Raw genomic sequence first — 72,089 nt, 5'->3', positions numbered from 1 at the left:
ACTTGCAATCACATTATCCTCATGTAGTGCTTTACTTAGAAATGGCTTTCATGCATACTTTTTTTTTTGACAATAGATTTTATTTTTGAGAACAGTGTTAGGTTTATGGAAAATTGAACAGAAAGCACAGTTCCCATGTACCCCTTCATACCCCCCACTCCTACAGTTTTCCCTAGTACAGTATCTTGCAGAGTGTGATATATTTGTTACACATGAACCAATACTGATGCATTATTATTAAATTAAAAGCCAGAATTTACATGAAGTTCAATCTTTGTGTAGTACTTTTGTATTGGAAAAACCCACAGTTCCCTTCCTCCTCCCTTTACTGTCTCCTTTCACACAGGATACTTCACTACTGACACTTCTGGTCACCAAGTGGGTTGGGGTTTCTCCCCACACCAAGCAGTTCTCCATGACACCAGCTGGATATCCTACAATTTCACTCAATTCTGATACTTATTTACCTGGAGACTGCATCAGATCCCCCAGGGCAAGGGCTCAGACCCAAGAGATTGCTCAGATGCCACTGCAACTAGTAGGTCCCCAGGTTATTCACAACTTCTGTCTGGCTTGGCTACAGATTAGTGATTCCCGTAACCCCCTTCTCAGGTGCAATATTTTTGCTAAAATGGCCCACAGAACTCAGGGAAACACTTAAATTTACCAGTTTATGAAAGGATATGATAAAGGAAACAGATGAAGATTCAAATGAAGAGATACATAGGGCAAGGTCTGAGAGGGTCCTGAGCATAGGAGCTTCTGTTTCTGTGGAGTTGGGGTGCCTCACCCTCCTGGGGTATGGATGGATCACTGACCTGGAAGCTTCTCGAACTCTGAATTGGGATTTGTACAGAGGCTTCCTCATATAGTCCAGATCAATTATAACTCCATTTTCAGTTCCTCTCCCCTCTCTAAAGGGTCAGGGTAGAGTTGGTGCTGAAAGTTCCAAGCTTCTAATCATGGCTTAGTCTTTCGGGTGACTAGCCCCCGTCCAGGAGCCCTCCAGCAGCCCACCCAGAGTAGCCTCAAGAGGACAAAAGATGTTCCTAGCGCTCTTACTACTTGGGAAATTACAAAGGTTTTGGAAATACTATGCCAGAAACAGGAGGCAGAAACAAAGGTATATTTTTCTATTATCTTATCTCACACTAGTCTATGGTCTATGGATTTTTGACAAATGTATAATCATATGTATCCACCATTATAGCAACATAATAGTTTCACTGGCCTAAAAGTCCCCTGTGTTCTCTACCTATAAATCTCTCTCCCTCTTAACTACTGGTAACCACTGATCTTTTTACTTTCTCTAATTTTTCCTTTTCCAGAATGTCACATAGTTGGAATTTAAAAGTATGCAGCCTTTTCAGACTGGCTTCTTTCACTTACCAATATGCATTCAAGTTTCTTCATATCACTTCATGGCTTGATAGCTCATTTTTTAAAGCTAATTTCTTTTCATCACTGAATAATATTCCATTTTCTGGAGATAACACAGTTTGCTTGTCCATCTACCTAATTAAAGACCTTTTGGTTGCTTTCAAGTTTTGACAACTATAAATAAAGCTTCTATACACTTATGTGCAAGTTTTTGTGTGGACATATGTTTTCAATGCTTTGGAAGGAGCACGATTGCTGGATTATATGATATTTAATTTTGTAAGAAACTGCCAAAATGTCTTCCAATGTGGCTGTACCATTTTGCATTCCTGCCAGCAATAAATGAGAATTCCTATCACTCCACATCTTCACCAGCATTTGACGTTGTCAGTGTTTTGGATTTCGGCCATTCTAATAAGTGTGTTGCTGTATCTCCTTATTGTTTCAATTTGCAAATTATTACTGAAATATGATGTTGAGCACCTTTTCAGAGGCTTATGGCCATTCTGTGTATCTTCTCTGGTGAGGTGTCTGTTTAGATCTTTTATCCATTTTTAAATTGAGTTGTTTTCTTATTATTGAGTTTTATTTATTTATTTATTTTTTTTTCTTATTATTGAGTTTTAGCAGTTCTTTGTATATTTTAGATTAGGTTATAGTCCTTCATTAGATTTGTGTATTGCAAATATTTTCTCCCAGTCTGAAGCTTGTCTTTTCATTTTCTTAGAAGTGTCTTTCATAGAGCAGAAGTTTTAAATTTTTTAAAGTTTTGTTTATTTGAGAGAGAGAGAGCACAAGCACAGAGGGAGGGGCAGAGGGGCAGGGAGAAGCAGACTCCCCACTGAGCAGGGAGCCCAACTCGGGGCTGGATCCCAGGACCCTGGGATCATGACCTGCACAGAAGGCAGATGCTTAACCAACTGAGCCACCCAGGCACCCCAGAAGTTTTACATTTTAATAAAGTATAACATACCAATTTATTTTCATGCATTATTCTTTTGTTGTTCTATCTAAAAAGTCATTGTCAAACCTAAGGTCATCTGGATTTTATCCTAAGGTATCTTCTAGAAGCTATAATTTATAGTTTTGCATTTTACGTTTACATTACAACTATGATCCATTTTGAATTACGTTTTGTGAAAGGTGTGAGGTCTGTGTTAGAATTCTTTTATTTTTTTTGCATGTGGATGTCCAGTTGTTCCAGCACCATTTGTTGAAAAAACTGTCCTTTCTCCATTTTATTACCTTTGCTCCTTTGTCAAAGAGTAGTTGACTATATTGTATGAGTGTGTTTGTGGGTTCTCTATCCTGTTTCATTGATTCATTTGTCTATTCTTTTGCCAATACTACGCTGTCTTAATGACTTAGTTTTTTTTTTTTTAAGATTTCTATTTATTTGTTCATGAGAGACACACAGAGAGAGGCAAAGACATAGGCAGAGAAAGCGATGAGGGACTTGATCCCCAGACCCTGGGATCACACCCTGAGCAGAAGGCAGACGCTCAACCCTGCTGAGCCACCCAGGCATCCCAATCACTTAGTTTTTTAGGAAGCTTTGAAATCGGGTAGTGTCAGTCTTCTACGTTCTTCTCTTTCAATATTGCATTGGCTATTCTGTTTTGTTTTGTTTTGCCTTTCGTATAAAATTTAGGATCAGTTTGTTGATAACACACAAATGCTTTTTGACATTCACAATAGTTCTGACACACAGGCAGGGAAAATGTCATTTACTCATTCACTGATGAATGAGTGAGTCCTGGGCAGTTAGAGATTTGCCCGGTGTCATGCAAAGACTCAAAACCAGGCTTCTATCGCTAAGCCCTCCTTGTGTTTTTCTCACTACTGTGTGTCTAGATAGCAGGATCAATTATGTATATTTGCTGACTTCAAAATGAATTGATTGTTTAGTGCATACCTGGCCTGTGTGCAAACCAGTACCCAGCATTTATCAGGGACATAGGTCTACTGCACAGCATCCAGCTTACAAAGCTACCAACACGGTGGCACAGCTGGGAAACTTACAGCTCGTGGTGTTCAGAGGACTGGCAGTGAGGAAGCTGGCAGCCTGACGTGCCAGAAATGAGAGTGGTCAACCTGTTAGGATGTGGCTGCCTGAACCTGCCTTTAGACACCCAACTCAGCTCATGGGAACTATCGCCAAAATACTAAGAGGCCATGTAAATTTTCTGTAGTGAGATAGGGCTATCCTTTTATTTTAATCCCTGGCAATTTAGCAAGTACATCTCTAGAGCTGAGCGGAAAATTATTCTCTTATATCCTGTATGACATGTGACACACTTCCCAAAGCAAGTTCTTAAAAAATCTATTTTTCTATATTTGTTCTGCTTAGAAAATAATGTGGGTTTTAAGGAAGAATTCAAAAGCACAGAAAACTAGAAGAAGAGAAACCAAATCGAATATGTTCTTACACAGAGATAATCCCATTGCCAGTTTAAAAACTTTATTCCAGTGTTTGTTCTGTGCATTTCTAGTGTCTGAAGATTGTTCTCTTTCAATACTTTTAATTCATTGTTTTTTCCATGAGCCCACCATAATTGGATGTATGTGTATCTGTGTATTTTAGTTACATCTTACCGTGGGTATTTCCTATGACGGGGCATATCGTATATCTCATGAACAGGACTTCCAGTGGTTGCCTTGTATTCTATTGCATAGCTCTGTACATATACAGTTCTGCTACTGGTAGACAATTTTCCATTATAATAATATTCTCAAACCACAGCCTTGTACGCATGTATTCACCCATAGCTCTGATTTCAAAATTGTCCTTACAAGGATGCTTTTTGTCTTGGAAGGCAATGCCCTCTTCAGAGGTTTTGTGTCGATTTTGTCAAATGTGTGTGTTTTAACACATTAATGCCATATTCTTCCCACTGTGTTCACATCTGAAAATAACATGAGACACTTATCTTGTCTCTTTTTCACCCACTTGTTTGTTCTTATTCTTCTGGTAGTTCTCAGCCAGATATAAGTATTTTTTCCCAGTTAAAATAGTGGTCTGGGATAGTGACCTTTAAAAGAATGTCCTCAAATGAGAGCTAAGCCAAAGAACTGTCAGGAAACAAAACAAAACAAAGCAAAACAAAAACCCAAACCTCATCCAGACTTGTTATTAGTGAGGACCTGCCAGCCAGAATTTGCCAATAGTTTAGGTGCTTCTCTGCATAAAGATTAAATGAGATGACCCCAAAACTTTCTCTTCCAATACCAAGAAATTGGATTTCCTCATCTTGAAATTTATAAATCTAAATGCAAGGAAATGGTAATGAAATGGTAAAAAAAAAACAAAAAACCCAAGCCTCCCCCACCGGTATATATATTTAAAAATGTATGTGGGTGAATCCTTTCTTTTGCCAATTTAGTGACATTTGTATGCCCAGTTTATCAAATCTGTGCACTCAATTGCGCTGAGCCACTGAAATAATCTATACCAACTACATTTTTATGGCAATGTTTAAATAAATCCTATACACGTATATATCATGTCTTAGAATAGAGTAGGCAATTGGTCTACTGGTGTAATGTGAGAATCACCAAAAAGGACACCAATCTCAATATACTTCCCCATAGGCTCAGTCACTCCCATATTACTGATCCATAAAAAACATAGCCCTTATTATAAGAAAACTATAGACTAAAAACTATAGACTAAAACTAAAATTCCTCATGCACAAATGCAAAAATGCTAAAAATGTTAACACATCAAACCCAGCAATATAAAAGATAATATATAATGATAAAGTGGGGTTCATTCTAGGAATACAGCTTAGTTTAACATTTGAAATCATTGTGCTCCATCATGCTAACAGAATAAAAGAGAAACACAAATGATTATCTCAGTAGATGAGGAAAAAGCAGTTAATGCGCAGCCCAGGTGGCTCAGCGGTTTAGTGCCACCTTCAGCCCAGGGCGTGATCCTGGAGACCTGGAATCAAGTCCCATTTCAGGCTCTCTGCATGGAGCCTGCTTCTCCCTCTGCCTGTGTCTCTGCCTCTCTCTCTCTCTCTCTTTCTCTCTGTGTCTTTCATGAATAAATGAATAAAATCTTTAAAAAAAGAAAAGAAAAAGCAGTTAGCAAAATTCAACATCATTTGTGATAAAAAAAAAATTCCCTGAAAACTGGGAATAGAAGGGAATTTCATCAATCTGATGAATGACGTCTCTGAAAAACCTACAGCTAACGTCAAATCAGCTGAACTCTGAACACTTTGTCACTAAGGTGGGAACAAGGCAGAGATATCTGCTCCTACCACTTGTATTGAGCATTGTAGCAGGGCCCTAAACAGTGCAAAAGGACAAGAGGAAGAAAGAAAAAACACAAACACCAGAAAAGGACAAGTAAAGCATCTCTATTTGCAGGCAACATGATTATTCATGTAGAAAGCCCTAAGGAATGGAAACAAACAAAAACTACTACAGTTAAAACATAAGTGTAGCAGTCTCAACATACAAGGTCAACATGGTAAAAAAATCAATTATATTTCTATATGCTAGCAGCAAATAACTGGGAAAATTTTCAATGCATTTACAGTCGTGTTAAAAATAAACAAAATACTCAGGAATAAGTTTAATAAGAGATGCGCAGAATATCCACGTTGAGAGTTATAAAACACGACTTGGAGAAGTTAAAGAAATTCTAAACATTAGAGAGATATATCATGTTCATGGAGCAGAAACTCAATAGCATTAAGATGTCACTTCTTCCCATACTGATTTATAGAGCCAATGCAGACTCAGTGATAATACCAGCAGGCTGTTTTTTAAAAACAGAAAATGACAGGTCCACTCTAAAATTTATATGAAAATGCAAGAGAGCTAGAGTGCCAAAACAATCTTAGAAAAGAAGAACAAATCTAGAAGACTTATACTACCTGACTTCAAGACTCACAAAGCCACACTAATCACACCCAAGCATAGACAAAGAGATCAATGGAACAGAGTCCACAGAGAGATGCATACTTATATAGTCAGCTGATTTTAAACAAAGATGCCAAGTAAATTCAACAGAAAAAGGAAAGTTTGTTCAGCAAATGATGCTGGCACAACTAGATTTCCATATGAAAAAAAAGAGTAACTTTGTTTTTTTAAGATTTTATTTATTTATTTGACAGAGCAAGTGAGCCCAAGCAGGGTGAGCCGCAGGCAGAGGGAGAGGGAGAAACAGGCTCGCCATTGATCAGGGAGCCTGATGTGGGTCTCGATCCTAAGACCCTGGGATCATGGCCTGAGCTGAAGGCAGATGCTTAACCGACTGAGCCAGCCAGGTGCCCAAAAAAGATTAACTTTGAATTATGCTTTTTGCTACACCCAAAAGTTTAATTGAAGTTGATTGTAAACCTAAATATAAGAACTAAAACAATGATATTTTTAGTAGGGAATACAGGATAATATCTTCATGACTGGGAAGTATGTATGTAGACAGGACACAAAAAGCAATAACCATAAAAAAATACTGGTGGTTAAGACTTCATCAGATTGAAACAATTATGGTCATCAAAAGGTTAAGAAAATGAAAAGACAAGCTACGGACTGGGGAATATGTTTTCAAAGGACTTATATCTAGCATACCTATAGTGGAATAAAGTGTCTAACAAGAAAGACAAATACTATGTGATCTCAGTTATATGTGGAATCTAAAAAAACAAAAACAAAAACCAAACCTCAAACTTACAGAAAAAAAAAGATCAGATTTGTGGTTACTGGAGGCAGAGGGTGGAGAGGAAGGAGAATTGGAGCAAGGTGGTCAAAAGGCACAAACTTCCACTTATACAGTTAATATAAGTCCCGGGGATGGAATTATAACATGATTTCTATAGTTCACACTGCTGTTTGGTATATTTGAATTTGCTACGAGAATACATCCTAAGAATTCTTATCATAAGTAAAAAACATTTTTTCTTTTTCCTTTTGTATCTATATGAGATGATGGATGCTAACTAAACTTATTGTGGTTATCACTTCATAGCTATCTAAGTGAAGTCATGATGGTGTATACTTTACATTTACACCATGCCGATCATACCTCATTAAAACGGGGGGGGGGGGGAGCAGCAAATGGCCCAATTTTTTAAATGGACAAAAAACTAAAACAGACACTTTGTTTTTTGTTTTTTTAAAGATTTTATTTATTTATTCATGAGACACACAGAGAGAGAGAGAGGCAGAGACACAGGCAGAGGGAGAAGCAGGCTCCATGCTGGGAGCCTGATGTGGGACTTGATCCCGGGACTCCAGGGTCACGCCCTGGGCTGAAGGCAGGCACTAAACCACTGAGCCACCCAGGGATCCCCCTAAAACAGACACTTTGTAAAGAAAGATATATGGACCAAATACATGAAAATGTGCCTAACATCATTTGTCATTTGGGATTGGCAGATTAAAACCACAATTAGATAAGCCTACATATCTACTGGAAGGCTATGAAAGAGAATGACGATACCAAATGTGGGGAAGAAATGGCACTCTCACACACTGCTAGTGGGGATGGACAATGGTATAACTACTTTGGAAAAGTTTTGATGTATATAAATATATGTAAACATATGTTTATATATGCAAAGCTACATATCTTCACCCAGCACTCCTTCTCCTATTTATTCAAAAGAAATGAAATATGTACGATCAAAATGACTTGGTCATAGCAACCTAGTTTACAATAGTCAGTCAGTGGGGCATCTGGGTGGCTCAGTCAGTGAAGTGTCTGCCTTCAGCTCAGGTCATGATCTCAGGGTCCTGGGATCAAGCCCTACGTCGTGGTTGTGGGGCTCTCTGCTCAGCGGGGAGCCTGCTTCTCCCTCTCCCTCTGCCTCCCCCCCACTCACTTGTGCTCCCTCTATTTCTCTCTCTCTGTCAAATAAACAAAATCTTTTAAAAAAAACAAAAAACAACCCAAAAGTCAGTTAGTGCAAACAACCCAAATGCCCACCAGCAATGAATGGATAAGTAAACTGGGCTATATTCTACAACGGAGTCCCACTTTGCAATAAAACGAGGTGAGCTGATAAGCCCAACAGTGTGAATGAATGTTATGGATATTATTGAGTGAAAGACATCAGTCACAGAAGAGATCATATTGTATGAATCCATTTACATAATACTCTATAACAGGCAAAATATACTGGGCTAGGGGGAAAAAACCATCACAGTGGTTCTCTGATATTAAAAGGTCATTGAGGCACTGAGGAGGGGCATATAGAACTTCTGGAGAGATGGAGATCATGACAGAGATCCTGGGGGATGGTTGAGACCAGCCCCTTTTGATTTGATAAAGGACCTCTGCAAGAAGCTACACAGCTTCACACTGAACAAGCATCTTTCTCCCTGGTCTATTAACCAACCAGGTCCTGGGGCCTTACCTTACCTTAATAAATCCTGACCTGCAGTGTGAGTTTTTGGCTCTCCTGAGTCCTCTTAAGAAGCAGACAGAGATCCCCCTTCAGTTTGGTATCTAATCCAAGTGTCCTAAGACCTAACTATCTGATTCCAGGTCCTCTTGATAATTTCTCCCAGTGTGCAGTGGGTCCTTATCCAAGTAGGCCTCCAAGTGGCCCATCCTGGAATTTCAGCATTTCTTAAGTATGTAGATAAGGCTTCCCCTGATAGAATTACAGATCTGGGGAAAACAGAGTGGACTTCTCCCCAGCCAGCAGACCTTGTCAGACAGGTTGGATGACTTGTAAGGATCTACAAGCAGGAAGGAGCACACCAGAACTAGGATTTCGATGTCGTAACTCCCCGTTCAGAATGAACAGGATTATCTATGAAGACATTTGATTAAAAGGCTTATCTTGAGTATGTGTTTGAAAGACAGGAAAGGAAATCCAATGTAAACTAGTAAAAGCCCCAAATGGCATTTATTGAAAGGCTACTGAGTAGTTCACAGAATCAAGAAAAGATCTCTGGAATCAAGGACATATTGAACACCACAGGGACTGGAGTTCTGGGCTCAAATTCTCCTGACAGGCCGTCTCTTGTCTCATTTCCCCCCTTCTCTTTCAGGGATAGACCCCCAGCTAGTTATAAAGTTCTTGAGGTTGCAGATGTGTTTGAAGACTAGAGAGGTTTTACAATTATTCTTATAAACTCATCAAAATTGCTTATACTTAGTGCATGGATTTTCTTCCTTATGAGTATTATCTTCAGAAAATTGCCTGTTAAAGATCACTATAAAAAAAGGTGACTTCTTAATAATTGTACATCTTTCCCGATAGCAGTGACTGTACTGATCTCAACCTGTCTTACACTGGTTTATTTATTAGATTCTTGCACAAGACAATCTCCCTTCCAGCTTTAAATAGACTGCCACCCTTGAGCACCACTGCATTTGGTTTATGTCCTCACCAGCTAAGAAACTTACAATGAGCTTCATTTTCTGTTGTTCATATTATGAATACAACAGATAGTCTTTCACATATATCCTGCTTCAGCAACTTACCACTCTGGAGTGTGGGGGATGTCAGGAAGGCAATCACACTCAGCTTACTCAACCCTTGCTGGCTGTGTAAGGGTGCTGGGGCCTAGAACATTCCCTAACATGGAAATAAGGAGACTCCATTGCCTCTGCTGAGCTTATTATCTTGTTTGGGAGAATCTTATCCTGTTCCGGGTTTGATGTGTACCCCTCTGTTCTGCTTAAGTGTGTGCATCGTACGGCAATGTGCCAACCCCGCTGCTACATCTGTTCCTGGTGGGAAAAAATGAGGTCCTTTGCCTGCAGCACAAGAAGGGTACATATAGATCATCTGTCTGCCTTGGCTGTAGGGTGAGATTCACGTGGGGGACCAGTACTCATGACTGAACCTGATCTTGGCCTTTCTGTCCTCTGTGTAAAAAAATGCCTGTATGAATCATGTCTCTTTTGGTGACCCCCAAACCTGCAAACCATGCAGTGGGCTGCCACCAGGACTGCTGCTCCTGGTGGCAGGCATATGTTATGTTCTTTGCTATCCTCCGCTCAGTGCAGCACCTACCCTGGCAGTGCTAACAGGTGTTGATTGCTCAGCAAGGTTGCATGTTGAGAGTGTGGGGGATATGCCTTCCTCCCTCATAAGAAGCACTATCTTAAAACATATTTATTGTTATAATCCTTTAGTGGCCCTAGCCTGTAAGAGATGCTTATATATGTTTGTCAAACTGCACTGGCCTGCAATGAACACTACCTCTATGGTCCTGTTGTGCAACTCTGTAGAGGAGCAGCTGCACTCCCAGAGAGGTTTCTATGGCACCTCTCTAGGGACAGAGGAGCTTTTTCTCTCACCACAGCCCTGCATCTCCAGCAACAAGGGTGGCTCACCTAAGGCAGCTAGGGCTAACCTAACCACCACTGATGCTCCTGGAGATGGAGCCACTGACCTACAGAGGACAACAGCTGAGGCTCCCAAGCCCCTCACCTCCACTTGCACAGAGAGAAGGTGCCTGCCTTTCCCTTCTTAACTCCTTGGGTTTGGTTATGAAGACAGCTATGTTTGTGGCCATACATCCTCCATTTCTAGCTCCATGCTGTCTTCCTTCTGCCTAGCACACATGCATGACTTACTCGCTAGGACAAATCACGGAGTCCATACATAAATGCATTGCTAGAGGTTTCCACGGGAAGACCCAAAAAGCTGTTTTCCTTGCTCAGTGCAGATGCCAGTCAGCACCCAAGCATTTGGAGAATGCGATGGGAACTGCATATATGCAAAATTATGCTGTCAGTGTGTTAGCGAGGGTGACCTGTTCTTTTAGGCTGTTCAGAAACATAACTGTCATTTGTGGTGGTTTCAGTCAAAGGCTCTCTCCATCATTTTGTGTGATTAGGGACATTTTCCTGAGGGTGGCAAAATATGCAGACATTCGGGCTGTTCTCTCCCGCCTCCCTATCCCCCCATAGAGCAGCATCATTTCTGTAGCCCTCAGAACGTTAATGGGCTTTGGGCAGAGTCAGGCACTGAAGCAGAAGCGGCAACACGGAATATGAGGGTAACCAAGCAGAGAGACGGGCACAGATGACAAGTGCAATCAGCTCTATGGATGGAGGAAAGATGAGTGACGGAGCTGTTTGCGGAATGTCCTACCTGTCCATCACCTGGTGCCAGATGTCCTCTTGGATATCCGGCCTCTTATTTTTTTTTCACCAAACAGAGGCCCTCACAACACGAAAGCTTATGAATTTTGACATATCAGAAGAGAAAGTGATAAAATAAAAATTTCCTGCCACATGGGGTAAAGGGATTTTTAAATATGTAATTGTTTTCAGCAGTTGCCTTGCTCTAGTGCTACCCTTTTATCTACTGCTCCTGGAAATGACTTCATTTAGCCAACTCTTCCCCTCGCGCCCCGCCACAGGCATTTTCAAAGCATGAGCCACATGGCTTCGCTTCATTAGCGTCTTTGTTTGTGTACCAGCATCATTGATGATATCAGTTATAGCTCTGGGAGTTTGGTTTGTTCATACATTAACCATCATTAGGAACAAACAGCAAACAGCTTTTCTCAGGAGCAAAGCCCATTTCTGCAATGACAGAGCCTAAGAAATGGAGCTCCTTCTATGTACTGCTTATGTCTGATATTTAGGCTTGCTCTTACTCTAGCTCTGGTATATTTTCCAAAGTTGAGACAATGAATCCCTACATCAGTGGACAAAGAGTTGTTTATAAGATTCACAAGCAGTATCCTTCTCACTACTAGGACCTAGGGGGTCTCAGGGTTATCATTTTGTGAATCTTACCTGTATCAGGTTTTGTTATGTCATAGACCATCTAATCTGTGGCATCCTGAGGCTAAGTGAAGTCTTGGTTGCCAACATTTCAATTTATATAGCTAAATTTTTAAGGTATATATATTATAAAAGAGATCTGTAGTAGATCTGCTATCTAATCAATGGTGGATTTTACCAATAAAGATCAAACCAGAGGCACCTGGGTGGCTCAGTTGGCTAAGTATCTGACTTCATTTCGTGATCTCGGGGGCCCTGGAATTGAGCTCTACATTGAGCCCCATGTTGGACTCTGTGCTCATCGGGGCATCTGCTTGTCCATCTCCCTCTGCTCCTCTCCCCACTCATGTGGACTCCTTCTCTCATATACATAAAATCTTTAAAAAAAATTAAACCACTCTATTGCTAATATTTGAGAGACAAAATTAAGAATAGTTCCAAGTAGTGGTTACTTTCTCAAGTGAATTTCCTGTGATTTTGAGTGCTGAGAGAGCAACTTCTGAGGAATTGCAGACTGTGGATTCGACATCACCGAGTGGAGTCCTGCAGCTCATTCATTTTCCCAGTTGCCTAAAGGTCACATTGCCAAGCAACCCATCGATTACTGAACTGTCAATCCATTTTACCAACCAACTCACATTTGCTTTGTGTTTGATTGGTTTCTTAGGTCAAGATCATTGATAAACCAAAAATGTCTCCAAAACAGTGGATTCCATAAAACACACAGAGACATGGCCAAACATCTTATTTCCTATCTTTCCAGTTTATCTTTGATCATCTGTAAGTGGTGGTGGAACACTTTATCTGTGATCTGAACTGTCCTATTAATAAGTGACCCAAAAGGGAGGGATCCCTGGGTGGCGCAGCGGTTTGGCGCCTGCCTTTGGCCCAGGGCGCGATCCTGGAGACCCGGGATCGAATCCCACATCAGGCTCCCGGTGCATGGAGCCTGCTTCTCCCTCTGCCTATGTCTCTGCCTCTCTCTCTCTCTCTGTAACTATCATAAATAAATAAAAATTAAAAAAAAAAAAGTGACCCAAAGGATCAGCCATGCTTTCCCAGTCTGATTTCTTCTATACCATAATAATGACAGGTACAAGTCTTCCTTCTACCAAAAGACCAGATCTGTTTGAATTCTTCCGTTATGTGGCCCAGCAGATCACTGTACTGTGGCTGAAAGCCTGCGGGCCATATGTAAAAGTGCTCCTTAAGGAAGGAGCACATTCCCAGCACCAGGGGAAAGCCCGGTGTGGTGCAGAACTCTCTTTGCGATTTACCAGTTGCTGGGGTAGCTCTCCTCCCCACAGAGAAGCTGGTGCTTGGGGACAAGCAATAATTGTGTTCTCTGCCACAATATCACAGCTTAACCTCTGGAGGGTGTGATGTCTGCCACAAATTTTTAGATTTGTTCTTGCAAGTCTTGACTTTCTGAGGTTATCTGATGTATCCTAGATTTGATGTCTATAATTCAGCTAAGCCACCATCAGGCAAAAGGGGTTCAGACCAAGACTTAGCTAACTTTGTTTGCAAAGGGGGATAGTAAATATTTTCAGCTTTGTGGCATAGATGGTTTCTGTTGCTACTGAGTTCTGCTATTGTAAAGCAAAAGTGTCTATAGACAGTGAACGTGGCTGTGTTGCACTTTTGTTTATTACAAAATAAAATTTTGTAATTTTATTTACAAAAATTGGGAGTGGGCTGAATTTGGCCTGTGGAATATAGTGTGTCAACCCTTCCCTGCTCTACAGGAGTTGTCTCTAATTTTGATTGTGTATACTATCAGTTAAAACAAAACACTTTTAAATGTATATCCCCAACAGCATACATATGAATAGAACTTTTTAAAAAATGAGATATGGGGGCAACTGGGTGGCTCCATTGTTAAGATTCTTGATCTCAGCTCAGGTCTTGATCTCAGGGTTGTGAATCCAAGCCCTGCATTGGGCTCCATGCTGGGTGTGGAACCTACTTTAAAAAAAAAAAAAAGAGAGAGAGAGACAGAGAGAGATGTAATAATGCTTTCAAGTGTAATTTTAATTGAAATAACTTCTTACTGTCACTACCTCAGATTTCAGAAATAAAAGATTTAAGATTTAAAAATGCGAAGTATACTGAGGTCTAGATTTACAGTTAATTACAATGGAATTAAATCCATAATTCAATAGTCTTCTTGATAATTTCAAAACTTTTTGGCTAGCTTACTAAACTCAAATGCATCTTAGTTTTATTTTGTAATATTGCTGGCAAATAATCCAAACTGTTTTTTACTTTAACAAACTCATATTGTTTGCTCCGTGCTAGGCACTATCCTAAGTGTTTAAAAAATATTAACATGTAATTTTCATAAAATCCCTGTGGGGTGGGTACTGTTGTTATCTCCTTTTTACACGTTTAAAAACTATAGCATAGAGAGGTTAGGTAGCTTGCTCAAAGTGACACAGTTGCTAGGTGGATGGTTCCAGAATCTTTCTTCCTATCTACTGGACTAAGGTTCCTCTCTCACTTTCTGCTCTTCCCTTCTAATTTTACTATTGCAATTAAAGTTCAGTGCACACTTTCTTTTCAGGAAGATTGTAAGTTACTTGTCTATTAGGGTACAGTGACGTTAGGGAAAACTAGGGAGTGTAGTCACTGTTACAGGTTGCACTGAGCTCACCCAAACAATATGTTGAAGTCCTAACCACCAGCATGTGTAAATGTAAACTTCTTCGGAAATAGGGTCATTATGGGACGCCTGGGTGGCTCAGTGGTTGAGCATCTGCCTTTGGCTCAGGTTGTGATCACAAGGTCCTGGGATCAAGTCCTGCATCAGGCTTCCTGGAGGGAGCCTGCTTCTCCCTATGTTTCTGCCTCTCTCTCTGTGTCTTTCATGAATAAATAAATAAAATCTAAAGAAGAAGAAGAAGAAGAAGAAAATAGGGTCATTATAGACATAGTTAGGGTAAGATCATACAGGGATAGGGTAGGTCCCTAATCCAAGAGTCTGATGTCCTTAGAAGAAAAGAGACATGGGTACAGGAGATATGGTAGATGGAAGACAGCCAGTGACAAAGCGGGTGGAGATTGGAGCAGTGAAGCTACCAGCCAAGGTACGGAAGGGTTGCCAACAAAGAAGAGAATCTAGAAGAAGCAAAGAGGAGTTCTCACCAACAGGTGTCAGAGGGAGCATGAGCCTGCTGACATTTTGATTTGGGATTTTAGCCTCCAGAACTATCAGATGATAAATATCTGCTGTGCTAAGCCACCTTGTTTGTGGTACTTTGTTATGGCAGCTCCAGGAAATGAATACTCTCTGTCATCATGTCCAAAACTAACTGAATGTCCCCTTTGTGCACCAGTAACCCTAATGTTCTTCTTCTACTAAGTTCTGTTTTCAAATAATAACATTTTAGTCTATAGTCTTCTCATAGAAGCTAGAAACTTGGATTTATCTTATACTCGCCTTCACCCTTCACACTGTATAAGCCACCAAATTGTGTTAACTCTATCCTCCCTTCAACTTTCCTTTTAACATTTTAGCCATTATGACAACTTCCAAAGCAATTCTTTTTCTTCACCTTTCTTATATTTCCAATGAATTCTTGTATCTGCTATAACAATCTACCTTATTAAAGCACTTCTACCCTTTACTGAAAGATTCCCTTGCAACTGGAAACGTGCTAAGTTCTTTCACATGTATTTGATCTTCACATTAGGTGGTAACTACTATCATGTTCATTTTAGGAATGCAAAAAGTGGCGCCCAAGTTTGCAAAGCTATCAAATATCAGAGTTGGAATTTGAAGTCTTAATCACTCTGCTATACTGCTTGTAGCACACCATGGCACCTCCTTAAAATAGAAAATAGTAGAATGGCACTCAGGCCAACCCTAAGCCTTGTTTCCCTACACATTCCTCTATAACCATCTGCTTCAGGCACACCAGGCTTCTCATCATTCCTGGAACATGTGGATTCACTTTCCACCCTTAAGGCTTTGATTATGCAGTTCCCTCAACTTAAACACCCAGCAATCTTCACTACCCATAACCCTGTGCATACCTCAATGCCAGTCTTACCAATTACTTCTTTCCTCAATATTCCAAGTCAGAATTACCTGCTCCTTCCTCCGGATTGCCTGCTTAGAACAAGCTATTTCACCTTTCTAGCCATTTATATGTGTCTTTCTCCTGTGGTCTGGCCTGCTTCAAATCAAGGATGATGTCATTTAATTGTCATTTTTTTGCTCCCATCTTTATAATAGTGCCTCAGGATCGATTGGTTTATTTTATTTTTAAGATTTCATTTATTTACCCATGAGAGACAGAGAGATAGAGATAGAGAGAGAGAGAGAGAGAGAGGCAGAGACACAGGCAGAGGGAGAAGCAGGCTCCATGCAAGGAGCCCGACGTGGGACTCGATCCCAGGTCCCCAGGATCAGGCCCTGGGCTGAAGGCGGCGCTGAACTGCTGAGCCACCCGGGGTGCCCGGATCTATGGTTTAAATTGCTAGTAACAGCAATAGTAATCATGCCAGCAATGTTGGCAAGGCTTTGCTAGGTATTAATACTCAAGTTTCAATAACAATTGAAAAATAAGGTTTTTAAAATAAAAAATGTTGTAACAGTTTTTCTCTTCATACGACTGAAATGTCTTAATCTGTAATGAGATATGAGAAGCTTCACATGAAATACCTGTCCATTTCTGTTCAGTCTGCTGCTGTGTGTGATAGATAGATGTATTTATTATGTGTTAACATCAAAATCTGTCCAGTATCCTGTAGAAATAAAATGTTCCTGGAGTTTTGGGCGGAGGGAGGATGGACGTCTATTTTGTTGCCTACTCTCCAGGAGATAGTCCCTTTGTTCCTGGATCTTGAGCAGATCTACTCTTTGAGTGATTTTAGGTTATGTCCCAGCTGGTTTGGACCTAACCTAGGACTCAGTTGAAAACATACATGTACTTCACTGCCTTCACCATCCTGCTACTTTAAACACAGCCTTCAATTATTTTGGAGTCTCAGAGAACTGACATAAGATCAGATTCTATGCTTCTGGGCAAGCAGAAGGAACCCAAAGAGAAAAACAGAGAAGAAACTAAATGAGCCCCATAGGAGATCACCCAAGAGTGGACATGCTGGCCAAGTGACAAAATAACTTTCTGCTTAAATAAGAAACTATTTAGAAATCAGTTATGTGTGAATGATTACCCAAAATGGTTGTCAGTGTGGGTGCCTTCATAAAGAACAGACTGAAGAAAATGATTAGGAAGTAATTAAAACAGCATACCACACAGAGAAATGATGCAAAATAAAGTGATCACTCTTCCCTCTTGGGCTTTTTAATTTTTTTCCGAGCTGGAAAAATATCCGCGTTTCTGCCCATAATTTGAAATATGTAGAATGTTGAATTTATTGACAGAGAGTGTACTTACCATCTAATCACAGAAATCTTAAAGGGAAAAGAGCGCTGTACACATCAGAGGTCCCCTAGAGACTCAACTGCTCATAACTCTGCATGAATGGGGAGAAAGTGCCATATTCCCATTAAAGAGCAACACAGTTGGTTAAAGAATGAACAAAAAGCAGCATTTCTTCATTAGTGTCGTTGCAGGAAGCTGATGCTGTGAAAGCTGGAGGCCATCAAATGGGATATTGCAGCAATAAAACAGAATGAAAAAATGAAATGCTCCATTCTCTTGTCAATCTCATATGCTTGTCTCTTTCTTTTTAATATACCAGGCACTACCCTGGTAAGCTAATGCATATTTGCAGTTTCGTTTTGTGCTTGGTAATTGTGCTATGGGCACTTATTCATTTGACAGAATTTGCTTTAAATGAAGGAAACTGGCAGGTTGGAAGAAAAGAACCCAATGTTGCCAAATCACCAATTAAGGAAACTGCCAGAGGGCAAACCGGTCCTGAGACTGGTATCCGTAAAAATGTTATAATGATGCTGCACTTCAAAAGACATTTTGAAGAGACACTTAATGAAGGACAGGAGAGAGGTGGATTATAGGGTGGCTAAGATATATGACTGCCAAATTTAAACCGCAAAGATAGATCCAATGGGGGTACAGTCATTTTTGCAAAATTTTGGACATCTAAACAGCAAATACATCCAATTGTGTTGCAGTTGACAGGAAGCCTGATTGTTCCTCTGTACATGGGGGAAAGTCAGCCTCATAATCAATTCTGTTCAAAACTCCTTATTCTGAAGGCATGTCACCTTGGTAGACAGTAGGGATATGAAAACAAAGAAGCCATAATCCTGGCCCACCCTCTCGGGTCTCAGTATGGGACAAAGGAATAGGCACACAGGCTAACTGAACGAAGCTCCAAAGGATGAAGCAAAATCTTCCTCTAGTTTTCCATCGAGTCACCCGTTGGCCGCCCATCAGTATCAGGGTGATCTTTCTGTCTCTGTCTCCCTCACTCTTCTGTCCTACAGTATCCTTGATTTGGTTCCATTTCTCCAATCCTCCCCTTCTCGCCCCTCTGCCAGACCCGGCATCCATTCAGGAATGTTTGGAATTACTAAGAGACTTTCGTTACTTCACATATATTCAGTTTTTGTTTGGGGATTTTTTTTTTCCTTCTCAAAGATAAACTTCAAAGAATTCTTATATTAGCCATATCCTTGTTTTTTTACTCTGTTTTACTGAAGACCCTGTCCCAAGGAAGTATACAGGAGGAGGGCATCTGGGTGGCTCAGTTGGTTAAGTGTCAGGCTCTTGGTTTTGGCTCATGTCATGATCTCGTGGGTCGTGGGATCAAGCCCTGTGTTGGGCTCCACGGTCGGCAGGGACTCTGCTTGAGATTATCTCCTTCTGCCACCCCCCATGCTTTCTTATGCATCCCCCCCCCCACAAATAAGTAAGTATTTTTTTTAAAAAAAAGTATACAGAAGGAAAGGATGAGGGAAGAAACCCCTGTCTTGCCACAGATGATCTGCATCAAAATAGTGGTGTGGACAAAGTCCTGTGAAATTCCCGAGAACTTGGGGTTGACTTCTGAGGAATCACTAAGAACCCTAGCTTTGTGTGATCGGCAGTCTAAAGCTCTTATGTCATTAACTCTGCACTCTCCTGCTTTGCAAGACCTGCCCCAAATCATCTGGCCCTGGTCCTAAAATACCAAGAGATACTGCTAAGACTATCAAAATGGTACTCTCCTTAATTTCAGTGAGCTTAATAAACTTAGCTTTGTTTGATTAAAAGTGTCTTCTGGTGGTCATTTTGGGGATTGACAGAACAATTCAAAAATTTTCCATAAATACAGATGTCTTGGCTACAGACAGTCAAACAGTCTGTACATAAACACGTTCTTTTTCTCTTAATGTATCTGAGGATAGGGCCCAGAAATACAGCAATAGCCATGATTCAAAAGTCACGCATCTTAACACATTAATAAAGCATTAGATTAAAGGGAGGCAATCATTTGAGTGCCATCTGAGCAGAAGGCATGCCATCTGAGTGGTGCCCAGAGACCCGTGGGGGTGGCACTAATACTGTACAGACTGGAGCAGAGATTTGGATATAGCTTGGAGTAAAGTTTTGTGACCTCACCTTAGTTCCTGGGCTCTATAAGCCAAGGTTTCTCCTAGAAAAAGCTTAAATCATGTTAGTGCCTGGGGATCAGATACTCACTGAATCATCTGGCAAACTGGGAGCAGAAAGACATTCTAAGAGAGCAAAACTACCGAGAAGGGCACAGAAGTTCATTGTGAGGTGAGAGGACATAGTGAATGAGCATCGGTGTCGAGGGTATGCAGGTGTATGCAGCCCTTGGTTCTTGGAATCATCATGCCCACTCATCCTTGGGGCACACCACACTCTGGGAGGTATACATAATTGAAAGAGCCATCTCACTGGATCTTAGCAACACTTGGGGTCCCAAGAAACCCTGCTGTGGTTGCTCTTCCAGTGAGAGAAACACATGGAAAGATGTTTCTCTGGTCCAACTCTTGGCAGATTAGGGGGTTGAGGCACAGAAGACTGGAGCAACAGGGGCCAAGTATCTTAACCCTGCAGAGCAGAGGCCCATGGCAGGGGGTCGGGGCCTGAAACATGAACATATGTAACCCCTTCCCCCATCCCCAGAGACTCCCAGAAGGGCTTTGGAGCTGCACTTTTACAAGGAACCTGAATTACTTTTATGAGTTGTCAAAACCAAGAATTAACTGGAATTTGATATGAATCTTAAGGAACCCCAAGCTTGAGCCCACAGGCTGGTGATGCTTGGAGAGATCTGAATCACATCACACAAACTTACTGACTTCTTGTAGGAGTCTTGGTGGGAGGGAGGTGGCTGGGGTGGTGGCTGTGCATGCCAGTGCTGGAGTGCTTGAACATGATTGTCTCAATCTGGATCTCTTTTGTCCATTGAATTCACTGATAATACTGGGGGGGGGGGGCAAGCAGTCAGAAGCATAAGGAACTCTAGAATAATAGAAGTCAGTGGGAACTGGAATGGGCCCAGAGACACATTTGTGGCAGAGATATGTAACCTGAAAAGGCTAGTTAAAAGAATGTTATCATGGTCTTGGATTCTATATGTCTGCGCACATCCACTCTCCATGGGCTAGGATGGCAGCAGGCAAGGGAGTTGTGACCTCTGTCTTTGTGCCTGAACGTAGGGAAGAGGAGTTGAACATAGTTCTGTCCTATCTAGCACTTACCTCTGTTGGCTTCACATACTGATGTTAATTATACATCCTCACTCTACCAGGGCACTGCTCATTTCAAATGATATGTCCCACTGTCCTGGGAGGATGGTAGGGATAAAGAACTGAGGTGCTATCCCCTAGCCAGCTGTGTGCCTTTGAATGAGTTCATTTATCTGCCTTTTCTTTTTCCTCCTCTGTAGAAAGAGGAGCTAATACTGACACTGTAAGTGGGACACACTGCTGGCTTTCAGTCTGCCCTTCTTCCATAGTAACAGATATGTAGCAAGGCACAGGGCTGACAGGCTGTCCGACCCTTCACCACCTTCTCTGAAGACGTGACAAAGTTCTCTCCACTGAAGCATGAAAGGAGCTATGTGTCCAATTCCCAGCCTGCTGTCTTGAGACCAGACCAGGAGGGGTCATATGCTTTCCCCTTTCCACTTGGTGCAACCTGGATGAGATGCCCTCATCTGGGTTGCAAGGTGGAGGGATGCCTAGCCGGCTCAGTTGGTGGAACATGCACCTCTCGATCTCAGGGTCATGAGTTAAAGCTCCACATTGGGTGTAGAGCTTACTTAAAAAAAAAGAAGAAAGAGAGAAAAGAAAGAAGGAAGGAGAGAAAAAAGGAAGGAAAGTAGGAAGGAAGGAAGGAAGGAAGGAAGGAAGGAAGGAAGGAAAGGAAGGAAGGAGGAAGGAAGGAGAGAAGAAAGAAAAAAGAAAGAAAGAAAGAAAGAAAGGAAGAAAGAAAGAAAGAAAGAAAGAAAGACAGACAGACTGAGAGGACCTAGATCTGTGAATAATTGTGGGGAAACATGCTGAGCCAGTCTGTTTACCTGAGGATAAAATAAAGTATCTTGTGTGAGCTATTGCATTTTACAAGTCCTTAAAGTTTAACCTTATCCAAACTGGGTGTATTTCACTGAACTGTTAGAAACCCAAGAAAATAGAGGAGATGACATCCCCTTATAAACTAAAGTGTTTTACAAATAGATTATGACTGACACATAATTGAATGAGCCATCAGTGGAAGCAACAGCTCTGAGAAACTAAATACTCCCTACTGTCAAGCGGATTACCCAGGCTGATCTCACTGCAGTGAGCAAATCAAGCAAGGGTGACAGACATGCATCGCTCTTTGAGTGTTTTGTCAACCCTCTTCCTGTGAACAGCCCTTCTTCTCTTTGGGGAGTCTTGGGAGGTAGTGGACACAGAGCCTGAGAGGCCTCATCCCTTCTCCCTGCTTCTGCAGGTAACCAGCCTAGCATGAGGATGGCTGGAGGTCATGTCCATCATGCTGCAGAGTGGTGAGGTGGACCCAGCCGTGCCTGGGGCCTACCCTTTGCTGCCAAGAACCTTGGCTGATGCCCCAGGCAGTTGTCAGCTCCCCGCATCTGAGTTTACTCACAGACGCAACTTAAGCAATTAAACAATATCTGTCTCCAGAATCTCCCTGTTCCCTTCATTACAGCGCTTCACGAATCCTCTCAACATCCCTGAGAAAGTGGAAAGCAGGTGCGTCTTTCCTAACTTGACAGCAAGCAGATGTTTGGGGAAGGAATTAGCCAGACCACAGGGGGCTCCGGGAACAGAACAGAACCTGGCACAGCTGCCCTGGGCACCTGTGCCCGCGGCTGCCCTGCCCACCCTCTACCTAAAGTGAGTGTCCCTCCTGCCCCAGCTGGGCCAAGGTCCTTGGCATTCCCACTGTAGGAGATTAGAGACTCATCCCGTTGCATTTCCTAGGAATTCTCTTCCTTCAGGATGGAGCAAGTCCTGGGGGAGAGGCTCACATGTTTATTACTTAAGCCACAGAGTCACAATGCGGGTTCCCAGCCCCTGGGGGAGGTTCGACAAATGACAGAAGCCATTCCGCCCCCCCCCCCCCATCTCCCCTCACCTCCCAGTAAAGCCTGGGGTCGCTCTTTCCATTTGCAACACTTGGTCCCCAGAGCAGAGGAGCACACACATCTAAAATGTTAATTGGGTCCAATTTCTACAATCCCCTCTGTTTACTGCAATGTAACCTCCCCCAGAAACAGATTTTTGCTTCAGGTATTTTACTGCCAGTCTCATCTTCCCCATTTTATTGTGCCCTCACTGGGACGTCCTGTTTGTCACTAAGAGTCTGTGCAAATGACAGAGTCTTTCCCAGTAGCCCCAGAAATGTGAGGTGCAAAAGGGAAGAGTGCACACCCCCCGCGGCAGTAAAAGACAAGCAGGTTTCTGATCTGGGCGCTCTGCTCTTGCTGTTTTCTGCAAAAAGGTTGTACACAAGGTTTACCTTTGATTTGCTCGCAACCCACAAACTTGACAAGCTTATACCCGACAAGGTACCGTCTGAAGGCCTTCGACCGGTTTCGGAAGCAGAGATCTTTTTCTTTCTCCCCATCTTGCTGACACACTTTTGTCACCTTCTGATCTTCCAATTCTCCCCCTGCCTTCAACACTGATCCTCTGGATGATGCTCTCCTCCACGCCCGCCACCACCTGACCTTTCTTTGAGGTGAATGTCACTTACTTCTTTGGATGGGAAAGGAAGATCTAAGTGTTTCTGACTCCTGCTTTCCCTTTATTCTATACCAAGACAGAAAGTGCCTTATCAAAGGACCACACCAAGCAGACACATGTCTGCTGAAGAGGAATTCTGGGAAGGCAGGACCTGAACTGAGCTTTGTGGCGGGGTAGACTTGGGTCCGGGGCTCTAGCTTAGCCACCTGCTGCCTGTGACAGCATGGACTGATGACTTCATGACTCAGTTTCTGGCTCTGTCACATGGAGATCAAAACTCCTTTCTCATGGGCTTCGTAAAGCCACCACCTTGGCCCCTCTGGCCAACTTGGTAGTCTTTAAATTTAAGCAAGCACTGTTAGCCCTCGTGATTGATGGGCTGGACTTTTCTTTGTAGATTTACAGATCAAGCAGTGTTTCCTAGAAAGACACAGAAGCAAACCCTCTGGCACTACCTCCCCCTCCCCACTCACCTGGGCACCAATATGCAACCTCCAAACACTGAGATAAGGTCTCTAGCTGGCACCATTGAGTCTGCATGTGATCAAGAAGTGTTACAGACCACTGTGCTCCCCTTTTACTGATTAACTGCCCTAAAGTTCTTTTAAAAATTCTTTGGGCCACGCAGAAACCTCAGAGTTGGTTTTTGGACAAGAATCTGTCTTCTCTCCAGGTGGCTGGCCTCCTGAATGAAGCTGATATTCCTTTCCAATCAAAGCTCACCTCTTGGGTATTGGCTTTTCAAGCCACGGGCAGCCAAACTTGGGTTTTTTGGTAACATTGAGGTAATAATTAAAAACTATAGTACATATTAAGCATGTGGCATCATACCGATCAGTTCCCTCATTTTTCAAACATTCTACAGATAAAGAATTTTGGAGGGGCTAGTAACATTCTGACAAATAACACGGCAGCTTCTTGAGGGATGGTCCAAGGCTGCTTTCACTGTAAAATATAAAGCAGAGTTACAGAAGGGATCACACACTCGCCCTCAGATCTTGGCCTCCATGCAGTGAGATGCTGTAGTCTTAGTGGGATCTCATCAATGAGAACATCAGAGGGACAGCCTGCTGGTAATCAAGTTACTCCCATACTTACCGAATGGAATGTGATAATTTGTTTATTTAAAAAAATGAAATAAAGAATAAATACATTAAAAAGAACTTCTAAACTTCTAACACTTCTAAAGGACTTCTAAACACTATTGGAACTTTCTTAAATTTGAGTGTACATGAATTTTCATTAGGTCTGGTCTTTAAAATAAACTATGTGATTCCCTACAGGCCAATATTTGGCACTAATTAGGGCCACTTCACTACATTTTTCAATTAAGGAAGATAGCAATATCAAAAGAAGGGACAAAGTATGAGCAGGAGTACATGTGCGAGATAGGATCTGTCTTAGTCTGTAAACTATACCTCCAAAATATATAATCTTTTGAAAGAGAAAGCTTTATTACATTTAAAAATAAAGTTTTAATTAAGTATTATGAGCAAATCCTGAAATAGTCATATGTATCGCATAGTAATTCCCTCTCCAACACCTGTTTGTTGTAAAATAACCTTTGAATTTGATCATTAGGGAAGGGGCTCTGTATTTGAAGCAGGAACTTTTATATGATTCCCAGATTCCCTGAAATTACTTGCCAAATTTTGCATTCATACACCTATGTGTTGTTGTTGTTTTTCTGGGTAGATTGTCAATCTCTTCCAGCAGATTCTCCTCTGTAAATCTTAAAGTGTGTGGTTTGGAGATTGTGCATGGCCATGAGATTTTTAAGCGCTTTGTTACCACATCTAGGCCAGGCCACCAACTCTGCCTGTTCCTATGGTTACATTCTCATGTCTGCTCTACTACCCACCCCAGGAGACAGTGACTGAGAATCATTCACTGTTTCTCTTACCATTGCACTTATCTCTTATCACAGAAGGTACAGGTCACCAAACCTCCTCAACCAATTGAGCTAACTCCCTCCTCTCAGAAAGATGTCTCCTCCAGATGCCATCAAAACAGAACAGTAGGTGTTAACCAGAGGCACTGTAGTTGTCAACAGACAGCACTGGTTCTCTTCCAGGTAGTTTTCTATGATCACAGGCTTTGTCTCATTTGATCCTCACTATAACTCCATGGGGTAGTTATTTTTATAACCATTTTACAGAGGAAGCATCTAAGTCTCAACACGGTTGTTAACTTGACCAGGTTTATACAACTGATTCATTCAACAGGAAGTGATTGAAGGAGCATTTATATGTTGAGATCTATATTCTTAAAAGATGGCTGATATCTGTGTGGAAAATGGTTGGAGAGGCACAAGAGTAGGACTACAGAGGACAGCTTAGAGGCTATTGTACTACAGATAAGAGGTAATGTGGCTTGGACTAGAGGGTAGGCAAAGTCAAAGCAGAGATGAGGTAGACTAGACTTGGTATTAATTAAAGATGGTAGAGAGAGGTTGTAAAGATGACTCTCAGGTTTCTGATATGAGCAACTGGATAGATAGTGGTGGTAACCAGCCACCAAGATGGTCCCAGTGATCCTTGTCTCCTGGTATTCACACTCTTGTGGAATACCCTTCTACAATGAATCATGGCTAGCCTCTATGACCAACAGATTACTGAGAAAGTGCCAGTGTTTGCCTTATGAGGCTGAGTCATGAAAGGCGTTATATCATCCTCCTTTTGGGTCACCTGCTCTGGAGGAAGCCAGCCACTACGTTATGAGGACACTCAAGCAGCTCTCTAGAGTCCTGTAAAGAAGTCCAGGTAGGGAGGAACTGAGGTCTTCTACCAATAGACAGCACCAACTTGCAAGCCATTTGAGTGAACCACCCTGGAAGGGGCATCTTCCATCCCCCATGCAAGCCATGGAATGACTGAAGCCCTGGTCAACATCTTGTCTGCAAACTCGTGAGAGACTTTGCTAAGCTAATGCCAAATTCCTGATGCACAAGAACTCTGAGATAATAAATGTTTATTGTTGTTTAAAGCCCTTAGATTTTACAGTAAGTTGTTTCACAGCTAGAGATAAGTAATTCAACATTAGTGCTACGTTTGGGTTCTCTGAAGGAGGGGTGATGAGTTTGGTTTGGGCACATTTAGTTTAAGATGCCATCCAAGTGGAGCTATTGAGCAAACAGTTATACATGCATGTCTGAAGCTCAGAAGAAAGCTGAACTGGAGATTTAAATTTGGGAGTCCTTTAACATATGGATGGTATTTGAAACCAAGAAAGAGTGTGAAACCGAAGAGAAGAGAGCAAGAAAGGCTTCTGGGAGGAAGTGATAGCTGAGCTGAATGTGGACACATGACCAGGAGTTAGCCTGGGAAAGGAACTGAGGATCTGAACTGGGGAGAGGGTGGCAGGGAATTCCAGAGCCCGTAGGAAGTTAGGGTGTAATAAATTCTTGTGGATGGTGGTATCCTTTTAATTTGAGGCCATGTGCATTTCTAAGTATCTCCTGAGTAAATGATAAAGGCCATCCCCAGTGTGATGTTAAAGGATACTGAAACATAAAATATTTGTGGTCAAAAAAAGACACACATACTATGAAAGAGTCTGTTTTGCAGACGGATAAATTTGAATTATCAATAACTAAGGAATTATTAATATATTCTGTGCCTCCTCCAGCCCTCTTTCACAAGCCAAGTGGCTTGAGCAATATGTAGTCTACCCAGCTGACTCTTTTATTTCTCTCTGTGTCCTGGTTGCTACATTGAGTCTGTAAGTATAAATAAAGCTTTGATATTTATATATGGAATGATATATAAAAAGTGGCATTGGAAATACCTGGGAAGATTTTAGATATGAGCTATGTTACAAGAATCAAATAAGAAGTACAGAGGTAGTAATCAGGAAAAACATGTATAGATATTTACAGGCATTCCCTATTATTAGATTAGCCCAGATGGCAAGGGCTATGTACGCATAGTCCCTGCGTTCGGCAGAAAGGAGGGATATGTTTTCTTCTCTAGCCACAGACATGTGAGAAAAGATTAACTCAGCTACCTGACTTTTGAAATTTAATGGATGTATTTATGGAAGAATATTAGAGTTGACTGGTCTTGGTTCAAAAATGCTAAATTTCCTGAACCTGGACTATGTTTTCAAAAATTCAAGATGCATTTAGCAAAGCAAGGAAAAATAAATTCAGGCTGCTAGCTTGGCAGCTGGTCTGGATACAGTATTTTGCTCTGTTTACTCTGTCAGGAAGCCAGTTCCATTTGATTAAATTCTGAAATTAGAATGCATGCACTCTGGAAGATACCAAGCAGCTTCATGCTTTCACCCGTATGGAAAATGTGATTAAGGAAATGAACTCAACGGCTGTAGCATCAGAAGAGATCAATGCAATAGCTGTATTCAACTAGGCTCAATGGGCTAGACCTTTACTTTATTAAAATGGATGGCTTTAGCATAGAAACTGTGTCCACATCACAGAACTGCCATATTGCTCTGAACTCAGGCCGAGAAAGGAGCCAAGTGGAACTGCCATCAAATATTATGGCAGCAGTGCAAAATGCAGACCCACTCTCACATCACAGAGCTAAAATTTAGCCAAAAGGAGAGATAATTAAAGAATTTATATGCACAGTCTCCCCACATCAACATATTGGATTATTTTCAAAATTGCTGGTATGTCCTAATTTGGCAAGTTCTGCAAAATTCCCCCATAACAATCTTGAAATTCTCTGTGGGGTGGCAATATCTTTTGCTTTGCCTAAAATGAAGTAGACTATGAAAATAATTTATATGTGAAATGCTGTCCAATATAACAAGTTTGTCCACGCAAAAAAAAAAAGAAAAACAAAAAACAAAACAAAAAACAGGTATTGTGTTCATTTGCAATTAATTGAGAGACAGTTAGGATTTTATTGGAAATCCAACTGTAATTGCCACGTCTTCACTTGGCCATATAGGCTTTGTTAGTAAGTTGAAAAAACTGAAATGGAATTGAGGTATTATCATTGTACCTGTGAAGCACAGGAGATGTAAAAGGAATGTGACCTAAGAGATGCTGAACCAGAGGACTGCTATTTAAGACTTTCTAGAACAGCAGTATATTGATATGGACACTGTGTTCCAGACTCTAATCTTTAGGCTTCATACATCAAGGAACTTTATGTAAGGACTTTCCAATGTAATCAGATCATCTGGAACTCTTTTCATGCTAACCAAACTCAAAAGAAGCTGACACATAAAGCAGAATGCCAATAATCATGGGGCTTGGAATGCTCAGATGGGCTGATGGTATAGACAAGCTAGATAGATGTTCGCTTGGTCAGTTTGGAGCTACAGCAAGGAAAGCCGACTCATCTCCCTTGTTAGTTTTATAATAATAAATATCCATCTCTATAGATTACATGCTGGTGTTCTCACTTTGGGGGATAGTCCTCCTTCAACAGGAGAAAATGTGGCAAATTCTTACTATTTGGGCTGCTTTTTAAGAAATACCATGAAAGGTATCCCTTCTGTTAATGCAATCTTTCTTTGATAGGGTTTAGCAGAGTTAATATACTTGTTTTTAATCTAGACTATATTTTGTGCCAGGCTATGACCCCTATGTATCATCCATGAGTTTTGTGAAATGATCTACTAAGAGGACAATGAAAGAATTGATTGATTTATATTAAGTAGTTAAGAATATAAACATAACCAAGGCACCTGGGTGGCTTAGTTGGTTAAGCGTTGGACTCTTGGTTTCGGCTCGGGTCATAATCTCAGGGTCATGAGATCAAACCTCACATCAGGCTCTGAGCTCAGCACAGAGTCTGCTTGAGATTCTTTCTCTCCCTCCCCTCCTGCTCTGCTCCACCCCCTGCTCAAGCCCATGCATGTGTGCATGCTTTCTCTCTCTCAAATAAATAAATAAAATCTTTAAAAAATCAATATAACCTAATTGAAGTTGATATGATTAAAGAATAAAGAGAAACAATAATGGCATTATTAAAATATTTTACAGATGATTTAAATTTTAAAAAATTATAAAAAATGTATAATTGCTTTGTAAATTCAGAAAAATTTAATGAGCACATATTACAAATCACACAAAATGCCGTCACCCAAAAATAACATTTTGGCAAAATTACTTCCACTTTTTTCTTTTCTTTCTTTATTTATGCATGAGGGACAGAGAGAGAGAGAAAGAGAGAGAGAGGCAGAGACATAGGCAGGAGGAGAAGCAGGCTCCACGCAGGGAGCCCACACAAGGAGCCTAATATGGGACTCGATCCCAGGACTCTGGGATCATGCTCTGGGCCGAAGGCAGGCACTAAACTGCTGATCCACCCAGGCATCCCTACTTCTACTTTTTTCTATGCATATTTTGTTCATATAGGTCAGAGCATGTAACATATACGATTTTATATCATTTTTTCCAGATATGTTATTAGTACACAATATAAGACAAATAAATTCCCATGTTATTAAAACTTTCTATTTGAATGGCTACATGAGATGCCTTCTTAAATCAGGTATCGCAAGCTCTCATGGCTTCAGGGGCCTGGTGGGTAATTAAAATATGTGAAATAGGTAAAAAACAGAGGGTGGTAATGGTAACTAAAAATGTAGATCCCACCAAAAGGCATCCAAATTTAGTTTTATTGTTATTTTTTAATTTTTTAAAGATTTTATTTTGAGAGAGAGAGAAGGAGAGAAAGAGAGAGTGAGAGCAGGAAGAGAAGCAATGTGGGGCAGGGTGAACAAGCAGACTCTGTGATGAGCACGGAGCCCTATGTGGCTTGATCCCACAACCCAGAGATCACGACCTGAGCTGAAATCAAGAGTTGGATGCTGAACTGACTGAGCCACTCAGGTGTGCTAGTTTTATTTTTAAAGTGCTAGCAAATCTCCAAAAGTGGAGAAAATAAGCCACAGAACACGTGCAGTATAATACCATTTATCCTGTTTTAAAGCAGGTAAAACAATTCTATGTTCCACTGAGCAATACACTAGGGGTACATAGGTAATGAAAGTTGTTTTTAAAAATAGAGGAAGGAATGCAAAATATCAAATTCAGGACTAATTACTCAGGAAGTAGTATAAACATAAGATTATCAAAGGAAGGTAAACAGAAGGGATTTTATTTATTTATTTTTAATTTTTTTAAAGATTTTATATTTTACCACTGAGCCACCCAGGCATCCCAGTTGAGGGGATTTTAAATGTGGGGCAATATTTTATTTAAGTTGGATGGTAAGTACATGGGTATGGGTTGCATTTTACTTATTCTGTTTTTGTACAAATTAAATATTGTATAAGGCATCTTTTAAAGAAAAAAACTGCAACTGTTAGCCAAAGGAAACCCCATGCTGGCTTTGGCCAAAGGTTGCCAGTTGGCTACCCTAGCATGGTAAGTAGTATAGCATAGTGACCAAGTGAATGGACTCTGAGGCCAGGCCATTGGCCAGGCCGTTTGCTAAAATTTGAATCCTCATTTCACCACTAAATGGTTTTGTACCCTTGGGCAGTTAATAAAATTCTTTGCAAACTAAGGCACACAGATCAAATCCAGCCCTTGGCCAATTTTTGCATAGCCCTCCAGCTAAGAACAGTTGTACATTTGTAAAAGATTTATTTATTTATTTCAGAGAGAGAGTGTGTGCTGGGCAGGAGGCAAAGTGTAGAGGGAGAGGGAGAGAATCTCAAGCCGACTCCCAGCTGAGCACCAAGCTGAAGAGAAGGCTCAATCTCAGGACCCTGAGATCATGGCTTGAGCCAAAACCAAGAGTTGGATGTTTAAACAACTGAGCCACCTCGGCACCCCATGTACATTTTTATTTTATTTTTTAAAATTAATTTTATTTATTTTTAATTTTTCCCCCATGTACATTTTTAAGTGGTTGGAGGAACTACTCTCAACCACTATTACTGAACCCTGAATGGTTTTGGAAATTAGCTTTTGCTGCAGGCTTGAAAATGTTTCTTAATGAATTAGATCTAAAGCTGTAGGGGATCCCTGGGTGGCTCAATGGTTTAGCACCTGTCTTCAGCCCAGGGCGTAATACTGGAGTCCCGGGATCGAGTCCCACGTCAGGCTCCCTGCATGGAGCCTGCTCCTCCCTCGCCTGTGTCTCTGCCTCTCTTTGTCTCTGTGTCTCTCATGAATAAATAAATAAAATCTTTTTTTTTAATAAATAAAATCTTTAAAAAATCTAAAGCTGTAAGGCAAAATAGCACTTACATACCAAATTTATACTGTGGTAATCTCAACTAGCATTTTTTGAATCACAAGCAATCTCAAGCTATTTTATATACTTCCTGTGCTGTTCAAAAATTAAGAAACAAGATCTCCATGACCACACAAATTTGTAGTAGATATATTTTTCTGAGTTCAAACTACAGTTCAACAGTGTCTTTTGGACCTGGATGTGAGTGCAAAAAACTTTCCTTATTTCAAAATCCATTCAACTGTGCAATTGCAGAGCTTCCACCTTCAGTTGGAAGCAATTAATCTGCAACATAATGACATATTAAAAGGCAAATATCAAGAGAAGGATTTAACAGAATTGCATAAATGCCTCCCAAGCAATGAATATGCTCAATGAAAACTATATACTCATGGACTGATACCAGATTTGGCAGTACCTATGAAAAGAAGATTTCAAAGACATTTTCAAAGATAAAATACATAAAATCTCACTAAAAATCAGCATTAACAAATGAGCATTTGCTATTGATTTTGATGGGAACATGAACTTCAAACTCCAGTAGAGTGAAATGTCCCCCTCACCACTTCCAAAAAAGAATTCCATCTTCTCCTTTATAAGCATCACCAAAAAAACGTATCAACTATTAGATTTGAAATTTATCAATACAAATTTTGTGGAACTTTGTTATCTCTCGTTTTATAAGTGCCTCAGTTCTGCTCCTTGGTCTGCAGGGTCTAAGGTATTTACTACCTGGCTCTTTACAGAAAAAAAGTTTGCTACCTCGAGTCACAGAATGATTGTAAGGAGTATTATTTACTCCTATATTCCTTAGGAAAGTGGTTAGTGGCAACCTGGTATAAAGTAAGCACTCATTCTTTTTTCTTCACTCATTGTCTATTTTGGACATATAAGCTGCTTCCATATTTTTAAAATTCTAAGTAGGGCCATTTTAAGGTGCATTAATTATTTATGTGCATATTTGTACACATCTTGGATTAGGACTTACCTTTAGGTTACCTTCCCAGAGGCAGATTGACTCCAAATTGAAGTAAAACCTTTAAACAAAGCTAATTTTGTCTTACTATAGTACTCTTATCGGCCCAGACAACTGGTAATTTTAGCCTTGAAGGGCCAACAATTTTTGCCCTTGCCTTTCTAGAATGCTCTACTTTTGGATTTTGATTCCAAGGGAGAGATAGCCTATGTGAAGTTCATTCATTCATGTAACAGGCATTCATTAAATATCTACTCTTTGGGTAATAGGTACAAATAAACATAAAAATAAATTTAGACATGTTGTCTGCTCTCAGGGAGCTTCAATGTAGTAGAGGAGATAAGACATGGATTATAAATCTATGCTTCTCCCCAAATACATGAATGGAGGAAGAGGGAGGGGGCTTTTTAAAAACTTACGTTTGACTTTTTTGGACTATTTTCTGTATTACTCTTAGAAAAATGCATCTATTTTAGAATGACAACATGCTAACTTAGCCACTGATATAAAATAAAAATTCATTTTGTACACTATCATTTTTTTAAAGATTTTATTTATTCATGAGAGACACACAGAGAGAGAGGCAGAGACACAGACAGAGGGAGAAGCAGGTTCCATGCAGGGAGCCCGATGTAGGACTCAATGCCAGTTCTCCCTTGGCCAATGGCAGACGCTCAACCGCTGAGCCACCCAGGTATCCCTGTACACTAACATCTTTAATGACATGGACTGCTCTTGGGAAAACTTTGTCCCTGCTTCAAGGTAATTTCATTGATAGAGGTTTATGTTGGTTCTTGCTTCCATGATACGGTCTTTGTGACTCTAGGAACACACTGGACACTACTATAGATGCTAAGAATAAGGAGAATTTTGATATTCATTGGCTCAGACTTAAAATGATGTAACATTTATGTGAACAAGGTTCTCCTCCTGTCACACAAAGCACAATTAACTACACTATTTTCTCCCCCGCCCCCTTCTGACACATATACACTATTACTCAATCAAAGCCCTACTCCTGATGATCTCACAGTTAAACAGAAACGAAGTCACTCCCTTTGGGTCTTCCTTTTCTCATGTGCACTTTTACGCCAGACTTTTTGTTTCTTCATTTACAAATCTTAGCCTTTCCCTGAAGCTAAGAAATAGGTTTTAAAGGCATATTTAATGCTGTATCATCATCTCCTAGGGATAGGTGCGCTGGAACAGCCTGTTTATACCTCAGCATAATTGAGGCACCCTCTCCCACTCTCAAGTGTTCTGATTTGTACAGTAAGTACAGTCACCTCATTTTCTTGTTCTCCATTTCCAATGAGCAAGTTTCCACAAGTTAATTTTTTTTAAGTACAGGATTATAGGTTAAATAGAAGGTCTGAGAGGACATCTATTTCATATTTGATAGAATTCAGCCTGTATCTGAGTTTTTTGGCTGAACTTATCTTACCTTGTGAGGTGTTATTTTTCACTATTAGGTATCTTTAAGTTTTATGAAATCCCTTCTTACCTTCAGCCTTAATTTTATTATTCTTCCCATTCTAAAACTCATAACATAGAGATTTGGGGTTCCTTTCTCAACTACAGGTTTTTGTAATGCCCAGTCCAAGGCATCCATCACTTGAGTCTTTTAGATATGTGATGTCCTTGGGAGAATTGAGAAAATAGTTACTCAAATTACTTTTTGTATTGCATGGTTCAAATGAGGAAACTGGGTTGCAAGGCTGCAAGGCTGTTATTTACTAGTTGTATGACCTTGAAGAGTTTACTTCATCTTTTTTGTGCTTTGGTTTCTGAGCAGTAGAATGAAATATGATACTCTCTAATGGGCCATAGTGAGAATTAAATGACATATATAAGCTCCACCAAAGCAGAGACATTATTGATCTTGTTCACTTTATTCTAAATGCCTAATACAGGTAATATCAGGCACAGAGTAAGTTCTCAGTAAGTATCTGAATAGTGAATAAAAGCTCTTACCACATTGCCTTACACATAGCATTCAATACAACATAGCTATTATCCTTTCAACCATTTTTCCTATGACCTGGTTTCCAGATTTCTCACCATATCAATCACTCTCTTATGGATGCGCTCTGATTTACCAACATTCTTCTTCAGAAGTGGTTCTAAAAATCCAATACTGCATGGTATGTGGTGATTCTGCTTTATCTGATCATAATTATAGATAAGAGTCCCCTGGGAAAAAGCTAGTCTACCTGCTTACATAGAGCTGGCACTTAAAAAATCCACTTTCTCCCAATACCACCCTTTTAACCTTAGGAAACATATAGTTAAGAGAATAAAAATATCATAAAATAAGGGGGGGGGGGATGAGTGAGGTAAGAGAAGAACTAGGATAGCACAGTATTGTGGAAAGCCTTCGCAACCAGTATTTATCATCACTGCCCCTAATTAACAGTCTGTGGTGATCACCTACTGATTAGCCTGCCTACCTACAGTCCTTAACTGTAATTTATCCAGGGTGCTCACCGTTGGGAAGATCTTCAAATATTGCTCAATGGCTGAATGAGTAAAGATAAACAAGAACGTCTGAGGAAGATGCCAAAGTGAGCAGATGAACAGCTTCCTAACAGGAGACTGTGAAGCTAAAGTATCCACCATTGTATTTTGGGACAGCAGACTAAGGAAACTGGGATTGAATGCTAATAATGAAATGACAAATAGAAATGTAAAATTCATTTGGAGGCTTTGGAAAAAAAAAAAAAAGTTAAATTGCTTTGATAATGTGAAGCAGCAGCAAGGTTGGGACGCCTGGGTGGCTCAGCGGTTGAGCATCTGCCCTTGGTCCAGGGCGTGATCCCGGGATCCAGGATCGAGTCCCACATCAGGCTCCTTGCATGGAGCCTGCTTCTCCCTCTGCCTGTGTCTCTGCCTCTCTGTGTTTCTTGTGAATAAATAAGTAAAAATCTTAAAAAAAATAAAAATTAATAAAGCAGCAGCAAGGTTTAGGTTTGCTTTTGACTTCCGGTATGATTGCGATTGGGGTCGTATAAAATATTACTGAAGAAAAAAATGGGAGGGCGGTGGACAAGCCTTAAAGGCAAGATGATGGCATAAGCCTTAGGCCACATGGAAGGATAAGCCAGGGGAGTAAAAGGAAGCATTTCCTTTTCACCAATAAAAGTGAACCTAGTGAGAACGGTCTGGGGTAGAAGTGGGCAGTTCAGGAAGCTCCAATTACAAGTCTCAAAGCAGGAGCGTCGGCCAGGGCGGGGGATAGAGGTGTGGGACGCGGGGAAGCGCCCCGCGGTCGGAGGCGGTGCACCAAGGGTGAACAAACAAGCAAACAAACGCCTGCTGGCCTCTGGGGAGGGCGGCTCAGCTTTGTGACTAAGCAGGAGAAAAATCTCTTCTCCCTCCTTCCTGATCTCATCACCCAGGCCGCCTCAACCCGCGGCACGGGGCAGGGAGTAAGGGCTTCCTCTGCGCCAAGCCGTTGGTAACAGGGCCCCTGCGTGTTTCCCCGTTGGGACGCAAACGCATCCCTCTGAAAAGACGACTGCCGAGGCCTGGGAGAGGGTGCGGGAGGCCTTGTTTGCGCGGGCCAGGGGGCGGGGGGTCGCATCAGGCCGCGAGGCGGGCCGCGAGCAGGCGGCGCCGCAGCAAGGTCCGCAGCAGGTCCGGTTTCACGGCCGGGATCGGGTACGGCGCGCCTCGGGTCCGGCGGCTGCGGGCCCGCCCGTCAGGGTCCCGACCCTTTATAGGGCGCGTCGGGCGCTCGGGGCGCACGCTCGGCCGCCCCGCCTGCCGAGGAACGGGCCCCGGGAGCCTCGCCTCGGGCGCGGCGACGAGGAAGCCGTCTCCGGAGACCAGCGCCAGCGCCGCGGCCGACGGGCTGAGGTCGCCCGGGGGCGCGCGGGAGGCCACCCTGCTCCTTTGGTCGCCGGCCGACAGGGACACGAAGTTCACGGCCATCTTCAAACGCTGCCCGCAGGGTTTGTTACGTCCCTCGGTCACGGCGGCTCCCTCGCGGCTGCCCGCTTCAGTCCAGCCCGTCTCGGACGCCGCCACCGCCCACCAACGCAGCCATAACCGGAGCCGCGGCCGTGCGAGGAGCCGCCTCTCGCCGGCGCTCTCCTCGCGCGCCTGCGCATGCGCCTGCGCCTGCGCCTGCGCAGCACGTCGGCGCGCGTCGACGCCGGCCTGGGGCGAGCGGGATTGACGCTTACGTCGGCGACGCCCGGGAGGGCGAGGACGTGGGGTTTCCGAGAGTGCGCAGTGAGTGCGCCGGCGGCGACCCTTCGGCCTCGTGCGGGAGGGGGCGACGCTGACATGGGGGCGGCGGCGGCGGAGGCGGACCGCACGCTCTTTGTGGGCAACCTGGAGACGAAGGTGACCGAGGAGCTCCTCTTCGAGCTTTTCCACCAGGTGAGCGGACGACCGCACGCTTTTTCCTTCCGCTTTGGGAGTCCCCGGACGGCCCGGCCCGGCCCGACGGCCTTGCCCGCCTTCCTGGGGGAGGCGGGGCTGCGGGTCCGGGCGCCCGCCGGGAGGGCCGACTCGGCGGAGGGGGCGCCGGGAAACTGAGGCGCTCGCTGGGGCCGCTTTCAGGGCAGAACCCCGGTCAGTTCGCTCGGGGGGTGGTGGCGGTGGAGGCCCCCCCGGGATGCAGGCGCCCCCCAGGGGTGCAGGCCTCCCCCCCGGGATGCAGACACCCCCTCCATGCAAGCACCTCCCCCAGGGTGCAGGCACCCCCCCCATGCAGGCACCTCCCCCAGGGTGCAGGCACACCCCCCATGCAGGCACCTCCCCCAGGGTGCAGGCACACCCCCCATGCAGGCACCCCCCCCCGGAGGCATTCCGGAGGTGAAGGTTCGAGGGTCTTGCGCGCGTGATGCGGGTGGGCTCCTGGCTGTGCGCTCCCCCTGTTCCTTCTGGGCTCATCTTCCTTCCCCTGCGGGCACTTTCTCTTCGGTGTATCTGATTGAGAGATGGTATTTCTACATGCTTAGTCAGTATCTGTTTTCCATTTAAGTTTTTTGTTTTTTTTTTTTTAACTTTAAATTTAAGATAGACTCTAAGTATTCTGTAAAGCAGGCTTGTGTCTCTGCACTAAAATCAGCCTTAAAAAGAATTAAAAATTCAGAGTATCTGGTTTCCACCAGGTCTCTACTCTGACAGCTGGTAATATTCGGTGAATCGATGCAAAAGTGAATTTTTTTCTTTTTAGCCTAAGAAAACCAGTTTTTCTACCCCTGGATACACGTGCTCCGGAGTGGGAAAATGATGGGTGTTGGTCGCCTTGCTAAAAAGTCATAAAGCGCTGTGAAATGTAAACTGAGGGGCTGTTTCCAGTTCCTTAAGGGCTTCCTTCTCCAGATAAATTAATCAAGCGGCCAGTCATATTTGTAGGATCTTTAACAGGTGGAATTCCCTTGGGTGTCTCCTTTTTAGATTTTTCCTGGTTCCATTTAGACATTTCCTGTATCTAAACGTCCTAAAATGTGAATATTTTTTTTGAAATTGCCTTACTTAATTTCCAAACACTTTTTCTTTTCTTTTCTCTCTCTCTCTCTTTTTTTTTTTTTTTTGTCTGTAGGCTGGGCCTGTAGTAAAAGTGAAAATCCCAAAAGATAAGGATGGTAAACCAAAGCAGTTTGCATTTGTGAATTTCAAGCACGAAGTGTCTGTTCCTTATGCGATGAACCTACTTAATGGAATCAAACTTTTTGGGAGGCCCATCAAAATTCAGTTTAGATCAGGTAACTGTTCAGTGTTTTTTGGGGGGAGAAGGGTTTTTCGCAGCTTTGTTCTTAAGTTTATGATTCAGTTTTGTTGGATGAAAATACCTTAAGATTTGTGGATACTAAGCTTTGTATGTCCCTGAAAGTAGGTCACATTGACTATAGATTTTTAAAGTCATCATTGTAAAATTGAGTTGAGGTTACGGAAAAGAACATAAACTTTGTGGTTGGAAAGACGGGTTTGAGTTCATGCTCTGAAGGCAGCAAGGATTGTTTTCTAAAAATACTTTTCCTGGTTGCTTTGTGATTTACATTTACAAATTTAGATTCTAGATTATGTGAAGATGAAACTTTCCACGTATGCAGTTAAAATTTAGTGTGGGGATCATAATATTATGGCCAGGTTGGATATTTATCTGTTTGGATAGTGCTTATTTGGAACTCTCTGTTTTACGTATATCTGGTATCAAACATTTACAGTTTTACTCTGGAACAGTAAAGCGGTTTACTGAAATTTGATGTTTTCTCTTGTAGCTTCTTTCTACCTCTTTGGCAAGATTTGGGATAGGAGGGATAAAATTTCAACTTAAGTTTTCTATCAAGGAAAATTTCTTGGAACGCCCGGGTGGCTCATTTAGTTCAGCGTATGCCTTCAGCTCAGGTCATGATCTCAAGGTTCTGGGATCAAGTTCTGCATCAAGCTTCCTGCTCAGCAGGGAGTGCTTTTCCCTCTGCCCTTCTTTCTGCTCATTCTCTCTCTCTCTCTCTCTCTCTCTCAGATAAGTTTAAAAAAAGAATAATTTCTCAAATTACTTCATTTTAGGAAGTAGCCATGCCTCACAGGATGTCAATTTGTTGTATCCCCAGCATCATCTTGGAAACTCAAGCCCTACCTCTACATCTCCCAGCAGGTAATATTTTGCACCTGTTATTAAAATCATTTATTGGAATTTTTATTTTTTAAGTAGTCTCAAAACATACTCAGTGATCTGTTTCTTTTTTAAAGCTTCTGCTTCTTTATTTTTTTATATTATTTGTATTTTGGATTCTAATTAGGTATCTATTTTAAGGGGACTATAGACATGTATAGTACTCCTAAGGTAGATATGTATGTATCTGTAATTATGTTCATTTGTGAAGACTTATGCCTGCAGCCTCATATTTTAGTATGTAACTGAAACACAATTTCCCAGAACATTCTTTAAGCTCTCTACTTTCAGTACTCTATATTCTATTTTATTTTTTTTAACTCGAATTAGTTTTGACCACTAACTGGTTGTTATTTGCAGTTTAAAAATATCTGTAGGTAAAAAAAAAAAAAAAAAATATCTGTAGGTAAACAGACTAGTGGACTAAGTTTATAGTGTTGGATTCTAGGTCTGCCTCTCTGATTGTGTAATCTTGAAGTCTCATTTCTCTGATCCTGTCCTTCCATTTGTAAGGAAAAGCTGAGTTAAACACTCTCCATGGTCTCTTCCAGCTACTAAGGGTTAGAAAAAGTACCATGTTTATATTAAATAGTTTTATTTGCTTTGGGAAGGCTGGTATTTTATGAGAGATATTTTTTTTTTCCTGGTTTCTTCGTAGAGCTTCTTACCAGTCATAATGGGCTTATTCAAGAAAGAGTCAACAAATAATCTGTCACACGTTAGGTTCTTCACCAGGTCCTTTACATTTATGCTCTTATTTCTCACATCAGTCTTAGGAGGTGTAGGGGTTATTGTTAGTTCCATCTTGTATGCGAAGAAAGTGAGGATTGGACATTAACTTGCCCATGTTTGAACTGCTCATGAGCAGTGGGTTGGGATTGAAACCCAGGCATTGTGACTGAGCCTCAGCCACTGTAATAGGCTGCCTAGCGAAGCTTAACCGTCTACAGGAAGACGTGTATATACTTTGTGACTACCTGTTTAATAAGTTCTCTAAAGAAAGCATAAAATGTGCTTGGAGAAAGGTTTAACAAGGAGGGATGATATAAATGAATGAGGAACTAAAAGGCCAGTGTGTCTAGGTCATAATGAAGGAAAAAAAACGGAGAGTAGTAGATGATGTTGATAAAGTAGAAAGGTCTTTCTTACAGGCTATATTTAGGATCTGGGAATTTCCTCCTAAAAATAGTAGAAAGACATTTGAAATGTTTTCAGTAGGATACTAGCAGCACCAGGTTTGTATTTTATCAAATTGTTTGGTTGCTGTGGGAGAATGAATTGGAGAGGACAAGGCTGAAAATAGACCAGTTAGGAAGTTATTGGTAGCAAAGTATTGGTATTAGTAGCAAGACACAAGGAAGTTTCAGGGGTGAGGTTGTTGGTTTGGATTAGGGTGGTGCCAGGAACTGAAGTGAACTGGCTTCAATATGAAAAGATAACTGGAAAATAAAATTGCAAAAAAGAATAGTGTAAAAAGAGTACCACCTTACTAACCTTTGTTGCCAACTGAAATTGTATTTGAATACTTCTCATTGCATTTGGGACTTGAAGCATGTCAAACCACTTTTGTAGACGCTTTAAAGGTACCTCAGCTGGAGGAAAAAAGAGTTTACCTCTCTGGGAATTTCTTTGGAAAAGTATATACAAGAAAATAATTTTTCTTTTTTAATATAAGGCTAGAATGTGCATCATTGTTTTCTTAGAAGGAAAATTTATAGTTTTTGCCCCTTTAACATATAGATGTCTAATCTGATTTAAGAAAACCCAAAATGGGAAGATACAAATCTTGAGACCAATCAATTAGTGATTTTGATTATAAGTATTTTAAAATAAAATGAAATTAAAACACTTGTTAAGGTGAATTTTTCTATAGAGCAAGCTACCTTTGTAGGAATTGAGGAATACGTTAGAATTCCTTAAAAATTAATATCCTTTTTGTGTTACAGAACTCTTAATTCCTTGCTCCCCCAGACCTGTTCCTCTTCCCTTTCAGAGTAAATGTCTACATAATTGCTCAAGCTAAAAATCTAGATTTGGCCCTTTATTTTTCTTTTTCCCTCATCTGTCATGTCTAATCGATCAAATCCTTTTCATTTTAGTTTTTTTTTTTAATTAATTTTTTATTGGTGTTCAATTTACCAACATACAGAATAACACCCAGTGCTCATCCCGTCAAGTGTCCCCCTCAGTGCCCGTCACCCATTCACCCCCACCCCCCGCCCTCCTACCCTTCCATCACCCCCAGTTCGTTTCCCAGAGTTAGGAGTCTTTATGTTTTGTCTCCCTTTCTGATATTTCCCACACATTTCTTCTCCCTTCCCTTATATTCCCTTTCACTATTATTTATATTCCCCAAATGAATGAGAACATACACTGTTTGTCCTTCTCTGATTGACTTCTCTCCGATTGACTTACTTCTCATTTTAGTTTTCAACATAGGCCTCTGCACTAGCCCTGGATTGACAGGTTTTTTTTTCCTATGAAGGGCCAGATGGGTAATGTTTCAGACTTGGGAGGACATATATATATTTTTTCCTCTGTCATTGTAACACCACACAGATGAAACAGACACAAGAGTATGTTACAAAAACTGGATTTGGCCCACAGGCTATATAGCTTGCTCACCCCTGTGCTAGTTCTTCCCTCAGCTGAAATGTTTTGCCTCCAGGTAATCTTGTTACTCTTGTTACACTTCAAATGTGCATCCTTTGTAGAAAGATAATCCCCGACCAGACAGCCAGAGCTAAAATAGAACCCCTGTCCCGCTCATCTTACTTGCTTTTTAGTGGAGTATTCATTATATCATTTGTTATAAGGTAAAATTATTTTACTATCTGAATCTTCATCCATGAGAGCGATACTTTGTCTTTTTTGTTCATTCTTACCTTTGAGACTGTCTTGCTCATGATTGGTATGGAGTAAATATTTGTTAAATGAATGATTATTTGTTGGTTTTCTTATTTTTCATAGGTATGATAGGACTGTGGATAATATGACTCCATCAGCACAGATAATTCAGAGATCTTTCTCTTCTCCAGAAAATTTTCAGAGACAAGCAGTGGTAGGTTGATTTTTTTTTTCTTTTCTTTCTTTTCTTTTCTTTTCTTTCTTTTCTTTTCTTTTCTTTTCTTTTCTTTTCTTTTCTTTTCTTTTCTTTTCTTTTTTCTTTCTTTTCTTTTCTCTCTCTTTTTAAAAATAAAGTAATAATTCCTTTATTAAAGAAAAAAATGAGCAAATGTATTGTGCTGTTTTTAAACGTACACACTATCCTCTGAGTAACCATGAAAAATACCGGTGCAATCTTCCATATATAGAATAATTTGTAAAGTATTACCTAAAATGCTTCATGAGGAGTAAATTCCCAAATTGTTGAATTTAAAACAAAGTAGACATTGATTAGCATCTCCTTGTACTAGAACTAGGGTTAACCAAATGTCTAGACTAAGCCTTTAAGTAGCGCTCACACATACACACACACAGAGATGAAACTCTTACAAAAAAAAAATAGTTACAATGTTTTGAATATATGGTATATGTCAGGCAATATCACCTCAGAGTGTTATATATGTTACATTATTTATTCTTAAGGGTAACAGGGATATATGCACTATTATAATATATAGCAATACGAAAATTGAGGATTTGGAAGGTCATAAAATAAGTGGTGGGACTGAGATTACAAGTGCAGCCTGCCAAAATTTGAAACCATGCTTTGAACTGCTACACAGAAAATATAATGAGAAAGAGCAGCACAATAAAAAAAAAAAAAAATAGAAAACCCAGAAAGTCATAATTAGGTAATTGAATAAAATATCTCATTTCAAAAAACCCACAAAGCTATATATGCTAACTATGCAGCCCAGTAGCATACAGTGTACACTTGCAAATACAGCTCAGTTTATGAAGTTTTATAATTTGTCGCGAGAAGTCCTTGTCTTACAAAGACAAAAGCAGAAGTTCATAATTGCTTTTACCAGTAATTTATGTACTTGGTGGATTATAATATCAGCTTCTCAAAAATAGTCACTTTTTGATATGTTAAACCCTTACCGAAACGTTAGTTCTTGGAACACCCAGTCTAAATTTTTACCAGCCAATTAAAGCATCATGCAATGAACTTACGTCTTTCTTACAGCTAGAAAATAAAATTTGTCACTCATTTATTTTCCACTTTAAATAAACTCAAATATACTGCTTGGGACATATTTGTTGAGTCTAAAGGTCACTTATAATTTAAATAATATCTATAGAGACTGCCCAAAAATGTTTATCAGAACTCAGCTGTCTTCCACTTGAGTTGCTAAAAAAAAAACCAAAAACCAAAAACCCCCCAAACCTAGAATGTTCAGATGGGTGGCTCAGTTGGTTAAGCATCTGACTCTTGGTTTTGGCTCAGGTCATGATCTTGCAGTTGTGAGACTGAGCCCTATGTTGGGCTCTGTGCTCAGTGGGGAGTCTGCTTCAGATTCCCCCTCTCTCTCTGTCCTTCCACTTGCACATGCATGCACTCTCTCTCAAATAAAGAAATGTTTTAAAAAATGTTCACATACTTCTTAAGTAATGTCCTAAGTCTTAGTTAAACTAGCATGATCTTTGTAGGTTGATAACTCATTTTGGTTTTCACTGGGGTGAAATGCATATTTAACAGATTGAAGATAAATAAAAGAACTGCATTTCACATTTGTATTTTTCTTCAGCTATTGTGTGTGCTTTAAAGATTGGAAATTTATTCTCTGATATTCTTGCAGCCTATGTTGAAGGGCTTCTTACCATACACTCTCTTTAATGGTTATAATGGTACTTGAATATATTGGAGTCTTTGACCAGTTTTCTCTCGATTTCCATTTTTTCTGTAATATGAGACTGTGCAACTAGGCTTAAAATTTTTGGTGTGTTTTACTGTTCCATGTCTATCTCCAGTCTCTCACTTTTTTTATTTTGTCACTTTCCTTTTTTTCTTGAATTCATTTCTTCTTTTTTTTTTTTTTGCTCAAATCAGTCTTGCCTTGTGACTCCTCAGTCTTTTGAAGGTCTGCAAAATAAAGATGTGAGAGTGAAATAAAGTAAAATTGAGAGAGCAATATAAAGGGATGTCAGTTTTACATACATATAACATATTTTTCTATAGGCTATTTAAAAAAATTGTCACTGGCTAATACCTATCCATGAGCAGAATTTGGGGACCACTGGTCTAGTCAGTTCGTACGTGTCTCTGTTTTCTCCTTGCTAGCCCATCTCACACACGATTTCAAAATGAATATTACAACCCTATTTCGCTTATATTCCTGGTAATTTGACTTTCCATCATTTGCAAGGTGAAGTCTGAATTCTCTAGCCTAGTTATGAGGTGCTCCCATCATCTGATGCCAATAAAGCTTTCCAGCCTATCTGTCCATTATCCACTGCTTATGAGATCTGTAATTAGAATTCTTGCTATTCTATGAACGCATTCTATTTCCTTATTATATTTGTGCGATTTCCCTTCCTTGGTTATAATTCTTCCTCAAAATAGTCTATCCAAACTTTTAATACTTAGATAACATGCTACCTTCATGAAGCCTTTCCTAGTGATACTGAGCTCCTGGCTCTTTATGTGTCATCAGACAATGATTTACATTGTAATCATTTATGTGATCACTTCGACTCTAAGTTATATTCTTGAGGGCAAGGAGTAGTAGTTATGTACAAATATCTTATAGGTATACATTGTAATGAACAAAGCCATTGTATTTTTCTACTTCAAGTTCTATTCAACCTAAGAGTAGGTTGCCAACCCAGATAGGCAAGAGTAGTTTTGCTTTTCCATCATTATCTGTTTGGTTCACTGTGACTAAGTATATATTGACTTTGATTCCTAGAAATATTTGCAGTTAACATTTCCTTCTTTTTCCCTTCATTTAGATGAACAGTGTTTTGAGACAGATGTCCTATGGTGGGAAATTTGGTTCTCCACACCTGGATCCATCAGGATTTTCCCCATCACATAGTCACAGTTTCAACCAGTCTTCAAGCTCCCAGTGGCGCCAAGATACACCATCATCACAGCGTAAAGGCAGACAGAATTCTCATCCCTATATACCAGATAGACATTATAGCCGAGAACAGCGTTACAGTGATCATGGGTCTGACCATCATTACAGAGGAAGCAGAGATGACTACTTCTATGAAGATAGAAATCCTGAAGGCTGGAGCCATGACTATGATAACAGAAGAGACAGTAACCGAGATGGAAAATGGCGTTCATCTCGACACTAAACAAGTATTAAAAGGACAATGTTGTTATAGGGTCATTCTAGGCCCTTTGGCTCATTTGGCCTGGAAATGTTTTGTTAAACTGTACAGAGCAGCTTTACAAGTTGCCACTTTTCTTTATCAAATTTTTAAAACCTATAGCTAGTCTAATACAGAAATAAGAGTTGTGGTTCCAATTTTATTACATTAATAACCTTTCACCTCAGGGTTTTATGAAGAGGAAAGGGTTTTATGCAAAAGAAAGTGCCACAATTCCTAATCATTTTAAACACTTGAGGAGGGGATGTATTATATTAGTTGTATTATAAAGCAAATATTTTAATTATCTGTTATCTTTTTGTATTGCAAGAAGTTTCTTGTTAGTGAATCAAATTTTGGTGTGTATAATAGAAAACATTCGAGTTTGGTAGTCTGAAATGACTATCAGTATTTTGTTAATAAGAAAATGTAATTTCAGTGATACAGTTTACTTAGAAAGCTTATTGGTAAAGTTTGGGGATAAAATCATACTGGACTTAGAGAATTTTTAGTGTAAGTTCTGTGACATGGTCTTTTGAGTTTTACTCTAAGTGAACATAAAATTGTAAATTTGTATATGCTATCTCATTCTAAAATTTTAGAATTTGCTCATTAAATCATTTTGATGTATAACTAAAGTCACTCAGGAAGTTAAATATTTCTAAATGTATTTTTTTACATTAAAAATACAGTGTTAATATAAATCCCCCTTTTTAGGAAGAACACAAATGTAAATTCGTAGTCGGATTAAAAATGGTAAAATGTTTTACTGAAAGTATGCTTTTTTGAGGGAAAAAAAAGGTTCGTGAAGCCGTTAAGTGCTGCCTCTATCACTCACATTTTAAAAATGTTAACATTTTCAAAGTGCCCAGGACATGTGTACAAGGATACATTTTATTACGAAGCTTGTACAGGTTGTTTTTTGGTTTGAGCATTTGAAAGAATTTAGTCTTAAACGTTTTCTGACTTAAAAATTTTAAAATCTTGTTTAACAGAACTTTTGTGTATCAAGATGCAGTTTTCCTTTTGTTGTAGAACTTGTTTATAAAAAAAATCATTCCTTGAAAAATTAACTACAGCATTTGTACTCTGTTGCTTTTTAATATATTGAAAACATAAAATGAAGTGTGCCTTATTTTTTTTGACGTCACTAACTTTAGAGACATTGTATATAAAATTAGTCACATCTTTTCAGGGATTGTCAGTTGTCAAGAATGTCCCTTCCTAGAGCATCCTGAAATACTCCTTTTGTACATATCAAACTTAATATTTAGAATCAGATTTTCAGTGACATGGATTATAGTTCTGAGCATTATGAACTAATTACTGTCTTTGGTTTCTAGGAGTTCATGTACTCTCAGGCCTTCCCTGTTTTTAAATGCATGCATTTTTTTAGGTAAATGGAGCCATTTACTCAGCATGGAGAGCATTAGGATCAGAAGTTTCTGTTTGCTTTAGCAGTTTAATAGTAGAAGGATTTGTTTCTAATGAGCTTGTTCTCAGGTATCTTACTTTATATTTATTTGGTGGCTTTTCTAGAGATTCACAAAGATTAATTCTGCTCTATTGCAATTTATGTGGGTCGGATCTTTTCATACTGATTCATAGGAATTCCTGGTTCAGAATCATCTTTTGTTTTTTTAATGACTTGGGGCACACCCTTGTGAGGTTCCAATGAATCTTTTTCACTTCAATCTCACCCTGTTGAAAGTAACCAAACTAATAAATGTACTGTGTAAAGGGATCAAACAAGACAGCCTCAACAAATTGAATATAGCTGGTGAGATAATTCACCTAGGTTTGGGAGCTGCAGTAGAAAGAAAGAGGTGCTTTTGTGGAGCACAGCTTCTCCCTGTGTGTTCCATGAACCACCACTCACTCTCACAAGGTGTTCTGCAGAATAAGCGTTCTCTAAGTGTTCAGTAAATGTGTACTACCTGACATGGGGTGGCTTTCTCTTAGCAAGACTATAAACCTGACAACTACTGCAGTAATGAAATCTTTATGCTCAACCTAGTATTTTCCAAACTTACCTTTATTTGACCCTTTTGTACATGTTAAGATATTAAGACTGCATAAATCAACATTTTTGACACTTTGCTGTCATACTGTGTAGGTTCATATTTCCTCATGCTAACTGCCATCATCCTAGAAGGAGCAATCATTCTCAACAGGATTTATTATTCCAACAGCATTCAAATGTGCCAATTTATGCATTACAATACTACCCTATATTTCTCTTACCATAGCCTTCTAGTGCATTACAATTTTCTTACCTGTATCTCCAGGTAGCTCCATGAAGGCAGAAGCCATATCTTACCACTGAATTCCCAGTATCCAGTGCCTGGCACTACAGTAATACTTGGTAAATTTTTGATGGATAAGTGAAGGAACATTTGTCAAATAATTGAATAAAAAAAGGAGGCCTCAACATTTTTTTTTTTTTTTTTGGCCGTTTCCTAACCCTGAACCATCATTGCATTCTGTTATAAAAACTTTGTATTATTGTGCCTTTAATAACAGTCTAGAATTAAATTCTTCAAAAATGTTAAGATTTGGATATTCATGAGGTTTTCCTTAAAATATTATCTTATTGGGATCCCTGGGTGGCGCAGCGGTTTGGCGCCTTCCTTTGGCCCAGGGCGCGATCCTGGAGACCCGGGATCGAATCCCATGTCGGGCTCCCGGTGCATGGAGCCTGCTTCTCCTCCCTCTGCCTGTGTCTCTGCCTCTCTCTCTCTGTGACTATCATAAATAAAATAAAATTCTTTTTAAAAAAATATTATCTTATTTGGTTTGGGAATTACAATTCTGCTAGTCTTATAGGAGTTAGTAATCAGCTTACCTTTTTTTTTTTTTTTTTTCTTTTTCTATGCCCTGGAAAGAAAATTGAATAATACAGGAAATATCTGTTAATTTAGGACTTGTTGAACTTAAAAAACTAAGTCTTAGAGGTAATTGATTTTTTCCTCTATTTTCTCTTATTAGCCATAAGGGAAACTATTCATGTTTTCTACTTTCTCGGCAATCAATTTGAGTAATTTATACCTTTAAAAATGCAACTATTTTCTTTATCTTTCCAAATTAATCAATAGACAGTTGTACATGATATTTCTTGTAATTTTTGAGAAACTACCTCCAGCTATAGTCAAGTTTTAGTTCCTGATATATTTTACCTTCCCTCCCACATTCTGGCCAGACTTGCTTGAGGCTGTGCTATTACACAGTTTACATTCATATATGTAAAAGCTCCATTGCATTGTTTTTTTAAACATTCTCTATTAAAGAGATTTAAATAAAAATCATATATTATTCCACTAGTTAACCATTTCTGGAGCTCTTTGTTCCTCTATGTAGATCCATTTATCCATCTGGTATTCTACTTGAAGTTTTTTTGGATATCTTGTACAAGTGCAGGCTTGCTGATGATGAATACTTTCTGCTTTTTGTCTGAAAGTATCTTTCACATTTGTTTTTGAAATATCTTTTTGTTGGGTATAGAATTCTAACTTGACAGGTGGTGGTGGTGGTGGTGGTGGTTTTTATTTTCAATATTTAAAAAATGTGGCTCCACTGTCGTCCTGCTTGCATTTTTTCCTATAAGAAATATGCTGTCAGGTGCCTAATGTGTCATTTTTCTCTAGCTGGTTTTTAGCAGTTGGATGATAATGTACCTTAGCACAGTTTTCTTCATGTTCCTTTTGCTTGAAGTTCATTGTGCTTTGTGGATCTGTGGGTTTATAATGTTTATCAAAATTGGAAAAATTTTGGCCATTATTAAAAAAAAAAAAACCCTCAAAACACTTTGTCCTAACTTTTCTCTTTGGAAACTCCAACTACACTTATATGAGACCCCTGATGTTTTTTTATCCTATCGCTCACTGGTGTTCTGTTCATTTTTTAAATTATTTTTTCTCTCTGTGTTTCATTTTGGATAGTTGTATTATGAAGTCTTCAAGCCCACTTTTCTTTTTCTGCAATGTCTAGTCAGCAATTAATTCCAATATAATCTTCGTCTTAGACATTATTTTTCTCTCTAGAAGTTTGATTTACATCAAACATTTTCTTCTTTTACTCTTTTTTCTTCAGCTCTATTGAGGTAGAGTTGACAAAATTATAAGCTATTTAAAGTATACAACATGATTTGATATACTTGTGAGAGGGTGCTCCCCCCTACACACACCTTAATTAACACATGACTTGGATTTTTTGTATCTTCCCCATATTTACTTAAAATTTTCAACAAATAGACTAAAATTATAGTAATTTTTAATGTCCTTGTGTGCTAATTCTAATATTTTTGTCAGTTCTCAGTTGGTTTCTGTTGATTCACTCTCATTATTGGATATACTTTCCTGCTTCTTTGCATACCTTGTCATTTTGATTGAATGCTAGGCAATATGAATCTTATTCATATTGGATGCTTGATAGTTTGCATTTTTTTTTTTAAGATTCTATTTATTTATTCATGAGAGACACAGAGAGAGAGGCAGAGACACACAGGCAGATGAAACAGAAGGCGGCGTTAAACCGCTGAGCCACCAGGGCTGCCCGATAGTTTGCATTTCTATAAATATTCTTGAGCTTTGTTCTGGAACACACATAGGTGTAAACCGTTGTATCCAGGATATGATATAAAGTTTATGAGGCAGAATTTGAGAACTATTTAGGATTAACTCACCCCATTACTGAGGCAGAAGGCTTGAATGCTGTAACAGGTGCCTCACGAATTACGAGACTTCCAGTCTGACTAGTGGGAACAGATACTGATCCTGGTCCTATGTGAGTGCTAGTAGCAGCTCCTCTGATTCTTTGAGACAATTCTTTCCTCAGCCTTTGATAGTTTCTTCAAACCTATATGCTGCCTGTTACTCTCAAGAATACTGGAGGAAACTTGCAGATCTCTGAGAGTTTTCTCCTGGGCAGCTTAATCCTCTTCAGTCCTGTGTACTGGACATTCTAACTGCCTTGGTGTCCCCTCTTTCTCTAAGCTCCCCATCCCATGGAGTTTGCTAGGCTCTGCCCCCCTGCCGCCAACCACACTGCAGGAAGATCCCCCCTCCACTACCGCCCCCCCCCCCCCCCCCGCCGCCCTGAGCAGCAAGCTCACCTCATTTGTCTCCTGCTTCTCAGGATCACTGTCCTTTCTAGCTGGTGTCCATGGTCTTGTTTGGTGTTTTTTCTATGTATTGGTTGTTTCGGGCAGGAGGGTAAATCCAGTCCTTGTTACTTCATCTTGACTGGAGATGGAAGGTAATTCCTGGGTTTTGACATGTAATGTCCTCGCCATTCTTCCTTTTAAATGGTCTGTATTTTTACATTTGTTTTTTCTCTCTGGGTTATTTAGATCCTTTTTAAAAATTCTAAATGACTCCCCCGCGCCCCTTCTATTGTGACTTTTAATTTTATAGCCTGTGGACAGAGAATGTGGCCAATGTAATCTAAACTTGTAGAGATACAAACCAGATCACTAGATGATCACAAGCTTTTTCTAGGTTTCCTGGCAGGGAGCTGACTGGTTGACCTGTGGCCCAGACACACCTCCCCGGAGGTTGCCAAGGAGCTTCTGGGGCCGCACCCATTCTCCCTGGCTGGCCTTTCTGTCTAGGAGTTCCATCCTGTACAGTGTGATGCCTGCAAGGTGTTTGTCGAAAGGTTTCTTTTCCTAATTTTTATGATGGTTCCATGCATGTTTGAAAAACATTCATTTTCTCTGTTTCAAAATTCTTTTACAAAATTATCTCTTACCTGACAAGATTTGTAAATCAAAATGTCAGAATGAGGAGTCATTTAAAAAAAAAAAGAAAATGTATGCATTTTAGTTTAATACACATAAATATCCATTCATTTGCCAGTCTTTTGATGTAGGGCCAAGGCCTTTTCCTTAATCTAGCTACACTAATAGGAGTTTAGTGGCCTTTCTCGTATAAATCACTGCCAGACTGCGTTGCTTATAATTTCCATTTGGGGTTTCTTTATGGTGGAATGCAAATGCAGAGAAACTTTTGAAATATTCACATTTTCTGGAATTCATATCCTTTTTTTTTGTAGTTGTCTTGCTCATACTTAATCCGACAGCAAATCCTTATAGTGATTTATCCTTACTGAATCTTTACAATGTATTCAACTAGTTTTCTAGAAATTATTATTTTTAAAATTCATATTCATATTTCACATTCAGATTATTTGTTTATATAATATGTAGGCTAAGAATATGCATTAATGAGAACTAACATAAGCAGGTTTAGAACCACTTAACTAGTAAGAGCAAGAGTGGGTTGACCAGCACGTAGCCTGAAGTGTGTCCAGGACAAAGACATTTATTACTGAAAGAATAGAGATTATCAGTTAATCCAATAAATCAGTTATGTGGAATTCAAGGAGTTTAATGTGCTAACTTGGTAGATAAGTTCTGTTAATTATATGTTTTATGTCCTATATGTTTTTCTTGATCTCTTAGTTCTGAAAGAAATGATTTTAATTTATCATTTTCTCTGAGTAATAAATACATCCTGAAGTTGGTGTATATCCTAGAGCTATACTAGATGCAAAAAGAGGTATGACATTCCTTCACTGTGCACTGTAATGTTATTAAGGTAAATATCCTTGACCCGTGTTCATACTATTAACTAGATTCTATCCTGTTTTATATTGATATTTCACACCTTTATTTTTGTTAATATTGGTCTGCTTTGTCTTTGTCTATTTGTTAATTTTAATACCTCTATGTCACTTGAATTTAGGAATACCTCTTATAGTAAGGTGTATTTTAATTTATTCCTACTTTACGTCCTTGCATATGTAGGTTTATAGGATTGATCATCTTTTCTTTTTTTTTTTCTCCCTTCTAGGACAGCATTTAATAACCCTAGATACATACTGGTATCACCTTTCAAAAAATGCTTTAATGCCTAAACTTTACCCCAGAATCTCAGGGGAGAAGAGTGGTATCAATATTTTTTTAGAAGTCAAATGTGCTATCCATTGTGCAATGGAGCCACCTTCAATATTTTTTTAAAGGAGTCTGGTATGCGGTCAGGATTGAAAACCATAGTGTCATTTTTTTTTTCTATTCCTGCAGTGTATTCCTTTAAATTCTCATCCATCATCTTAAAGCTTTTAAAGCTTATAGTTTTTATCAGACAGAGACAGTTATAGCAGTCAAGGTAAACTCAGTGTAAAGTATAAGGGACTTGTAGGGATTTCGCCTGATGCAATTGTGATTGCAGTTGGAAAAATCTGTTGCCCTGCATCTGGTGTTGAGTCTGAAGTCATTAAGTTAGCCAGATCCACAGCTGGGAAGAAAAGCTGAACAAGAACTGGAGCAGGGACAAACTGGAAACTGCTAGAAAACCAACACAGAGCTTACATCTGTCTCTCATTACTTCTGCCTTCAATGACTCGGACAATGCCTGCAGGTGCCGCTGGTGCTCTGGGCTACAGAGCTGCTCTTTTGTTTGGCCCAAGACTCCGAGAAGTTGGAGGACATGCGGTGGCGGGACCTGGAGGAGCCACATGCTGGGTTCCGCCTATGCCAACACGGCAAGCCAAGAGATCAGCAATAATGTGTGTGAGGTACTACAGTGCCTGGCACTCTGTGCTAATCTTCTGGAGTGTAAAATACATGACTGCTGTTTTCCTTATGATATCCAGATCTCAAGTGAATTTCTCTTGTGGTCAAAACTGCATTACAATTCTAACACCACCCAGAGTTAGGCCAAACTTCACAAGTTAAGCCCTCGCTTGAAACACCAGCTGCATGCTCAGGGATTCCTGGGCCACCCACACTTCTGACCAAGTGGCTACAAATTCAGGAATTCCCACTAATCCCTTGGGTTTGATAATTCACTGGAATGACTCACAGAACTCAGCTAAAAGCTATGTTTATGATTACTGTTTTATTATAGCAAAAGGATACAAATCAAATGAGACAACAGAGGAGACACATAGGGTGAGGTCTGGAAGGGTCTGCAGATGCAGGGTTTCTGTGTCCTCTTGCCATAGAGTCAGGATGCATCACCCTCCTGGCACATCAATGTGTGTTACCAATCAGGAAGCTTATCTGAGCTTTGTGTCCAGAGTTTTTACTGGGGTTTCACTACAGAGGTATGATTGATTGAACCCTGGCCATGTGATTGAACTCTCTCAGGAGTTTGGACTGGTATCAAGTGGCTCAAAGCCTCAACTCTAATCCCATGCTGATCTTTCCAGCATGGCCAGCCCCAATCCTGAAACTAGTATTAGAGATACTCTTCCCACTTGGGAAATTCCAAGGAGTTAGAGACCTCCTCTCCAAGGGAGCAGGAACAAAGGTCAGTCAAAATCTTTACTACAGAACACCAACTCTAAATGGAACTAGACAGGGGAGGGAATTCTGGGAACCATAGTTAAGTTGACATAGTGCAAAACCACCACAACAGGATTATGTCTGATACCCTTGCACCCCATCAAGAAGATACCTTTAGCATGCCTTCACTGTCTTTATATAAATATATATAAAAATAAATATAACTATATATTTTATTCACTTGAGAGAGAAAGAGAGAGAGAGAATGTGCATGAGCTAGGGGTAGGGGCAGAGTGAGAGGGAGAAGCAGACTCCCTGCTGAGGAGTCCTCAATCCCAGGACCGTGAGAACATGACCTGAGCTGAAGGCAATCCTTAACCATCTGAGCCACCCAGGCACCCCATGTCCTCACTTTCTTTGCCACTTCTCACCCACAACAAGCATACAGACCACCTTCAATGCTTTATCACAATCACTTGGATTTTAGTTTCAGATTGCTGTTAATATTAAAACATTTTATCTTCTAGGGTGCCTGTGTGACTCAGTTGGTTCAACAACAGACTCTTGAGTTCATCTCAAATCATGATCTCAGGGTGGTGAAATCAAGCCCTGCGTCAGGCTCCATACTGAGCATGGAGCCTGCTTAAGATTCTCTCTCTCCCTCTCCTAACCCTGACCCTAAATAACCCCAAAACTTAGTGTTAGGGCAGCCCCGGTGGCTCAGCGGTTTAACGTCGCCTTCAGCCCGGGACTGGATCCTGGAGATCTGGGATTGAGTTACACATCGGGCTTCCTGCATGGAGCCTGCTTCTTTCCCTGCCTGTGTCTCTGCCTCTCTCTCTCTCTCTCTCGCTGTATCTCATGAATAAATAAATAAAATCTTAAAAAATAAAAAACAGTGTTAAAAAAGCAGTCATTTGGCTGGGGCTCAGCAGGGATGGCTCTTCTCTGCTTCGCATCACTGGGGTGACTCAATTTGAGGCTGGATGATCCATTTTCAAGTTGGATTGCTCATATGACTGTCAAGTTGGTGCTGGCTATTGGCTGAGCTCGGCTGAGAGCTCAGCCAGAGTTGTGAACTGGGTGGTTTGGGTCTTTTCCAAGTGGGCCTGCTGGGGCTTCCTTTCAGCATGGTGAATGTGTTCCAAGACTGGGGATCCCAAGAAAGCAAGGTGGGAATACAAAGCATTTTATAATCTAGTTTGAGATTTCCTGTTCTTTTCTTTTTCTTTTTTATTTTGTGCAATGACACATATGGAACTAGAGGGCATTATGCTAAGCAAAATAAGTCAATCAGAGAAAGACAATTATTACATGATCTCACTTGTATGTGGAATTTAAGAAACAAAACAGAAGATCATAGGGGAAAGGAGGGGAAAATAAGACAAAATCAGAGAGGGAGATAAACCATAAGAGACTCTTAATCACAGGAAACAAACAGGGTTACTGGAGGGGAGAGGGGTGGTGAAATGGGGTAACTGAGTGATGGGAATTAAGGAGGGGACGTGTAATGAGCCCTGGGTGTTATATAAGATGATGAATCACTAAAAAAATTATTTACATTTCTCAAATGAGAAAAAAATATAATATCTAGCCTGATAAGTCACTTTTACTGTATTCTGCTGGTCAAAAAAGTTACAGTGGTCTACCCTAGTTCATGAAGAGGGGACACAGAATCCAATGATCAATGAGAGGAGGTTTTTCTTTTTCTTTCTTTCTTTTTTTTAAAAGATTCTATTTATTTAAGAGAGAGAGCTAGTGAGAGAGAGCACAAATGGTGGGGAGGGGCAGAGGGAAAGGAAGAAGTAGGCTTCTTGTTCAGCAGGAAGCCCAAAGTGGGGCTCCATCCCAGGACCTCGAGATCATGATCTGTGCAGAAGTCAGATGCTTAACCAACTGAGCCACCAGGTGCTCCAGTGAGAGGAGTTTCAAGATCATATTGTAAGAGAAGAATGTAGGACAGGAGCTACGGTTGTGACCATCTTTTAAAAAATTAAATCTGCCATACTGCTCTTCTAGGACCTAGATTCTGCACACAGCACAACTAAAACAACCGTTGTTTTCTTTCTAGCAACTTTATTTCTAGTTTTACCCACTTAAATGCTTAATCCTTTTAGATTTTCTTTTGGTGTAAATTTTGAAGTCAAGAGCCAATTTATTTTTTTCTTGAGATAGGTGCCTAGTTGCTAACAAAAATTTATTATCAATCCATCTTTCATCACTCATATGAAATGGTGTCATTACTATATTCTAAGTTCCCCTTTGGATTATCTGTATCTGGGCTTAATATAATCTATAAATGTCTGGCTATACCTGCCCTAGAACCTAATTATTGCAGGACTAGTTTCTTCTACACCCACCTACCAGTCTTCTTTTTCAAAATTTTGCTGGGTAATTCTTTTTTTAAAAAATTTTATTTATTTATCCATGAGAGATACAGAAAGAGAGGCAGAGACATAGGAAGAGGGAGAAGCAGGTTCCCTACTGGTAGCTGGATGTGGGACTCCATCCCAGGACTCTGGGATCATGACCTGAGCCAAAGGCAGAGACTGAACTACTGAGTCACATAGACATCTCTTGCTGGCTAATTCTTGCATGCTTATTTTCCTATGTGAATTTTTCTGTGTCAACTTAGCCTCTCTAGTTTTATTTTAAACCAGTCTATTGGTATTTCCATCAAAGTACTGATTATTAATTTTTTTATTATTAATTTTAAATCACTTTTATCACTAATGGGGTATTTTGACTACCTTCTATCAGCCAATTCCATTTCTTCATGAATTGTTCATATCCTTTGACCATTTTTCTACTAGGGTTTTGATTCTTCTGATCAATCTGTAAAAGCTCTTTGTATTTGGGCATATTAGAGCTTTGTTTGAAATATTTCTTATAAATAATAATTTTCACCAGTTACAGGAGTCCTCCCCCATTGTGGTTTTGTTTTCTCTGGTTTCAGTTGTCCACTGTCATCTTTGTTCAGAGAGCAGATTATCCTGTCTGGTCATCTGTCAGTAGTAGCTTAAGTCTAATGTCACAAAGCCTATGTCATCCCATTCCCTTCATTCAGCACTAGACATCTTACCATTTTGCATCACAAGAAGGGTGAGTATAGTTACAATAAAATATTTTGAGAGCAAGAGAGAGAGACCACATGCACATAACTTTTATTACAGTATATTGTTATGATCTAGTATTTTTTATTTTATTTATTTATTATTCTATTGTTAATCTCTTACTGTGCTAATTTATCATAGGTGTGTATGTATAAGAAAAAAATAGTATATATAGAGTTAGGTACTATCTGGTATCCACTGGGGGTCTTAGAACATGTCTCTTGCAGATAAAGGGAAAAGGCAATAGTTAATTTTGCTTCTGATATTTTTTAAAGTACTGAAATAAAAAGTAAGTGTGGGGATCCCTGGGTGGCGCAGCGGTTCGGCGCCTGCCTTTGGCCCAGGGCGCGATCCTGGAGACCCAGGATCGAATCCCACGTCGGGCTCCCGGTACATGGAGCCTGCTTCTCCCTCTGCCTGTGTCTCTGCCTCTCTCTCTCTCTCTGTGACTATCATAAATAAATAAAAATTAAAAAAAAAAAAAAGTAAGTGTGTGTGTGTGCGTGTGCACATGAGTAGGCATGGGAGTGAAAGCTATCTTGTGTGGTTTCTTTTGTCATTTTGAGCAGATGTAAAAATGTAAATAGTCATATTTTTCAGGATTTTTTATGGCCTTGTTTTTCTATTTAAGTGTTTAACCCATTTAAAATTTATTTTAAGTATTGTGTGAAGTTCTGATCGAACCAGTTTCTTTGCTAGTCTATTTCTCCCAACACTATGAAACCAGTGCCTTTATTTAACTATTTTTTCAGAATTCAAAATATAATCAAGAAAACATAATTTTTCAGGTTGGAAGAAAAATTCAATTATGATTTTGACTATGATTGTATGAATCCCGGAAACTAATAACAGGCATTCAGGTTTGAATGTGAAATGACTCATTGCTGGAGTATAAGCACATCAAGTCACAGATTTGAGATCCTCTAGTATCTATTTTAAGTTGGGCCTCCCTCCAAATTTGGCTGATCTGTAAGTTTAAATTAAAAAAATTAATTCCTATTCATAAAGAAATAATTCTATTAAAAATTTCTTATTGTGGTAAAATATATAAAATTTGGTATTTTAACCATTTTAAATTGTATGGGTCAGTGGCATTTAGTACATTCACATTGTGTAACCATCACTCTGTATTTCCAAAACTTTGTCACCGCAAACACACTCTGTACCTGCTAAGTAGTAACTTCCCGTTCTACTGCCCTTCCCACCCCCAACATTTCAGCCCACAGACTTTCTGCCTCTATGAAATTGCCTTTTCTAGATATACAGGTGAAATCATGCATTATTTGACCTTTTATGTCTGGCTTATTTCATGTATCATAATGAAAGGAGTAGTTGTAGGAAGTAGTTGTTACTATTTGTTTATGAATGAAGAACAAGATGCTTAGACAGTTTTCATTACTATCCCAAGGTCATATAGGTAAGTAGTGTCAGAATTTGAATATAGGTCTTTCTGACTCCTAGTACCTCATTTTACCCCCATCCCTGGTCCTCTGGTCATCTCAAGATGAAGTGTTTTGCTTTGGAAACCACTGTACAGATGGGGGGAAAAAAGTAAAAATAATTTATTAGTTTTTTTATGTCTGTAATTTTTATTTTCATTTGTTTAAAAAGATTTTATTTATTTATTCATGAGAGACACAGAGGGAAAGGCAGAGACACAGGCGGAGGGAGAAGCAGGCTCCATGCAGGGAGCCCGATGCAGGACTCCATCCCAGGACCCCGGGATCACGACCTGAGCCGAAGGCAGACGCTCAACCACTGAGCCACCCAGGTGTCCCTCCAACTGTAATTTTTAAAATCCATACCTTTTCCTCTCAAAATGGAAATCAAAGACTACTTTGAGGTCAGTGCAGAATGAGAAGATAGGAATTGGAGGGTGTCTTCCTTTTTGAATAGTTGGGATGAGTCATCAAAGTTTTCTCTAAAGTGAAGTACATATTTCTTGCTGCTTTTCACAGGAAGCGAAAGAGATACAATAAATTCCAAGAATGAAATAGTTATACTAAGGAATTAGTAGGGTTTGCCTTTAAAGCAATGCTTACATTTAGCTGTATCAGTAATAAGTCTGTGAAATAAAATGAGATATGTGAAATTAGATGAAACAGAAATAGGTCATTAAAATTTTGGTTGTGGCCTGAGATGACTAAAATACAAAGGTGAATGATAAGCTCTGAAGAGAGTCTAATTTCATGAACATACTTCTGGTGTATTAGTTCACTCTTAGTTTATTTGCTGTCAAGGAAAATTCAAAAAATATGGAAAGCTAATTATGCCATTTTCCCAACAATTACTTTTCTGCATGAAGTTTTGTTGTTGGTGTTGCAAGATTTCTCCCCTTTCAAAATTACATTCTGAGTGCTGTTATGCTCATTTAAAATTTAATGCAAGTGTTTGAAGATGGCACTTAATTTACCATGTAGAAATAGAATTACTGCTGTCAGCACTTATGTTTGAAAAATTTTGTCAGGACAATATAATTATTTTAAAAAACAATGTTCATTCAAAGGAGAAGATTTCATTTGTGAAAGTGATCATTCTAAAGCTTGTCCCAGCAGCTGTGCTTCTGTGGTTTATTCTCCTAGAACCAGGTATCTTTTCTCAATTTCATTGTTTTTTATCTCTTTCCCTTTATTTCTCCTAGAATCAGGTATCTTTTCTCAATTTCATTGGTTTTTATCTCTTTCCTTTATTTCTCAAGGGTTTTTTTTTTTTTTAATCAGTGGCAATGTGGTTCTTAATGAACTTAATAAACTGACTTGCTCTTCCATTCTCTCCAAGGCATCAAGAAAGAACCTTTATGGGACACCTGGGTGGCTCAATGGTTGAGTATCTGCCTTTGGCTCAGGTCATGATCCCGGGTCCTGGGATTGAGTCCTCAATCCCACTCCCCAGAGGGAGCCTGCTTCTCCTTCTTCCTATGTATCTGATGAATAAATAAATAAAATCTTTTTTTTTAAAGAACCTTTATTACTCACTTTGTCAACTTGTAATTCTCTGATTTGTTTCTCAAGCTACAGCAGAATTTTGTGTGTTTTTTTTTTTTATTTTTTTTTATTTTTTTATTTATATATTTTTTTGTGTGTGTGTTTTTTTTTTAAAGATGATATTCATTTATTATTTGAGAGAGTATGTGCACACAAAAATGGAGGCAGGGTGAGGGGAGGCAGGACGAATAGAGAGGGGAAGAGCAGAGGAAGAGGGAAAGGGACAAGCAGACTCCACGATCCATGCAGGGCTCAATCTCACAACCCTGAGATTATGGCCTGAGCTGAAAGCAAGAGTCAGACACTCAACTGACCGAGTCACCCAGAATTTTGTGTTCTTTTTTTTTTTTTTTTTTAGATTTTATTTATTTATGTATGAGAGACAGAGGCAGAGACACAGGCAGAGGGAGAAGCAGGCTCCATGCAGGGAGTCCGACGTGGGACTCCATCCTAGGTCTCCAGGATCCTATCCTGGGCCAAAGGTGGGGCTAAACTGCTGAGCCACTGGGGCCACCCAGAATTTTGTGTTCTAATGACCAAAAACAATGACATCTTTCCAAACTCTTCCTGAGTTTGAGACTGATGACTTCATTCACATTTTTTCTTCCTTTATTTTCTGTAATGCTGCATTTTGTTAAAACGTTTCCTATTCTTACCATCTTGACCAACAGTTAATCTGTCTCTGATTTCCTTTCTTCACTCACCACTTAAATATAGGTAATCTCCAAAGCAAGTTCTGTAGGGGTTAGGAATTGAGTTAGGTTATCAAAAACAGAGGCTCAAAGATAGTAGCTTCACAAAATAGAGATTTTTCTTTCACCCAAACCAAGTTTCTAGCTAGTATGGAAGCTCCCCTAAGTCACTATGCCTAAAGTGACCAAAATTGCTCCTATCTTCCTGCTTTAGCATCCACACCACTAGTTCTATGTTCAAGATTGTATCATGGTGCATGATAGATGCTAAGGCTTCAGCCACTGTGCTAAAATTCCAGGTAACAGGAAGGGCAAAGAACACTTCCAGTTAAGTCAATTCCTTTCAAGAAACCTTTTGGAAACCCAATCATATCATTGGCTAGAACTTAGTCACATGACTAAACCCAGCCACAAGGATGGCAAGTGTTTTGCTAAAACTCAGAAATATGTCATGCCTGAAGAAAGAGATGTATTTGATAGTTAATGATCAGTCTTTGCCACAGTCTGTTTTCTCAGATTCTGGCTAGATGATCAGAAATGATCAAGAAATGGTGAGTGGGGTGGGTCTGTTATATACTAATGATGATTTACGCTATTTATTAAGCACCTGCCCCATGCCAGGTATTAGAGTCACCTTGTTTAAGGAAATATTGGTAGTAATGAGTTGAGGTACAGTTTGAAATTCAGCTAGTTTCAGATCCCTGGGTGGCGCGGCGGTTTGGCGCCTGCCTTTGGCCCAGGGCGCGATCCTGGAGACCCGGGATCCAGTCCCACATCGGGCTCCCGGTGCATGGAGCCTGCTTCTCCCTCTGCCTGTGTCTCTGCCTCTCTCTCTCTGTGACTATCATAAATAAATAAAAAAATTAAAAAAAAAAAAAGAAATTCAGCTAGTTTGTCTCCAAAGCTTTTTTTTTTATATATTATACATTGCCTACACTGAATATTCATGTACATATACATATTCTTTTGTCCAGTAATTAGACTGCTCTAGCCTGATGTCATAATTTCCAGGAGTATTACACTGGACTATTCAGAATTATAGAGTTGTCTAAATTCGGTTGCAATGTTAATTACTAATCGATTCAAGTTTGTAATCAAGACACCTAGAGATCTCCAGGTAAATTGGTAGTAGCACAGCACCAGGTGCAAGAGGCTAAATCTGAACAACCTGAGGGTGCCAATGAGAAACTGACGGACTCACACTTACCTCTCCGAGGCCCTCCAACTGAGTCACACAGGACGTCAGCTCTCCAAAGCCTCCTTCACAAGTACTTGCAGGACCTCTAAACAAGCCTAACCTCAGGACACTGCCTTTATACGAGGTTGCCCTTGTCTGATTTCCTGTTTCAAATATTGAAATGTTACTCCATGTTTTCATGGAGAAATTAGCAAGGCCAGGTGCAAGAGGCCAGAACTGTTACGCCAGTGGCCCTTCTTCCACATGGAAGGCAAGTATGAGGAATGAGAAGAAATATTCCTCTTGATTCCCCACCCTTGCTCCTGCATTGCTTCAGTTTTGTCTTTTTAAAAATTTTGTTGGACTGGTGGAGAACTCAAGCAGTGTTGTGTGATACCATTATCATATGTACTTTTTATTGAAAAAGTTCTTCTGGAACACCTGCATCCTCTCTGTTCTCCATAGACTTTAGACACACATCCAGTAGGGACTAAGCCAGGAGACAGATCTACTACATGATAGGTGCTGTGTTGTCAGAATTACCCTCTTCCTCCCTCTGACTTAGTCGGCTTCTGTGCTACACTATGCTTTGTTTCTGGCTGCTTCTTCCTTTAGTTGATTTCTCTCCCAGGATTTGTCCTACTCTTCCAAGAAACCTGCTTCTCATGGGCTTGCTTCACCAGTTTGTTCAATATGTGCCAACATGTATAAATCCAGCTGGGATTTTTTTTTTTTTTTAATGTGTGAACTGGGCTTAAAAATTAGGTTTGCAAAAAATGAAGTTTGGAATGAGCCTATAGCAGTATTTTTTAGACAACTTGCAACCTTCTCTCCCATTGCTCCTCCATCTATCCTCTCTATGTATATGACTTCCAAGTTCATGTCTCCATCTGTGCCCTCTTCCTAGCTGCCTGCTGGATACCTCTGTGTAGTTGTCTAACCTTTCCGAAGTGTGACTCCAACCATTCCAAAATTGAACTTTTCTTGTATTTGTTCTCTCCATTGGGTTTCTCTCTTATTTTAAAGACTAATCATTCTAGTTGCTTAGATTCAAGGTATTTTTTCTATATCAGTGAGGGTGACAAAACATGAGAGACACCTAACTGGGAAATGAGCAAGCGGTAATGGAAGGGGAGGTGGGCGGGGGATAGGGTTGACTGGGTGATAGGCACTGAGGGGGGCACTTGGCGGGATGAGCACTGGGTGTTATGCTATATGTTGGCAAATTGAACTCCAATAAAACAATTTTAAAAAAGGATATTCTTTCTATCTAGGATAGGCTTACCATAATACCTGTTGTAAAAGTTACCTTTTATAAGAATTTAATTCAATTTCCATCCTCCTGTATTTCTTCAGACAAAATGAATCCTTTCCCCTATATTTCCATAGCACTCTCTAATCTCTAAAGCATTGGCACAACTCCCTTTATTAAATTTTGTATCTTCTGATTTGCTTACAGAAATAAATGAGCATATATCATATATTACATTAGATATTTTATATGTTTTTGTTTAGTCAGACAACCTAGTTTACAGATGGAAAAATTAAAGCTGTTTCCTTATCTGCAAAAGAAAGAATTCTTTTTTTTTTTTTAAATCATTTATTTATTCATGAGACACAGAGAGAGAGAGAGAGAGAGAGAGAGAGGCAGAGACACAGGCAGAGGGAGAAGCAGGCTCCATGCAGAGAGCCTGATTTGGGACTAGATCCCGGGTATCCAGGACCACGCCCTGGACTGAAGGCGGTGCTAAACTGCTGAGCCACCCAGGCTGCCCAAAAAGAAAGAATTCTAAACCCAAAATGAACCATCTTATTCTTGGATGGTAAGACCATCTTAATATCTTAAATACCTACAGTGTCTGGTATAATAAATATCATCTTAATAAGTGTATTTTTGCTTTGATATTCTAGCATAGTGTTTGATATACACCAAGGATTCAGTGTTTGTTGAACTGAATCGAGATAAAATGCAATTCAAATGCCATGAAAGCCTTTATAGAGTGTCCATTTTGTGCAAGCTGTATTTTGAAGATTATGTTTGGCTTCTATTTTTACCACTTTTTTTTTTTTACAGTGATAAAGGGTAAAGGCAAAAGATTTATCCTTTATTCCCTAGATCAGTAGAAGGAAGTAAATAACAGTTATCAGTAGTTATCTGCAGTAAACCTGATGTCAACATTTCTCAAGACAAAATTCCACAAAGCAGTTGAAAGGAAGAGATATTATCATCAACTGGTAAGTATTCATGAGGTACCTACTGCCTGTTTAAAGATATTTTATAAACTGTAGGACAGTTTACAGGTGTGAAGTAGTTTCATTACTTCGGTGACTACTAACTAGTATAGCTACTATTAAATGGCTTTGTGCTAGTCTTATGAAAATACAAAAATAAATGTGTTTGGGGACACCTGGGGGGCTCAGCGGTTGAGCGTCTGCCTTCGGCTCAGGGCGTGATCCTGGAGTCCCAAGATCGAGTCCCACATCAGGCTTTCTGCATGGAGCCTGCTTCTCCCTCTGCCTGTGTCTCTGTCTCTCTCTCTGTCTCTCTCTCTCTCTGTGTGTGTCTCTCATGAATAAATAAATAAAATCTTAAAAAAATGTGTTTGGAAATTAAAGTGTAGTTTAATAGAATGGTGATAAAGCATATCAGATCAAGTTCACAACACAATTTTATTTTTTTCAATTTTAACGTTAGTTTTATAAACTCGCTGTCACAACAGGATGAACCAGGACTTCTAAGAGGGAGTAGTATAGGGAAGGACATTTTAAAAGGTAGGATTTGGAATGGTTCTAAAAGGGAACCAAGGGGAGTGGGGATAACCTCTGGATTATTGTATAGTCTTTGCTTAGGAAGTGAGAGAGCAAAGTAGGTCTGGGGAAGTCCTGGTAGGAAAGCTCAAGTTAAAAAAAAAAAAAAAAAAAAAAAAATATATATATATATATATATATATATATATATATATATATATTAAAAACCATGTCAGTATTCCCAATAGCCGAAGCAACCCAAGTGCCCATCAACTGATGACTGGAAAAACAAGATGCCATATTAATAAAAATATAATGAAATATTCAGCCTTAAAAAGGAAGATAATTCTGATGCATGCTATGATATGGATGAAATTTGAGGACATCGTGCTAAGTGAAATAAGCCAGACACAAAAGGACAAATATTGTAGGATTCCACTTATCTGAGGTACTTAGTGTAGTCAAATTCAGAGACACAGGAAGAACGGCCAAGGGCTGGGTGAGGGGGTTGGGTGGGTGGGAATGGGAAATTAGTGTTTAATTAATATGTATTTTCAGTTTGAGAAGATGAGAAATTTCTGGAGATGCATGGCATTTATGGTTGCACAACAATGTAAATGCACTTAATGCCACTGTACTGCACACTTAAAATGGGAAATTTTATTTTACTACAATTAAGAAAATCAAAGTAAAAGCAATGTAAAAAAATAATGATTTCCCAATTAGGGGAGTGTTTGTGTGGCCTTGGCCATGTTCTGCTAGAAACATTGTCATTGATTCTGTTGGAAACATCAAGGGCTGACTACCAGCAGTGCTGAGAAGCTAACTCAGAGCCCCGCTTATTCTTATTTAGACACTAAAAAGTCAAGATAAATGTGGAATGCTGTGTCTGAACACCTTTTATCTGATCTCTGCCCCCTGGGGTGACAATTGAAGCAGCTTCTCTGTGTCAGTGACTCACAAGGGCTCAGATTCTTTGAGTAAGAGATGTTCTATTGTCACTAAAATGACTTCAAACACCAAAGTTTATCATAGTCTGTGATATTAGAGAACAAGATTTCTTATCACTATAACCTTGTTAATTAACAAAAGCAATTTTTATGGGACCGGAACAGAATTGAAAAAACAAAGTATCTGACAGAGTGGTGTGGAAAAGACAAAGAAATGATTGAGCCCCCTGGGGGATGAGGCTGCTTGCAGATTCTAGCGTTTCATGTTCTTGTGTCTGTCCTCATATACATGGGGGGCGGGGGAGGGGGGGGGGGGAATCTGTGAATTTGGTGCATATGTTGCCATATGGTGCTTTGGGACCTTAATCTTTAAGATCACCAATGCAACGATATGACACACAAAACCCAACAACTGTTAAGTCTCCTTACATTATAGCACCATTTACCTAAAGTGTGTCTTTATCGTGATAAAGTACGTTACTATGAAAACCTAAGTTTGAAAGATGTCCACACATAATTTTAACTACACAGCATTTTAAAATTAAGGTCATACATTTTCAGGATATAAGTTCTTAAATCTAAATAGCATTTTCTAAGTTGTGATTTCTAAGAAAACAATGTTCCAGTAATAGCTTTGAAAGCAAAAGGTGTTCTGTGAAAATTTAAAGAACTAAGAACCCTTCAGAAGGATGATAAAAAGCCCAACTGATAAAAGTTTCTGCACTTCAGTTGATTCTACTTTCTATGAATCAAGTTAAAAACTAAGGGGAAAAAAAGGAAGGAATGTAGACTTTTTATCTTATAAAGTAGGCTACACATGAGTAAAAAGCTATAGCAAAACAATGTGACTCATCAGGCAATGCAGTTATAATGTATACAGACCGCGCACAATAAAAGGCTTTATGAAGTATGCAAGCTGTGCACCCCATTTCATGACCCTTCAAAGAGTTTCTATGTGCCCTGGCAGGTGGTGGGTTGGGTTACACCAAAGGAGTTGCAGGTGATACCCAGTATACTACACTGTCCTTACAACCCTGATTAGGCAACAAGTTTCTCTCTCACAAAACCAGCTCACCAGGTATGAATTACTATGCGATGGACCACAAGCTCTGTAATTAGTGGCAATACGGCTTTCAGAGAAAAAAGAAAAAAAATTGAGGGTGTCTTAATTCCAGGCGGAGGCCAATATGTGTGACAAAGTTGCAAGCTGCACGCGCATTTGCTACTGAATAGCCAAGATTTAAGAGACTCATGCAATTTGACACTACAGGGTCCGCTGGTTCTGCTGGTGGCTCTCTGGACTCCTGGAAGTGATGGAAACAATAGTTACCTCTGACAGATACTTCGATCAAAACCAAAGCCGATGACAGAGCGAACCAGCTGTTTCAGTTCATTTTAATTTGCTGCACAGGTTCCTTAGGAAAGGACGAGATTTAAACTCTGAGCACTTGAAAGGGTGACGCAGGAAGTCCTGCCCATGGACACCCTACAGCTGAGCTGATAACACAGACCACCTCCCTGCATCAGCAATAAGGAGCGACCCTTTGCCAAAGGAGGAAAGTCTTATTGAGCAGGTAACGTTCAATCCCCCCTAAAGGGATCTCACGCATCTCTAAGGGATCTGACAGCAGTCGACTTGGCCTTTTAGCCTAAAAAAGCAGCACACCGCAATCCTGCTGTGTGTCGACGAGGAAAATACTCAGTGTGGACCTGAGCTGCAGGTAAGTTAAAAAAAAAAAAAAAAAAAAAAGGAGGGGGGAGCAAAAAGGGCAAGGATGTATTTGGAAAAAAAATAAATGACCCGTTTTTTTTTTTTTTTTTTTACCAAATAAAGTAGAAGCTTTCTTTCTCAACCAGGCGGTTTGCAACTAATCCAAAACTCAGGAAATAACTCTGCGAAACGAATAAACTTAAGTTCAGGAAAACATGCGCGTCCAGTAACATCCGAAAACACGTGGCGGGGGTGGGGAAAGCGGTCGGAACACCGCGCGAGACTCCAAATCCCATGACCCCATTCGGCAGGTGAGCCGGGCTGTGCAGGGCCCGCCGGCGCACGGGATGCTGGGGCTTGTGGTTTGGGCTCCTGCGCCTCCCCGCGGGTTTGCGACGTTTAGCGACCATCGCGCCTGCGCCCGCGCCCGCGCCGGCTGGGAGGCTGCGAGGCTGGGAGGCTGCGAGGCTGCGAGGCTGGGGCCGCGGCGGCTCGCGCCGGGTGATGCTAGGCGGCTCCCTGGGCTCCAGGCTGTTGCGAGGTGTGGGTGGGAGCCGCGGGCGGTTCGGGTCGCGAGGTGTCCGCGAAGGTGGCGCAGCCATGGCGGCAGGGGAGAGCATGGCTCAGCGGATGGTCTGGGTGGACCTGGAGGTGAGTGCGGCGGGCGGGGGCGGCGGCGGCGGCGGGGGCGGGGGCGGCGGGCCGGGCCGTGCGCTTGCTTTCCCGAGGGGACGGCTCCTCCGTAGGGCTCCCCCCCCCCCCCGCCGTGGCCGCTCGGGGCTCAGGTCCCCGGGCTGGACCCCGGCCCCCCCCCCCCCCCCGCCCCGCCCCCGCCCCCGCCCTTCCGCAGCCTCCCGGGACCCGGGCTTGGTTTAGCTGGACGGGACTCCCGAGATGACTCAGCCTTACCCCTTCTCCCACAAACGACAAAACTGAGGCCCGGAGAGAGGATGGAGCTCCTTCAAGGTCACGCTGTTAGGTCCTGAGCTGGGGCTAGAACCCAGTTCTGATCCCTTTGGGGTTTCCATCCTCCTGCCGAAGCCTCCCCTCCCCGCCCCCCTCGGTTGAGCCTCAGTTTCCTTGCCTAGGAAATGGGGGTGACAGCAGTGCTTTCTACACTCGATGGTGATGGAGATCAAGGCGCGTCATTGACACGAAAACTTTGTGAACTGCGGGGATGTAGTGATGGGACTTGTCTAACTCTTACCAAATTGAATGCTGTCAGCACCCGATTTTGCTGACTTTGCATCCGTCCCACAGTAGAACCGGGGTGCCGGACATGTAGCAGGCCTTTGGTAAATATTTATGGAATAAATGACTCATGTTTAGTGCCTCGGGGGCTTGCCAGAGAAGCATTATTGTCTCTTTTATCCTGGCAGTGGGATATAAATGGAATATGCTTGAGGGAATCACTGTTAAATGAAATTGAGAAAAATAGACCGGAAAGATGGTTTTGTGTGTTTCATATTTGTTTTTGATTGCAGATGACAGGATTGGACATTGAGAAGGACCAGATTATTGAGATGGCCTGTCTGATAACTGACTCTGATCTCAACATTTTGGCTGAAGTAGGTGATGCCGTGTAATCCAGTCATACTGTTTATAGAGTGTATTAGAAACCTAAATCCTTTCTTCCCCCCATCTCTTTATTTAAAAAAAAAAAAAAATAGAACTGAGGTACATATAGGTTAATATGCTAGGTCATAGTAGGGTTACTTCTGGATCCAAAGTAGTCCATCTCACAATCTGGTTATTTTTCAATAATCCATGCCCAAAGTTACAGAAACGTATATGCTCTGGTGTACTGAGACCTTACTGTGTGCTGCACACGGTTCTAAGTGCTTCACATCTCTACTCTCAGTCTTCACGACAAGTATAAGGTAGGTAGTTAATACTCATTTTATAGAGGAGGACATTTTGGCACAGAGGTATTGGGTAATTTGCGCAGGGCCACCTGGCTCATTACTGGGGGGGTCAGGAATTTATCCCAGGCAGTTTGAGTAAAGTATTTCTAACCGATAAGACAACCAGCTATTGTATCAGGGTTAGTGACTCATGCCAGAATTATATTATTGTCACCTTATTTAAACCTGTATTGTCACCTTAATTTTCACTTGACTCTCTGTCCAGTTTCTGCCTTCTCAACGAGGATGTGTGCTTGTCTAGATCTATAGTAAGACTTTGGAATTCCTGTTGATAAAGAATTGGAATAGTCTCTTGTTGATATATTGGGCATGGTTAAGGTTTTAACATGCTGCTTTTAACTGAAGCATTAAGCAGAATAGCACACCTGTTGCCTTTTGGACACTTAAGAGGCATTTGAGAAGTGTGCGAGGGCATCTGATTAGTAGTGGGCCTGGAATTGGTCCCTGGTCTCATATTGTCAGCAGTTTCAGAGGCCCTAAGGAACTCCAGAATAGGAACACAGTAGGAATGTTTGTAGGAAAAGGTTAGTCCTGTTAGAATCAGTTCCCAGAGAGCAGGAATGATGTGCTCCCTACATCAAGTGGATTTCATAAATCTACAGTAGGACTTCCACTTAGTAGGTAAGGGATGGGAGAAGGCCTGTATAGATGAATTGCTACTTTTGTGGAGTACCAGGCATACATCCTGGAGTTACCACTTGCTGCATCAGCTGTAGGAAAATCATGAGACTTGGTGTTTCTCATTGTAACAAGTAGCTCCTGTGGTTTTTTTTTTTTTTTTTTTTTTTTTTTTTTTTTTTTAGCTTTATATAAATAAAGTTCTGCGTTTTAGGTTTGGTTGTTTTTTTCCTGTCACTTGGAATTTACTGCGGATGAATAGTGAAGAGAAGTGTCTTTATTTTGTGAGCCCTACTTACCCTTGGCTGAAGAAGAGTTTTTCCTTTAGACTGTTGATATAATGTGAAATACTGACAGTTTAATGGACCAGTTAGTTAATATGTACCCTGGAGGAAATTTGGGTCTGTATTCACACAGCTGCAGATGAGTGTAGCATTTGTAAATAGACTCAGTCAGATGAGGATAAGAATGTTTAAAAAAAAAAAAATGCTCAGGGGCTGTTGGCACTAAAGTGTCATTTCTGTGGAAAATATGTTTTATTCTTGTGTATGAGTCTGAGGAAAATGTTTTATGCTGGTAGAAGAACAAACATACTACCCTGAAATTTTTTCTGTAGGTAGCTTAGTGTGCCAAACTGGGACCTAGAATAAGTTAGATTGCCTTAGATTAATAGTTTGCTTTCCCATCATAGTTTGTTAAAAACGATTTTTTGTTGCTTTTTTTTTTTCCCCAATATGAAGTTTTTGGTTTTTTAAAAAGCATGTCATCAGAGCAAGTTTTTTGCTTCTTAAGAGATTGCCTTGACCAGTTTTCTTATTTGGCTGAAATTCCTTGTTAGTTGTAAGATGTCAGATAGTCAAATTCGAGCCATCTCTCTCAGGGATCACAAACTATTTTTACCAGTTAGTAGGAATAATGCCTTGAATTCATAAAGTACTTTTCTTCCAAAAAGTTCAAAGAACTTTGATGTCTGTAATTTCTTTTATCTTGTTAAACATCCCGTTGAGGAAAGGGGGGCGGTTTGTTATCGCTATCATACAGGAGAAACTATGCCCAAGATGACTTGTTGTAATGCCACCAGTCAGGCTTCTGTTATTGCTGGGACTCTGCCTAAGACACTCATAAGTTCTGTGTTCTGTTAAATGAAACAGAGAATTTGGGACCACGTGTTGCTTTTTTTCCCCCCCAAATGTTGCCAGTTACCTTTTTTTTTTTTTTAAGACTTTTAAAAAATGTATTTATTTTTTAAGATTTTATTTATTCATGAGAGACACAGAAGGAGAGAGAAAGAGAGAGGCAGAGACACAGGCAGAGGGAGAAGCAGGCTGCATGCAGGGAGCCCAGTGTGGGACTCGATCCCGGTCCTCCAGGATCAGGCCCTGGGCTGAAGGCGGTGCTAAACTGCTGAGCCACCCGGGCTGCCCACCAGTTACCTTTTTAACTTTTTGATCTAAAAGTGCCATTAAAATTAAGCAGTATAACTTTATCCGAACTCTATTTGTATTTTGCCCTGTTCTGCTGCTGCATCCTATTCCCCAAAACTTGTATATTTTCTTGGCATTTTGTATGCATGTATAAATGTATGTTTCTTTTTTTTTTTTAACATGTGTACATGAAATCACATGCACGTATATACTGTTCTGCAATTTGCTTTTTTCACTTGGCAATATAGACACTTTCCAAAATGAACTCCTAATTAGAGGCTGGCAAACAGTTTCTAAAAAAAGACTGAATGGTAAATATTTTAGGCTTGGAGTGCCACATACTACCTATCACATGTTTGTTTGTTTTACAACTCTGTGCAAATGTAAAAATAATTCTTAGCTTACTGATAGTAAAAAACAAAAAAAGCAAAAATATACAAAGGCTGGGGCTATGGTTTGCTGACCCTTGATAGACTACCAGTGTCCTCTATTAATAGGCATTTCACTTTTCAGAGGTGTGTATATGTGTGTGTGTGTTCAGTCATTTTTGTCATTGTAAACAGTGCTGGAATGAATAAGGATTACTTAGATAAAGGGCCCTCATCTCTTTCTCTGCCATCTATATATTTAATCCTGACAGCAGCGTAAACTTTACCTCAGAAACCACGGTTATCCCTGTCGATTCTGGATGACTAATGGCTTTTCCCATCCACAGGGTCCTAACCTGATTATAAAACAGCCAGATGAGTTACTGGACAGCATGTCAGATTGGTGTAAGGAGCATCATGGGAAGGTAACATTACCAAATAACAGGAGTGCTGCTATGGGGATCAGTAACAAGCGTGTTGCTCCCACATCTGAATCCTATACCATTGTTGGATGGGATTTTAAAAAGGGTTAGAGGAAGATTGCTTGGCGAGCCTGGGAGACTGCTTGCTTGTTTACCTGTCATCTTTGGGACCTCTCGAGATCATCTCCTCGTGAATGTTCTCTTTTTTCCTCTCCTGCATTCAGTCTGTCGCGAACGCATTGTGGATTGTCAAGCATTGCTCAAATCAGTCTTTTGGATAAGGTTAGACATCAACTTTCAGAGAAGGGGGCGTGCTGCTCACCTGTTAATAGTTGTTTCATCCCAGAGCTTATATCCTTGGACTTTGAGCACCATCTTTTTT

General features: G+C 40.4%; 3 protein-coding genes across 3 annotated transcripts in view; 2 read left to right on the top strand and 1 right to left on the bottom strand.

Moving 5' to 3' along the window:
* Window positions 1-34,263: 34,263 nt before the first annotated feature.
* Window positions 34,264-36,489, bottom strand: C12H11orf71 (chromosome 12 C11orf71 homolog). The gene has a single exon (XM_025999200.2). It carries the CDS (start codon window positions 36,318-36,320, stop codon window positions 35,970-35,972), a length of 351 nt encoding a protein of 116 aa, XP_025854985.1. The 5' UTR covers window positions 36,321-36,489; the 3' UTR covers window positions 34,264-35,969.
* Window positions 36,490-36,510: 21 nt separating this feature from the next.
* RBM7 (RNA binding motif protein 7) lies at window positions 36,511-46,409 on the top strand. The gene is made up of 5 exons (XM_072729757.1): window positions 36,511-36,773; window positions 37,945-38,107; window positions 38,913-39,000; window positions 41,989-42,079; window positions 44,920-46,409. The coding sequence occupies exons 1-5, from the start codon at window positions 36,678-36,680 to the stop codon at window positions 45,271-45,273; spliced, it is 792 nt and encodes a 263-aa protein (XP_072585858.1). The 5' UTR covers window positions 36,511-36,677; the 3' UTR covers window positions 45,274-46,409.
* Window positions 46,410-67,332: 20,923 nt separating this feature from the next.
* Window positions 67,333-72,089, top strand: part of REXO2 (RNA exonuclease 2) — a 10,344-nt gene continuing 5,587 nt past the window's right edge. Inside the window, exons 1-3 of the mRNA XM_025999199.2 lie at window positions 67,333-67,601; window positions 68,435-68,518; window positions 71,633-71,710. Of these exons, the coding sequence (XP_025854984.2) occupies window positions 67,455-67,601; window positions 68,435-68,518; window positions 71,633-71,710 (309 nt within the window). The 5' untranslated portion in view covers window positions 67,333-67,454. The remainder of the gene's footprint in view (window positions 67,602-68,434; window positions 68,519-71,632; window positions 71,711-72,089) is intronic.

Source organism: Vulpes vulpes, chromosome 12, assembly GCF_048418805.1.
Source record: "Vulpes vulpes isolate BD-2025 chromosome 12, VulVul3, whole genome shotgun sequence".
Lineage (NCBI taxonomy): Eukaryota > Metazoa > Chordata > Mammalia > Carnivora > Canidae > Vulpes > Vulpes vulpes.
Note: the sequence above shows the minus strand (reverse complement) of the source record. Positions and strands in the feature narration are given on the sequence as shown.

What these genes read in the sequence shown, in the direction of transcription:
- C12H11orf71 (XM_025999200.2), bottom strand. Translation starts at nt 36,320, where the DNA reads ATGGCCGTGAACTTCGTGTCCCTGTCGGCCGGCGACCAAAGGAGCAGG.
- RBM7 (XM_072729757.1), top strand. Translation starts at nt 36,678, where the DNA reads ATGGGGGCGGCGGCGGCGGAGGCGGACCGCACGCTCTTTGTGGGCAAC. An exon ending in CAAAATTCAGTTTAGATCAG is followed by an intron (nt 38,108 to 38,912) that starts GTAACTGTTCAG and finishes ACTTCATTTTAG; the next exon opens with GAAGTAGCCATGCCTCACAG. An exon ending in ACCTCTACATCTCCCAGCAG is followed by an intron (nt 39,001 to 41,988) that starts GTAATATTTTGC and finishes TATTTTTCATAG; the next exon opens with GTATGATAGGACTGTGGATA.